This window comes from Nomascus leucogenys, chromosome 22a (genome assembly GCF_006542625.1).
Source record: "Nomascus leucogenys isolate Asia chromosome 22a, Asia_NLE_v1, whole genome shotgun sequence".
NCBI lineage: Eukaryota > Metazoa > Chordata > Mammalia > Primates > Hylobatidae > Nomascus > Nomascus leucogenys.
Genome location: NC_044402.1, coordinates 39,727,818 through 39,795,530, shown reverse-complemented (window position 1 = coordinate 39,795,530; position 67,713 = coordinate 39,727,818). Strand labels below are relative to the sequence as shown.

At 53.1% G+C, this 67,713-nt stretch overlaps 4 protein-coding genes across 18 annotated transcripts; 1 reads left to right on the top strand and 3 right to left on the bottom strand.

The window, feature by feature from the left end:
* Positions 1-7,480: 7,480 nt before the first annotated feature.
* Positions 7,481-38,655, bottom strand: ZFHX2 (zinc finger homeobox 2). Its single transcript, XM_030804099.1, has 10 exons — positions 38,237-38,655; positions 19,841-21,930; positions 19,123-19,640; positions 18,040-18,280; positions 16,684-16,758; positions 16,275-16,333; positions 14,192-14,392; positions 13,471-13,597; positions 9,830-13,303; positions 7,481-9,568 (listed from the first exon to the last, which is right to left on the bottom strand). The coding sequence occupies exons 2-10, from the start codon at positions 21,879-21,881 to the stop codon at positions 8,589-8,591; spliced, it is 7,716 nt and encodes a 2,571-aa protein (XP_030659959.1). The 5' UTR covers positions 21,882-21,930; positions 38,237-38,655; the 3' UTR covers positions 7,481-8,588.
* A 3,916-nt stretch (positions 38,656-42,571) lies between these two features.
* THTPA (thiamine triphosphatase) lies at positions 42,572-46,196 on the top strand. Of its 4 annotated transcripts, XM_030804100.1 has the most exons (3): positions 42,584-43,198; positions 43,608-44,159; positions 45,553-46,196. In XM_030804100.1, exons 2-3 carry the CDS (start codon positions 43,613-43,615, stop codon positions 45,696-45,698), a joined length of 693 nt encoding a protein of 230 aa, XP_030659960.1. In that variant the 5' UTR covers positions 42,584-43,198; positions 43,608-43,612; the 3' UTR covers positions 45,699-46,196. The 4 variants fall into 4 exon arrangements, with proteins under 4 accessions (XP_012353612.1, XP_030659960.1, XP_004091948.1 ...); XM_012498158.2 differs by having other exon boundaries at positions 42,572-43,894; positions 45,553-46,006; XM_004091900.3 differs by having other exon boundaries at positions 43,189-43,889.
* Positions 46,197-46,730: 534 nt separating this feature from the next.
* On the bottom strand, positions 46,731-55,241 carry AP1G2 (adaptor related protein complex 1 subunit gamma 2). Of its 12 annotated transcripts, XM_012498156.2 has the most exons (22): positions 55,165-55,241; positions 54,544-54,752; positions 53,995-54,119; positions 53,711-53,852; positions 53,497-53,593; positions 53,249-53,325; positions 53,039-53,134; positions 52,539-52,619; positions 51,979-52,077; positions 51,749-51,804; positions 51,467-51,580; positions 51,137-51,277; positions 51,005-51,059; positions 50,805-50,927; positions 49,939-50,028; positions 49,723-49,850; positions 49,397-49,501; positions 48,947-49,070; positions 48,550-48,685; positions 47,418-47,581; positions 47,101-47,199; positions 46,731-47,014 (listed from the first exon to the last, which is right to left on the bottom strand). In XM_012498156.2, exons 2-22 carry the CDS (start codon positions 54,745-54,747, stop codon positions 46,913-46,915), a joined length of 2,358 nt encoding a protein of 785 aa, XP_012353610.2. In that variant the 5' UTR covers positions 54,748-54,752; positions 55,165-55,241; the 3' UTR covers positions 46,731-46,912. The 12 variants fall into 12 exon arrangements, with proteins under 12 accessions (XP_012353610.2, XP_030659947.1, XP_030659950.1 ...); XM_030804087.1 differs by having other exon boundaries at positions 53,249-53,593; XM_030804090.1 differs by lacking the exon at positions 53,995-54,119 and having other exon boundaries at positions 55,165-55,217.
* Positions 55,242-55,463: 222 nt separating this feature from the next.
* On the bottom strand, positions 55,464-66,605 carry JPH4 (junctophilin 4). The gene is made up of 6 exons (XM_030804098.1): positions 65,600-66,605; positions 64,514-65,063; positions 63,132-63,903; positions 59,217-59,335; positions 58,343-58,875; positions 55,464-57,143 (listed from the first exon to the last, which is right to left on the bottom strand). The coding sequence occupies exons 2-6, from the start codon at positions 64,890-64,892 to the stop codon at positions 57,060-57,062; spliced, it is 1,887 nt and encodes a 628-aa protein (XP_030659958.1). The 5' UTR covers positions 64,893-65,063; positions 65,600-66,605; the 3' UTR covers positions 55,464-57,059.
* Between the last annotated feature and the right edge of the window lie 1,108 nt (positions 66,606-67,713).

Here is a 67,713-nt window from a genome sequence, read left to right as displayed (position 1 = left end):
CTCATGGGGCCGTGTGTGTATGTGTGTGTGCGCGCATGTACATGTACGCATAAGCGTGTGCTGTATGTGAGCCTCCTGGGCATGTGTGGGGGTTGGCATTGCGGTTGCCAATCTAGTGTCCAACCAGAAGGACAGAGGGATGGAGTAGAAGAAGGAGGGGAGAGGCTTGGGGTCTGGGAGGGGAGAAGGGGGTGCATGAGTTGCTTCATGCTGCCTGCTTACAGGCATTGGCATTGCAGCTGCCACCCTTGTGCCCACGGAGATGGGAGGAGGCAAGTGGAGGGCACAGCGGCAGGAGTCCTGTGCTCTGGGAGGAAGGCTTTGTACATGGGAGCTGTTGGCATCACATATGTAAGGCCAGTGCCCAGAACTGGGGCAATGGAGACTGGGGGATCCAGGAAGCAGGGAGGAGGGGCAGAATGTGTTTCTGATGTTGCTGTCCCTCTAGAAGCTCAGCTCTGAAAAATGGTTGGAGTATGAGGTGATTAGTGCTCTTCCAGCTTGAGGAAGTAAAGTGGTGGAGAGAGTAGCCAGGGAAGTGCCAAGAAACAGTCTACGAGCCAGGGAGGAGGGAGTATGCCACCGTACCCGGGGAGAACTTGTTGGGGCTGGCAATCTGGCCCTTTGTCAGAGTATTGAAGGAGACAGCAAGAGGACCAGATGTGAGGTGGGTGGGTGCTGGCACTGCCCATGGCACCTGGCACAGGCTCTGGCATTGTGTGGAACAGGGGAGGGTGACAGTGCCTCTTGCCAATCTGGTTGAGAGGGCTATTGTGCCAGGAGTGAGAAGGAAGGAGGTGAAACATTTCGGGAGGTGGGGTGTTTGGGAGACCAGATTTTTTTCTGCCAGGTCCTCCTTCCCCTTCCCTCTTAGGCATGGGGAGTGGAGCGACAGACGGAGAGTGGCATGAGGACACAAAGGAGGAAGCACACCATTGCCAAGACCCCAAGGAAGAAGGATGGAAAGCACTGGCAGTCCTGCCTGGCCCCCAGCCAGTTCCCTGCTGAAGATGGCCAGATCCCCTTGTCTGGTCTGTATATGCCACTTTTGCTGGGGTGGAAGGAGGGAAGGGCTGGCTTGCTGAGCTGGGCTCTAGAATGGGAAGGGTACCTTTCTGCAGATCCCATTTGGACTCTCCACTTGAACAAGTGAGGTGTCTGATTTTCTTCCTCGGTACCTTCCTCTCCTCCCCCTCCCTTCGCCTCACCCTGCTTTCATCTCACATCACCACCTGGGTCCTCCTACTGCTTGGCACCCAACCAACTGGATGCTGCCACGTTTGGCAGTGCTGCACTGGCACGTGAACAGTGTCTCAGATCCTGGCACTGCGGGAAACCCAAACATGCTCATGATGTTCATGTTTGGTTCAAACACCAAACATGCTCATGATGCCACTTGGCAGCAGTCAGAGAGAGGGGGCTGTGCACATAGTGGTGCCAGGCATTGGGTGGAGCTCTGTGCAGGGAACTGGCATGAGAGGATGCCCTTAACAACTGGGCTGAGTCAGCACTCCCTAGTCAATCCCAGCTCTGCCTTCCTCCCAACTATATATCCACCTCCTTCCTACCCTTATTGCCCCTATGAAAGGGATTTAGATGGTACCATACTGAGTGAGCACCATGCGAAAGGAAACAAGCACAGAGGGACAGGCTATAGCACAGGCTGTAGACACACCCAAGGCTCTGGGCTAGTGGACCATACATATCCTTGGACAATAAGAACAACAACAACAACAAAAAACCCTAGGAGGGCAAAAGGAGGTGGAGAGAGGGACACCAGCTGTGTTGTTACCAGGATGGCACAAGAAGAGATTGGAAGGGAAGTAGGAAGGAGTGACCCTCAGACCTTGCTCTTGGGTGATGGGGTGGTTTGTACCTATGCATATTTCATTCTGCCTTGTGCTTGTGATTTGCTGAGCTGTGGTTGAGATGAACTGGTTCTTTCTCCCTTGTTAAAAGGTCCATATTCAATAATAGTCCTAGAAAGATGGAAAGGTGCTCTAGGCCTAGAGAGGTAGACAGGTGTTAGGAAGACAAAGGGACTTGTTCTTCCAGAAAAACTATGCAAGGCACCCAGTTAGAGTTGGATAGATTTCCATATCTTTGAAATCCACTCCAAGAAGTGAGATTGAGGATCAGCAATGATCCCTGGTAGAGGGGAAGGCCCCTAGGAGGAGAATCCCCAGCATCTGTGGTGATACAGACTAGCCCTCACAAAACTAGACCTTGGGCCCCCATCTGAAAGAATTTCTAGTAGGTTTGGCTTTCCCAGTGACTGGGCAGATCTTTAGAAGATCTGGAAGATTTGGCTGTGGGTGATGTGGAGGGGAGGCTGGGTGGCTCTAGGAGATAGGACCTGCCCAGAGGTAGGAGTAAAGTCCATGCTGGGCTGAGCTGCTCAGGGCTGGGGAAGTTCTGATTTCAGCATCTCTGGAAGTGTATGGCCATTTCAGAAGAAGCAAGGTGTTTTCCACAGCAGAGGAGAAAGCAGGGAGGCACTCAGCCAAAGTGGTGAGTGGACAATGTTTATATCTTTTCTTCTGTTCAAGAACAGCCAACGTAAGCAGAAGACCATGGTCAATTTCCAGTATGTTGGGGGTGGGGGTCGGGGTGATGTCAGAGTAATGAAGTCGACAAATCTGAGGTTATGATAAGCCCTGGTGTGGTAGCCCCAGGGGTAGCAAGGTTGGTCCCTGGGTGCTGAAGAGATAGGGGCAGGTCACAGTTATGGTGCTAAGCTCTCTAGGTCAGTGGTTCTCAAACTTCAGAGGGCATAGAATCATTTCAGGAGTTTCTGATTCAGTTGGTCTTAGGTGTGGTCCAGGAATATGCATTTTACATAAGCACTCATGTTGCAAGTGGACACTTGAAACGTTGAAAAACACTGTTCTGAGAGATGGCAGTCACCTTTAGGATGGTCGATCCAATCAGGGTTTCCCTTGCCTTTTGCATCTGTCTTCCCCAGACTTACTCATGTCTGTATGCTGACATGTTTAGGATATGTTTGTCGTGGGGTGTGTCTATGCATTTTGGGTGGGAGCAGTAGGAGGAAAAGGAGAGATTGTGAGGTTGAATCCAGCGAATGTAACTTGTTAGAACAATGATCCTCATTGGCAGTAGTTACCACAGAAGAATCCTTTAGGGAACACTTTGAAAATTCACTCTTCCTTCACCCCCAGATTCTGATGGCTGGCCCTCCGTGGGTTTCTGAAACCTCATCATTGAGAATTACTAGGTTAGGAACATTGTCAAGAGATTATTCTCTGTGATCAAGACAAAACTGTGTAGATTTTGTGGCTAGGTACAAGATGGGTCCTGGAGGCAGCCCTGGGTCCCGGGTAATGGAAGTAGGGGTCCGCAGAGTACAACTCAGCCTACTGCTGATACTCAGCAAATAGCAGAGGATGCTGTTGTTTGAGCACTTGGTGGGGACATCTAGAAATGAGCACAGCATGGGTCATTCTTCATGTCCAATTGAGAAGACTTAGTGCAGGGTTTGGTATCAGGGAGGACTTGTAGATATGGGGCAGTGCTGAGCCCCTGCTGATTACTGGTTGTGGTGTCTTAGCCATTGTTTGTGTAAGAATATGTGTGCAGTTGGGTGGGATTATGAGTCAACCCCGGGTGCTGCATCACCTTTTCCCCTCTTCTTGGACAGGTTCAGCTTGTTCTAGTCTACCTATACTCAACCTGCTTCCCCATTAGCTTCTGGCCAGACTTCTTTCCATGGCTGTGGAATTGCAAGAAATACCATACTCAGACTACTGACAGAGAATAATGACATTTACCCCTTGTCTGTGCTTTGTGTGAGGGCTGTCTGGGTCCTGTATATCAAGGAGCGTCACTGGGTGGTCACACAATTGAATCACGTAATTTTATGTTCTTCCCATAACATATAGTTTCTCTCAAGAGGAATTACCTTCATGATTACTTCCCATCTTTCCCCAAACTTGATGGGCTATGGTCTAGATCTTCTGCAAATGTCCTTTCTCAAATTTGCCTTCATCTGATCTTTCTATAATGTATCTGAGCTATAATCCTGTAGACCCTGAGGCTGGGTCTACAGACTTGTTGTAGCAAGAGTTTTCTCAGTATAAAGGCATTTCTTCCCAAGTCAGTCTTCTGGAAATGACGCTTTCATGGCTTATAAGTTTTGACTGGTTGCTTCTGAGAGAAATGGTCCCCCAATACCTGGCCATTCGCAGAAGTTTACCCTGTGTTTCATGGTGATATCATATGAGTCTTCCCAAAAGTTTCCTCCTAATTTGCCTCCTACATATCTCTTCCCTGATGTCCAGAATAATTTACGGTCCTCTCCCCATCGGGTGTGTGTGTGTGTGTTTGTTTGTTTGTTTTTTGTGACTGCGAGGAGGGGAGCGGACCCCTCAACCATGTGCGTGCCCCTGCTGCTGCCATCCCCCTGTCCCCCCTTGACTGCTAGCAACAGCTTGGTATGGGCCCAGTGCCCATCCGTTTTCAGGGCTAGTTGATTTGGCAGGTGAGTTGTTACACACTCCTTAGCAGATCCTCTCCCCATATATTAATATTCAACATTTGGTCACTCTTCCTCTTACTGGTTACTTTTTCCTCTCGCTTTGTTTATAAGCTTTTTCTACCTACTTTTGTGTGAGAAAAATTAGCGTCTGTTGGAGGGTGTTTCTGCTTATCGGAGTATAGGTCATGGGTCTTGGGGTATGTCCCTTGTACTTATACATATGCCTATGGGGCCCCATCCTTGCTGGCACTGGTGTGTTTCCCTGCAGCCCCCTCTGCTGGGGTCTGCTGCTGTTTCTGAGGGTGTGTTTATTTGTTTCACTGGTGTAGTTATATACACGGAGCTCTGTATTTCAGATTGACGTATCTTTCCAGGGATGAATGACTGTCTTAAAACAGATCACGGTGGTGAAGATTTGGAGAATCAGTGATCTGGTCTATAAGCCCTGAAAGTGGTTAAGAAACAAATACAAAGAATTAAGCAGATGGGGGCTATTATGCCTGGAATAAAAGGCTTGCTTGGTTCTTAAGCATACTTCTGTAAGTATACTCCAGGGTTAGAAGGGTGGGATAGAAACAGATTTCTTTATGTGGTTCCTGTTGCAAACTCTGTCCTGTTTGGCCATTAAGGCTTCAGATTTTCTCATATTCTTCTAGCAATCTTTTTGTTCCTAGTTGAGGATTGGACACCTTACACCATCCTCACACAGACTCTGGTTTAGAGCAAAAATAGCCAAAATCACTTTCACCCCTGCCTCTTGGTCTGACCCTGGTCGTTAAGTAGGGTGCTCAATTTGGGTGCCTCTTTAAGGACGAGTGTATGTTAGAAGCCCTAGGGTTAGGGGTGGGGGAGGTACTGTAAAATAGGTGTTATTGTGCCAAATGCTTGAGTTACGGCTGTTACTCCACAGGAGAAGTACCATGATTTAATTCTGGTGACTTGGCATTAGCCTCTAGGATTCTGCAAAGGATTGTGCTGACTCAGCCTTCTGTCCACCAGAATGCCCACTGTGCATTGCTCTCTGGAGCAGGACTGCTGCTGCTAAGGACTTCTAGTCTGAGAAAGGGGCTGGGGAGGAAGGCTTCCAGCCACTGAGAACATGGAATGGTGCCCCCTCAGGAAGCATGTTAATTGACCTAAGTCAGCAGAGCCAGCCAGGCTCTTTTGCCCCCCAAATTCCAGGGTTCCAGGTAAGTACAGTTGCCTAGAGTCCGCTCATATCTACTGTTGGGACATGGTATTGCCAGGCCAGGGTGTTGGGTGTAAAAGAACATGTTGCGTGACAAGAGGAGGGGGGATTTCTGGTTACATCAACTCTTGGTGAAAACACTCATAGTTCAAACTGAAGTTGGCTGTAAATCCTTAAGATACAGCACACCACACTTCTAACCATTCCATGCCTGGTGTTTGTCGATGCTTTCTTTGAAACGTTTCCTTTTTCTTGTTTTTGTTCTAAATTGTTTTTGGTTTCCAACTTTTATACACAAGTCACATTCCCAGAAAGCACAAGTGAAGAATCTTCTTTCCTCAGATACATGCTGCTAAGAAAATAGTTTTATACACAGAATTTCAACAGGAGAGAGAAAAGGACAGGGAGGGAGGGGTACAAGAGAGGCAGGGAAAGAAAGGTGGCAGTGAGCACAATACCCTGGTGGCCAGTTTCTCTCCTATTGCCTAGATTTGTGACTGGCATTTTTGGTATCAGAAATTGGGGTGGAATTACAAAACTAACTCCACCTAATTTGCTGTTAGTTAGAAAACTAACTCCACCCCACCCCTAATTTGTTAGAGTTGGAGTATTTTAGAAGGGAATGGGACAGGAAGTGAGACTCACGGAATATATGGGGGCTACTGACGGAGCTGAATTTTCTGTCCCCTCCCATCCTGTCTGCATGTAAGACACAGCTTCAGTATTAACATGTTCACAGAGTGATGCAACTGATAGAGCAGAAAACCTAAATCCCAGGGCTGGGCGAATTTGTATGAGAATATGAAATGGAAAATGATAGAGCAACAGCCTGAAGGGGAGAGAGGATGGAAGGAGAACACCTTGAAAGAGAAGTGGTCTTAGGGACAAGAGTAGTAGGAAAAACTATCTGGAGGACAAGGGAATTTTGCAGACTTTTCTTTGCTAAAAGAAAACGTGGACTTCTCTACCCCACACTACTTTAGCTGGGCTTTAGGGTTGCCAAAATTATCACCTGATGGCTACGGAAACCATTTGCCTAGGGGTAGGGAACATTCTTCTAGGTTCTGTTGGTTCCCTTGGTGATAACATCCTATCAAAGATTGACCTGTGCTTCAGTCATCTCCTTGCCCACCCCATCCCCTCAATTTGTATCAGCTCTAGACCCCCATGAGTCTCATGGACGGATCCCGACTCCCTTGGGAATGCCTCCAACAGCTGCTGCTTAATGGAGGAGCGGGGCTGGGCTGGAGGGAGCAGGAGCAAGGGCAGAGGACAAGGGGGAAGAAAAGGAGATTGAGGGGAAGGGAACAAGGGACCCAGCAAAGGCGGGCCTCTAGGGAGGGCAACAGGATTAGGAGTTTGTGAAAAAAGTAAATGCAAGGAAAAGGTAGGAGATGAAAGAGAAGCAGATCTCAGATTCAGAAATTAAATACCCCACTCACCCCTTTCTTTCTGGGACTGCCAAGATACTTTTGGTGACACTGACTTTTCTAACTCATAGCTGGAAATGAAGGGCTATTACCTGTCCTAATAAATACCCAATTCAGGGAACTGGGACATGTCTCTCCCCAGAGTTCAGGCTCTTCTCCTTATATTGCCAACTCCCACCTCTGAGACTGGGCATAGCCAGGGGAAGGTTGTACTGACTTCAGTCCTTTGAGGACCACCAGACCCATAGCAAGGAGGTAAAGCTGTTTGGTCTTCTGAAGATGAGGTGGTTTAAAGAAACTCTTAAACTGGGGGGATAGGGGTGGGACAGGGAGTAGGGAGTGACACAAATAGGAAAAAACCACTTGTTTGATGGGAGAGTTTTCTTTCTTTTTTTTTTTTTCTGCATTATCCAAGTTTATGTTTTTCTTTAGTTCATTCCTCTGGTCTCCATTTCTCTCTTTTGTGTGCGTGTGCACGCACTCTCTCTCGCTCTCATTTTTTTGGTTGTGTTTCAGTTTTTTTTTAAAAGAACTTTGGATTTGCCGTTGGTGGGCAGTGCCTGTCCCTGGAGGCTGGACCCTCATGTGGCAGGGCTAGGACAAGGGGCGGGCCCACGGCCGCTGAGAGGATCTCTGTGTTTAAAGCCTTTGAGAATAAGTTACTGCAGTTCCCAGGGTGCAAGGTAGGGATTGGCAGAGGGGTTTCTGGTGGCGGCATCCCCTAGAGTCCAGGCTGCAGGGGCTCCCCTGTCAGGCAAGGAGAGGGTTAGAAGGGAGAGGGTAGGGAGAGTGAACCAGAAGCACTTCTCCCATACCAGCCTCCAGTTTGGTTAGAGTTTTGTGGGCTCCCTGCCCATGCCAGGCTCCAACTTTGGGAGCCAACGGAGCATTTGGAAAGAGTTTGTGAGCGGTATGGTGCTCTAGACAAACAGTTAGGAAGGAGAAGAGGGAGTGGCAAAGTTTGTTTTCCTTCCCTCTTCTTTGCCTTGGGCTTTCTTTTTCGTTTCTTCTTTTTATCTTCTTTTTCAAAATTTTTTGGTGTTTTCTCAGTGGAACATCATGGGATAACGTGTGTGTGTGTGCATGTATGTGTTTGCATTTATGGGGATGGGGAGCTGGGAATTCAGTGAGGAAAAGGAAGATAGAACCAAGGATATATTTTGTGTGTGGTAGGCAGACATGTATGAATAATCAGGGTGCCAAGATGGGTGTATGTGTCTGTGTAGATGGGCAAGGGCTACATCTGCAAGGAGCTGAGGATGAAGATCAATGTGTGTGTCTGTGGGGATTGGGAGGAGGCAGGACTCTGCTGGAAGTGGGGTGTGTGGTGCCCACTGAGGTGGGAACTGAACAGTTCCCGTGAGGTGGGCGGGGCCAGGGGGTGGGGTGAGGGATTTGAGCTCTCACCAAACACCCCTTGGGGTAAAAGAGGGAGCCCTGAGGCCCTCCCCTCTCCCCATCTTGGTTTATCTGTTTATAAAGCTAGAAGTGTAGAGGTAGTAGTAGTTTTTGGGTTGGAGTCCGTGTGAGGTAATCTTGCTTCCTCTTTGGCAAAAGCCACAGCAGCCGAGGCAGCAGTGGCGGAGTTGGTGATGGAGATGGGTGGGCCCCCTTGAGGTGGGGCTGCCTTGCGTCTGTGGGCCGAGGAGCGCAGGTGGGAGGCCAGGGCTTCACGCCCACTCAGCAGCACCTCACATGCCAGACAGTGGTAGGTGCAGATGGGAACCCGCAATGGGGGTGGCATGGAGCCCCCAGAGCCCCGCCCAAAGAAGCAGAAGGATCTCTGGTGGGCAGTAGCCAGGGCCTCCCCGTCAAATGCCATCTTGCACTGGCGGCACAAGTAGCGATGGGTTACATCCACGGTGGAGATGCCAGTGCTGCCTGTCAGCAGCTCATCAACCTCACCAGCTTCCCCCTCCCCTGGAGCAGGCAGTTCAGGAGGCTTTGGAGGTGCTGTGGCTGTGGGCTCAGGAGGCTGGGGTGGCGGCTGGAGGAGGGCATTGGGGAGCAGCCCAATGAGGGTCTGAGGTATCATGGGGTTCATGGGAAATAGCCCCTTCTTCATGCCATAGAGCTGTTGGAAGTAGGCCCCCTGTAGCTGGGGGCCAAAGACAGCTGGCGGTGCTGTTCCCCCAGCAGGGGGCAATGGAAAGGGCAGGAACTGGCCCCCCAACAGGGCTGGGACAGTGGTCTTCAATGCTTTGAGGTTCTTGAGGGCATCATTGGAGGAGCTGGTGGGGGCTGCAACTGGCTGTCGCTCACCGGAGACCTTGTTCCCCAAGGGCTCAGTAGGAGGGCCTGGGACAGGGTCAGTGGTGCCTGCTGTGGAGGTGTTGGTTTGGTCGGGCATGGGTCTCTGAGGTAAGGGGTGGCCTGGGCCAGCAGTCTGGACCACTGTGGTGGTAGGCAGGACCGAAGTGGCGAGGCCGAGGAGGCCTGAGGAGGCTGCCGGGCCTAGTAAGATGAAAGGAAGGATGAAGGATTAGCCATCTCCTGTCCCATCATTCTTCCTGCCATAGGCCACCTCCAGCCACACACACCCGTTCCCAGCACCGGATTTCCATGCCCCTTCCCTCCCTTCTTTCCCCCAAGAGCCTGACGCAAAGGAAGGCCACAGGAGATTGGACATGGGAAGAATCAGGAAGGAAAAGGAAGGGCATGTCATTAGAGGGGGATGTTCTCTGAAGTCCAGCTCCTCCCAGCCTCCCTACTCACCTGAATTGAAAGGAGCTAAGTTGCCCAGCGGGGGCTGAGCCAGAGCTGGGCCAGACAAGAGGACCGGCGCCAGGCGAGGCAAGGTTGGGGCAGCCCCGAGGGACATGGAGGCAGGTGTAGTGGCAGGTGGGGCCTTGAGAGCTGGGGGAGCCTCAGGTGCCGGGGCCAAGTCGTAGCACTTGCTTTCACTCTTCAGCTGGGCTCGGACTGCCTCCTTGAGCTTGGCCAGGTGCTGACGGGAAAAGAGATGGCCTCGGCAGGAGACATAGAAATCATACTTGACATCACAATAGGGGCAGTCAGTGCGCTGGGCTGCTAAGGGGCCCTCACTGCTGCCCCCAGTGCTCCCAGCGGCTGTCCCCTGTAGTTTGGCCTTCTTTTCCTTGGCACGAGCATTCTGGAACCAGACCTGGATGACTCTCTTGGGCAGCCCAATCTCCTCTCCCAGCACCTCACACTCCTGCATGGTGGGGGTGCGGTAAGCTTCATAGCAGGCTTTCATGATCTTCAGCTGCAGGCTGCTCATCTGGGTCCTGTAGCGCCGCTGCCCCATTCCATCTGGAACCCCAGTCCCACCTCCAGGTCCCCCACTGGTCCCTCCAGCCCCAGGGGATTCTGGTTCAGCTAGGCTGGAAGCAGATGAATCACTCAGATCTCCTGCAGACAGACTGCAAGCCTCACTCTCTGGAGAAGCTTTAGGTGGTTCCTCTGGGCCCTCTTCCTCACTGGGTGGAGGGGGAGGTAGGAGAGGTAGAGGTGGCTCTGGTGTTGGGGTGGTGGCCTCTTTCCCAGGTGGTAGGAAAGGCTGGGGCCCAGAAGCAAGGGTGGCAGTGGGGTAGGGAAAAGCAGGTGCTTCCCTCTTTGGGGCCTCCCTCCCAGTGCCATCATCTACCTTGCCTAATAAGAGGTTGAACTTGGGCAAGGATGCAGGGGTGGCTGTGGCAGGCGGTTTCACTGCTGGACTAGGCACCCCCCCAGGGGTGCTTCGAAACTGGCCTTTCCTCTCCCGGGCCCTGGTATTCTGGAACCAGACCTGTACCACTCGCTTTTTGAGCCCCACCTCCTCAGAGATGCAGTCGAGCATCTTGCGTGTTGGGTTGGAATCCTGCATGTACCAACGGTACAGGATCTCTAGCTGCTCAGGCAAGATGGTGGTGCGCAGGCGCTTGTCCCTGGGGGGCTCGCCCTCCCCTCCTCCCCCTGCTTCACTGCCTGTGGGAGACAAGCTGCCGTCCTCATGCTTCCGTTTGAGAGGTGGACCTGGCATTGGTGAGGTGGCTGCCACCAGGGGGTTTCTGTCCCCAAACACCAGCAAGGGCAGATCTAGAAGTTGCGGGGGAGCACTGGGCTGCAGAGATGGCAGGAAATGTAGTCGGCGGTGACTGGTCAGGAGGTCCTGGCTGGAGAAAGAAATGGCACACTGGTCACAGGTATGGGCTGGGGAAGGTGATGGAGTAGCCTTCTCTTCAGGCTCTTTGCCTCCTGCCTTTGTTGCCTCTGCTTGGCTCAGCTCCTCCCCATCTGGAGGCTCTGATAATGGGCCCTCAGGCCCTGCTGGAGGTTCAAGGCCCTGTTCCTCCTCTACTTCTTCTTCCACCTCTTCCTCCTCTTCCCCTCTCTCTGCCTCTTCCTCCTCCTCTTCAGGGGTCTGGTCATCATAGCACTTCTTGAGGTGGCGCACCAACTCAAAAACACAGGAGAAAGTGGCGTGGCAACGCCTGCAGCCAGAGGCTCCCCCAGTGCCTCCTCCGGTTGGCATGGACCCACCCTCACAGGCATTTTTGCGTGCTTTCTGGCGGGCATTCTGGAACCACACCACCACCACACGGCTAGCCAGACCCAACAGACTTGCGAGTCGCTCCACCTCTCCATCTTTGGGGTAGGCACTAGTCTCAAAGAAAGACTGCAGGGCTTGGGTCTGGAACTCTGTGAACTTGGTTCTGGAGAACCGGCGGCCAGCAGGCACTAGGGGAGGAAGATTCCCTCTGGAGCTTTCTTCCTCATCTATGGGCCAGTGTCCCCCTGCTCGACTTTGCTCTTCAGGGGCACGGGTCCCCCCTGCCTCAGGCTCTGGGACCAGGAAGGGTGGGCCCAGATGGGGAGCAGGTGAATCCAGAGACCCATCAGGAGGTTTGGGGGGCTCTGCAAGGGGCGGGTATAGGCTGTCATAGCTCTTTCGAAACTGAGCAGCATAACGGCTCAGGGCTTCAAAGGGTAGAAAGCGGCGGTGGACATGTTCCTCGTGTGTCTTGAGGATAAGCATATTGGAGAAGAGTTTCCCACAGGCGCCACAGGCCAGCTTGTCCCCACCCCCGAGGGCCTCAGGTGGGGGTGGGATAGGGGGAGGGGGCACAGCTTGCTTCCCTTCATTGTACTGGATCACCAGCTCAAAGCCAAAGTTTTCTAGTAGGGCTTTGGCTGCAGTGCGGGCAGCCTCGTTGGGCAATGGGTCGGGGGGTGAGGAAGGCCCTGCCTCATTACCCTCTTTGGCCATGGGGGGCCGCTCCCACTCCCGCTCAGCCAGCTCAGCCTTGGGAGGTTGGGGTGGAGGAGGAGGGGTGGCAGCTGGCAGGGACAGCACAGGTGCAGGCCCAGCTAGTGTCAACTTGGGTCCCATCTTGAGATCGTGGAGGTAGAAGGGCAGGAGCAGCTGCTGCTGCTGGAGCTTAAGCAGTGATTCGGGCACCAGAGGGAAGGGGGGCAGGACTGGTGGGGTGAAGAGAGGGGCTGGGAATCGGTGCAGGTCCAAGGGAGGTAGGGGAGGGGACAGGAAAGGCAATCCAGATACGAAGCCACTGGTGTCAGGGCCCTTCTTCTCAGTGCCCACCTCCCCCTCTGTCTCGCCTTCCTTGGGCTCTTCTTGGCTGCGTTCTGGCCCTTCAATCTTGGAATCACTCTTGGTTCCCCGAGAGCGAGTCTGATGCAGAACTGACCGCATGTGGATCTCCAGGGTGGAGCTCTGGTTGTAGGAGACTCTGCAGACTGTGCACTTAAAGGGCTTGTCTGTGGCAGCAGTGGTGGTAGGTGGGGCACCAGCCTCTCCCCGTGCAGGGGCGGAGGGGTCAATGGCAGCCTTCTTCATCTTATGAAGGTGGGAGACAGAATTATAATGAACCAACAGAATATTCTTCTGGGTGAAGGACTCCTTACACACAGTGCACTTAAAGGGCCGGGCAGGGTCGAGAAACTTGTCCAGGGCAAAGTTGGTGGTTTTCCGATAGGTCAGAGGGTAGCGAGAGTCAGCTGGAGCTGGCTCTGCAGAGCGGAGCTCCCCAGTGGTCCCCTCTTCCTCCTCAGCCATGGTGGGCAGAGGAGCTATGTCTTCAGCTTGGGCATCGGGTTGAGGGACTGGAGATGGGGCTGGAGAAGGGGGTTGGCCAGGGCTTCCGGAGGGTTTGTCTGGGGCCTCAGCTGAGGCCAGGGGAGGCTCAGGAAGAGGATCTGGACTGGCTTCTGGGGTCAGGTTAGGGCCTTCTAGGGGAGAGAGAAGAAGGTACAATGAGGAGGGAACTTCGTTTAAGCCAGACCCCACCCACTCAATACCAGGGCAGTTGACCTTGGCCTCAGTCATCTTCAGACCTTGTTGGCCCATGGAGGCCCCTTTCTTGGTACCTTGGGAGGTTTGCTGTTCCATTCCTTACCTGCTGCCTGGTCTCTGCTCGGTGTAGGCTCTGGCCCACGAGTAGGGGGTTCTTGGCCATCATCCAGAGGGCTTAATGTGGGTCCAGATAGCACTTTGGTTGTAAATGTCATTTCTACAGTTGTAGCCTGCAATGGGAAAAAGCCTAGTGGCTTCACCACCACCCCCCACTGCCCCTACGCCACTCCTGACCCATCTGCCCTACACCTGTACTTGTGCCGAGATCCCTTTCCACAGATCCAACCTCCTGTCTGAACAAACCTCCACCTAATTGCTGCTTTTGCTACAGATGAGAGAGCCTGGGCTGCTGCCTCTCCTATCTGGCTTCCTCTTTCCCCAAGCCAGAAGTCATCGTTCTTTGAGGCTACCTGGTCTGGCAGGCTGGTACCTGCTGTTCAACAACTCTTCTCAGGACTTACTGGAGGTGAAACAGAAGCCTCTGCCTCATCTCTAAGTAGAGGCAGCTAGACAAGCTCAGTTCTGAGTCTCCCTCTCTAAAATCCAACTTCAAATCCATGAAATGCTGCTTTTGTCACCAATACATGCACTTGCCTGAATACTCTTGCCTCTTCCTCCCCTCCTGGATGGCCCTAACAAGGCCTTGTTGGACCATCCTCACCCAGCCAACACACACACTTGCCTGAATGCCCCTGCCTCTTCCTCCCCTCCTGCATAGCCCTAGTAAGGTCTCGTTGTACCATCCTCACCCAGCCTGTACTCACTACAAGCAGCAGCTTCTCAACGCACTCGGGCACCACGTTGTGAAGGTGGCTAAGGTGGAAGTGCAGGGCAGGCCGGCCCACCAGCTGTTCCTGGCACAGTGGGCATCTGTACTTGGGCTGCATTGCGTGCTGGGAGAGCGTATGAGCCCTCACCTGGCTGGACTCTGGGCTCATGAAGCTGCAGTATGGACAGCAGTATACCTGGAGGGTACATATGGGCATGGAGGAAGTGTCAGGGAAGGATGGGACCCACTATTACATAGTCCTTTGGATGCAGCACTGGCCCCCACTCTTTTTTTTTTTTTTTTAGACGGAGTCTGGCTCTGTCACCCAGGCCGGAGTGCAGTGGCGTGATCTTGGCTCACTGCAACCTCCGCCTTCCAGGTTCAAGCGATTCTCCTGCCCTCAGCCTCCCAAGCAGCTGGGATTACAGGCGTGTGCCACCACGCCCAGCTAATTTTTGTATTTTTTAGTAGAGACAGGGTTTTGCCACATTGGCCAGGCTGGTCTTGAACTCCTGACCCCAGGTGATCTACTCATCTTGGCTTCCCAAAGTGCTGGGATTACAGGCGTGAGCCACCACGCTTGGCCTCTCACTCCTAATTTAAGAGGAACTAGCCAGATAGGAAGGCATTACAGCAGACCCAGCCTCCAGCCACAGTCCTGAGAGCTGGCTCCTCCCCACTTTGCCTTGGATTGGGACAAAGGCCTAGCTTAGGCTGCTACCTTGCACTCCTTTGTCTGGCCCTCTTCCACCATCCTGGCCTTTTCTTGGTGTGTCTTTCCCAGTCTTTGCTGCCTGCCTCAACTCTCCAGCTAACAGATGGCTCTGTACCTACTGCCCCCACCTTCAATTTAGTTTTCTTCTCTTACCTATCCTATCTTGCCTGTGTCTTCTCTGTGAAATGGTTCCATTTCCTCTGGGCATTTTCTGGACCCAGAGGCTCCCTTGTCCCTGCCCACTCTGCCTCTGTGAACTGTCACCTGAAGAGGGGCCCTACCTGTCTGCTCAGAAGCCAGCTCATCCTCCCTCAGGCTCAGCAGCTCCCACCTTATTTTCCATCTTTCTTTTTCCTTCTTCTTTTTCCTAATGTGAATAAACACCACAGCTCCCCCAGTGGCCCAGGAAAATCCTGGCCCAGCCCTCTCAGCACATTCTCAGCCACACTTCCAGAGGGGTGAGGCTGCCAGAGGTCCCACCATCACCTGACTGCCAGACCTGCCCAGCCTGAATCCAGGCTGGCACCAGTGGCACAGGCCTGTGTGTCAGGGAGGGGATGACCATAAAGGAATGGGATCCAGATGCTCATCTTAATGCACCTAGTCCCTGAAGCAGACATCCGGAAGAGGTCTGTTGGCAGGAGCAGGAGTTAGGAAGAAAAGATGCTGAGGACATAAGGCATTACTTCAGCTTGCAGTAATGCAGTAACACTGCGTATTGCAATAACAATAAATGTTACATATTGTAGTCCAGTTTGGAGAGCTGTGAGGCACAGGATGGCATCTCAAACCAGAGGCTGGGAATCCCCTCAGAACACAGAGCTGCCATTCCTGGGTGCTGCCTAGGTCTGAGTCCTGGGGATTTAGAGATTTGTGGCACATGCTGTCAGCGTGAATCATTTGGTTGGTGCCTCTACCCTTAGTAAGGGGATGCCAGGACAGTTCCATCCAGACTCAGGGCGTTTTGTAGGGTAGGAACACCGGTGTCTTGTCTTTCTGCTCCTAACTGAGGGATAAAGAGCTGGGCAGTAGCTGGTTGTTTGCTTTTGCCTTTCTCCTCCCCTCCTTCCAGCATGTACCCCCACTCTTTCCTACTCTCAGCACAATTCCTTTATTCATCTTTCCCTCAAGTTCCTGCTGTCTGCCTCCTATCATCTCCCTCTGTGCTTGACCCTGCTGGGCCAGCTGTGCCCCTCAAAGTGCTGAAACATGTGGAACCGGATCTGGGTGGAATTTCTTAACTGTGCTATTCTGAGTGAAATAAGTCAAAGCATGACAAAATTAGGTCTGCCTTTAGAATATGAGCAGATCTCAGTAAAGCCAGGCCCCCACTTCAGCTCTTCCCAGTTACCCCAGTTCTGACCGTGGTCTGGTTGGCACTGTCTCTGGAAGGGCCAGTCTTGTTTTCTGTCTCTTCTGAAGCTGAGGATGAAAGAAGAGGAGATTAAGGAACCCTGACAGCCCTCAAGATGATTTGTAGCAGAGAGCTTCCAGGGTAGGGAGTTGGGCACTAGGGAAAGGGCAGGAAACTCAGTAGATAGGTGAGGCTTGGCAAGGGCTGACTCCGGGTCAGTAGGATGGTCAGGTCTGAGTTCTCAAAGAGGGCAGAAGTGCCTAGCCTCTCGTGGCTCAGCCTCCCTTCCCCCGATGAGCCCTTTCTTTAATCAGTTTTGCTCCTTGAGCACAGACATTGCTGGGCTCCTGGATTACTGCAAGGTCCCATAAGCGTCTCAGAATGTAGGAGGACTGGGGGAAAGGGAAGGAAAACTCACCCAATTGTTCTGTCTTGTTCTGGGCATCTTTCTCAGGGGTAGGTGGCTCAGCTAAGGGGGTGACAGGAGCCTTCCCTGTGTAGGATGGGGGGAGATTCAGCTTAATGAGGTGGCATCAGGGAAGGGAGGACATAGGACAGAGGAAGCAGGACAAGCAGCCAGTCAATGAAGGAGAAAATGGATGGATCAATCAGCAGGCAGGAGAGTATGAAAAGCCAACAAAAAGAAACACCCACACAGAAGATAGAGGGAAAATTATAGTATTAGAACTGGTAGGGCCTAAGAGATCATTTTATGAGAGTCCAGCTCCTGTCCTTTTATAGAAGTCCAGCAGTAGACAGCAGGAACAAGACCAAACTCAGCTCCCTGTCTTAAATGACCCAGGAAGTGGGAAGCCCCAGAAATGTAGTGGGAGGGGCACTGAAGAAGGAAGCCTCGGCTGAATGGAAGCAGCTGCTGCGGTGGGCAGGAAGTGGCAGGTCTAGCTGGGAGAGGAGATTACCACTCAAGTAAGAATTGACAGATGTGTAGGAATTTATTTTCGGTGGCAGCCTAATTAAAGTGTTAAAGTTCCTTAACTCCATTCAGCCCTGCGCCAGGATCGTTAGCTATTGATCTGGGCCCCTCCGGCACTTAACTCCAGCCAGCATATTGGCAATTCAATTAGCACCAGTCAATGCTGCGTGTTCCTGGCTCCTGCTGCCCATGCCCTCGCCCTTGCCCACCACTGGCTCTGCAAAGCCCGACGCCCATGCCCACCTCTGGCAGCCCCTTGCAGGCTCTTCTCCTGCACCCTCTGGATCAATGGTGCCTGGCTGGCTGTTCCCGGCCTCTGCTGGTACAACCTCAGCTGCCTAAGGGTGACTCTAAGCCCAGCCTTAGGGCTGAAGACCTCCTAGGAGACAGGAAGAGGCTGGGAAGCTTGTCAGGGGCCTCTTCCCATCCCTGCTGCCTTTGGATCATGCTCACAGCTCCTATCTCCTTCCAAGAAGCCCTGGCCCAGCACAAAACAAGTTCTCTCTCCTTCCTGCCCAGCTCCAGCCTGCCACCCTCCAGCATTACTAGGACACTAGTCACTACTCAGAATCACTGGATGGTTCCTCTTCACCCTCTTCCTATTCTATGTCATCTACCCAGCAAAGCCCCTGCCCTTCTTTGCCCCTCCACTCAAGGTAGCCTCCACGGTGCCTGACACGCTCATTCTGTCTTATCCCTTCACAGCTTCTTCCCATTTAGTATAGGTGGCCCACAGGCCCGCTTCTCCTTCCTTGTATCTCTGACTCCGCAGCCCCCGTGCTCCCCACATCCTGCTGCCCTCCCTGCCCAGCTCTTATTCTCCAGTCCCTTCTTCCTCACCAGGAGTCCGGAGCTGCCCGTGGCTGAAGCTCAGGATGCTCTGAAGAGCTGCGAGTCCTTCCTCAGCAGTTGGGCCATTCTGTAGCAGCTGCAGACGCCTCTGGGCCTGGGCATCGCGGTGGGCAGGTGTGCGCAGGTGTTGCAGCACAGCCAAGCGGGAGGGTGTCTCCCACGCACACAACAGGCAGTGGTATAGCCCCAGCTCTGCCCCTGCCTCTGCTCCCTCCATGTCCAGCAGAAACTAGAACCATGGGAAGAGGCTGGCTTAGGCCCAGAAGGGACATGCCAGATCTCAGGGGACTTTTTTTTTTTTTTTCTAGAGAGAGTCTTGCCCTGTTGCCCAGGCTGGAGTGCAGTGGCACGATCTCTACTCACTGCAGCCTCTACCTCCTGGGTTCAGTGACTCTCATGCCTCAGCCTCCCAAGTAGCTGGGATTACAGGCATGCGCACCACACCCGGCTAATTTTTGTATTTTTAGTAGAGATGGGGTTTCACCATGTTGGTCAGGCTGGTCTCAAACTCCTGACTTCAAGTGATCCTCCCGCCTCGGCCTCCCAAAGTGCCGGGACTACCGGTGTGAGCCACCGCACCTAGCCTCAGGGGACTTCTTTGCCTCCCCTAAGGGAGACTGACTAGCAGCAGCCCCCTCCCCACCCCTCGCTTCCTCCTCCTGAAACCCCCCCTTTCCCTCCTATGGCCAGCTAAGTATTATTGCTTGCTCTCCCCAACCCTTTCTCTTTCTCCTACCACTCCTAGACTCCCTCCCAGCATGCAAATGGAGTCTGGTTCCATCCTCTTGAACCTCTGGTGACATGACAAACTGAGCTGACACCACCCCTCCCTCCAGGGCCAAACACCAGAAGAGCTGAATAAAGTGTTTCACTTGTCAGAGTTTACTATCCTTTGGTCTCTTTCTCCATGTCTGTCACTTTGTCACCCTGGTACATACATTGTTACCTGGTGCATACTTTCCTTTTTCTCCATTTGTTACCCAGGGTTTTTCTATCACTTTCTTATTCTGCATCTCCTCCCTCCGTCCCCATTCCCTTCTCTTCCAATGGCCCTTCCTGACCCAGCCTCACCTTATAGATTTGGCTGTTTTCTTTGTGGGCTGCACCCCTGGCATGCAGCTGCATCTTCTCCTTGCTGTTGGACTCAAAGTCACAGATGTTGCAGCGCAGGTGTAACGGGGAGACAGACCCATAAGGAGCCCCATCTCCCAGGGACACTGGGGAAGGGGTGCCCATGGCTCCACCCCCCTCCCGCAGGTGGGCTGCCAGCTGGTACTTCTGAGCATGTTTGTCAGTCTTGAGGTGGAGTTGGAAGTTGGCCTTGAGCTGGGTGCCATAACAGCAAAGCTTGCAGCGGTGGGTGTCACCAGCCACCTCCTTCCATTCAGCTTCCGGGAGGCTGCGGCCTATGCTGCAGTGGTAGAGCAGCAGCTCCAGGCTGTCTGTGCTGAAGGCCTGGCACACTAGGCAGCGGAACACCTTCAGGGACGGGCTGTCGTCTGGGGGTGGTGAGGTGGGCAGGCTGTCGGATGAGGAACCCAGGAGCTGACTTGGAGGCAGGTGGGCATCAGGGGATAGGCTTCCAGGGGCTAGAGGACAGAGACAGATTAGTGGCCCAAGAAAGAAATGGGGCACAGTTGGTTCACTATGTGGGGAGGTGAGTTAATGACTAGGATCGTGCTCAGAGGGACTTATGGTTACCTAAGTGGGGAGTTGGTCCTTGGGAGAAAGCAAGGAATAGAGTTTGGCCCTGGGGAGGAGAGAAGAGGGAAGAAGCACAGAAGCTTACCGGATGTGGGGAACTTGCGGGCAGGTGCTCCTAGGTGGTGGAAACCATTGAGAAGCAGCTGGGCTTCCAGGGGCTTGTCTGGCCTCAGCCCCGGGCCAGGCAAGGGAGTCTGAGGCTGCCCTAGGGCCTGGGGCCCAAAGTACTGGAAGAGTTCAGGGGGGCTAGTGGGGGTAGCCCCTGGTGGGGGAGGAGGGCCTGGCCCCATCAATCCAGGTGGCAGGCCCAGTGGCAGCCCCTGGTGCAGCATTAGGACATTCTGCATGTGCTTCTCAGAGGTCATATGGATGCGCAGGTTGCGGGAGATGTTCGTCTCGTAGCTGCACACTTTGCACTGCCAGGATGATTTGGTCTTAGGCTCTTTGTCTCCCGCGGAGGGTGGGAGTGATGCCTCTGGTGGACTTCCCTGCCCACCAGGGCCCGCCTGGAAGCCCTGCAGGTTGGCCAGGTGCTTGTCAGACTGCATGTGGATGCTGAGATTGCCTTTGGTGGTTGTAGAGTAGTTGCAGACGTCGCAGCGGTAGGGTTTGTAGCCACAGTTGTAGCTCTCTCCACGAGCAAGGCGGGGATGGGCACCCCCAGCACTGCAGTAGCTGCAGTGACTGTTGCTCTCAGGGTGCTTCTCTCGCATGTGCACATCCAGGGTCTGCTGGTACTTGTAGTGCCAGTTGCACTTGGGACACTTGAGTGTCTTGCAAGAGTTGCGTGAGTGGAGCAGGGACATGTGGCTGGACAGGCTGAGGCCCTGGAAGGCTGCAGGGGCTGGGGTGTAGTCATCGGCTAGGCGATAGGGCTGGGGTGGGTCACTGGGGTCTTCCGGGGAGCCCACTGGGGCAGGGAGAATGCCCCCCTCCTTGGAGGTGGGTGAGCTTTGGTTGAGTGGGGGGCAGAGCCCTCCATCCTCTTCTTGCCCCTCAGGGAACCAATCTGGCCCTGCCTCGCCTGCTGCTACTGGCGATTCTTTGGCTTGGGTTGGGCTGGGGTCCCAGGTGGCTGTGGGTGGAGAGGGTGGGCTGAGGGCCATGACTTCTTCATCCAGGAGGACAAGGGCCTGGACTTCTGCCTCAGGGGGGCCATCCTCCGTCTGGGCCACATTTGCCTCCATGTTCACCGTGCTGTTATTGTCAAGGGGTATGTCGGAAGAGGGGCGAGCAGGGAGTTTTGGTTCCAGAAAGCTTATGAGGGCCTTGCAGCCTTCATCTCCCTCCTGGAGCACAGCTGGGCTACCTGACAGGCCCTGATATTGGGCAGGGGTTAGCTTCACCCCATGAGACTGTGTGTGACCCATAAAGGCCTGGGGCTTGCTGAAACCCAGGCGGCACAGAAGGCAGAGCCAGAAGACTGCCACGTGGTTGCCCCCGCTGTTCCCCATGGGGCCATCTTTGGGATCTCCGGGTGGATTTGGAGCCAGCTGGTAGCTCCAGAAAGCTCCATGCCTTTCCTCACAGGCAGCCGGAGATGGTGCTGAGGTATCATGGGACAGAATTTGGTCAGAAGAGCTAAAGCCTTGGATTGGGTCAAAGCCATGTTGGATGTGAAGGGCAGTGAGGTGTGAGGGGGATGGGTAGGCAAGGAAGGGCAGATTGGGCTCTTCCTTGATGCCCACCTCACCCCAGGGGAAGCCCTTTGGTAACAAGAGTTCACTGCCATCTGGCAGGGACAGCTTGGCCACTAGGTAGGCCTCACCTCCAGCTGTGAAGAATAAGTGGTCGCTTAGGTCCACGGGAGGGAGCCCTTCCTCCTCCTCCTCCTGCTCCTTGTCCTTTTCCACTCCTGGGTCATTTGGTGGGAAGTAACCACAGTCAGGCCCTCCCTGGGGCTCCCCAATCTCCTTTGGTGGGACGAGGCCGCAGCTCGACTCCAGGGGCTGTCCCCCTGGCTCTGAGGACCTCATGTTCTCAGAGGTGGAGGAGGCAGCAGGGGGATCTTTGGTGACAGGATCAGAGGGGGTGCTGGAGGAGGAGGTGTCCGAAGGCAGGGATGGGGCATTGTGCCCAGGGGAGGGGGTGGTACCAGTGGTAGAGGCTGAGTTAAGGGTGGCCATGGTAGACGGAGGAGTGCTGGGGGCTCATGTCAGCGTGACAGCCAGTACCCTGTAGGGAGACAAGGAGAGCAGTGCTGTGAGGCCGCAGGGACCCCAGCTGGGCAGCTGGATCTCTGGATACTCCTGCCCCATCCTCTTCCCTAAACACCAGACTCAGACACCACTTTGCTAACCTGAAATTTCACTTAGTGTTTAACATGCTTCAAAACTTAATATGTCCAACATCAGAACTCTTCATTTTATTTATTTTATTTTATTAATTAATTAATTTTTTTTTGAGATGGAGTTTTGCTCTTGTTGCCCAGGCTGGAGTGCAATGGCAAGATCTTGGCTCACCGCAACCTCCGCCTCCTGGGTTCAAGTGACTCTCCTGCCTCAGCCTCCTGAGTAGCTGGGATTACAGGCATGTGCCACCACACCCAACTAATTTTGTATTTTTAGTAGAGATGTGGTTTCTCCATGTTGGTCAGGCTGGTCTCTAACTCCCGACCTCAAGTGATCCGCCGGCCTCGGCCTCCCAAAGTGCTGGGATTATAGGCGTGAGCTACCGCACCCAGCCTAGAACTCTTTATTTGTCCCCTGAACCTGCTCCTCCCCATCTTTCCTATCTCAAAAGTTGGTACCAACATTTATCCAGTGGCTTAGGCTAAAAACCCAAAGTTTTATCTTGCCCTCACCCACTGGACATATCCACTTCAACAGCAACCTCTAAAACATGTCAATCCCTCCATTTATCTCCTTCACTAACACCATCCTGGGGCCCGCTGAAATCTGGGCAGCACAGAAGGCAGGCCATTATCATCTCTCCTGGACTAACGCAACAGACGCCACGCTGGCCTCCCACTTCCACTACTGCCCGCTACAGTGTATTTTCTCTCCACCCAGCAGCCAGAATGGGGGCTTTAGTTCTTGCTCTATCTTTAGCACAGAAAACTGCCTGCCAGTCAGTGTCTTTTGAATGGCAGAATTCTAGGAAAGACCCTCAGATTTTCCATACCCTGACGAGGTAAATTCCCTAAGTCTTGCCAGAGATAGGGCATAATTGATTTCCCCTGGCATGCAGGCACCATGCTTCTCTCCAATGCCTTCCAGATCCAGCATCTCTGGAAGTGATCTCTAGTCACAGCATGTGGAACTGATGGGAACTTCTCTGGTCAGTTGAAAGATAACAGCTAGTCTGTTGTCTCCTCTTTCTCCCGAAAGAGGTAACAAATAAGAAGTAATAGTAATAATATTACTAATAGTTATGTAGGTACATATACCATGGTCCTGGCACTATGTTAAATGCTTTATGTTAATCATCTCATTTAATCTCACAGCAACCTTATTGTACAGATAGGGCATCCAAGAAACAGGGAGGTTAAGTGAGCTACTGAGGGTCACACAGCTCCAAGATGGTGAAACTAGAAATGGACTGATGAGGCACTGCGTAAACTCCAAAGTTGTGGTCTAGACTCCTCCACCCAGCTAGACTGTCCCTCGAACACAATACAGGCAAAATGAGACTCCAAAGGACTAGAAATGAGGATTCCAGGCTGGGCATGGTGGGTCACATCTGTAATCCCAGCACTTTGGGAGGCCCAGGCGGGCAGATCACCTGAGGTCAGGAGTTTGAGACCAGCCTGGCCAACATGGTGAAACCCTGTCTCTACTAAAAATACAAAGAAATTAGTTGGGCGTGGTGGCGCATGCCTGTAATCCCAGCTACTCAGGAGGCTGAGGCAGGAGAACAGCTTGAAACTGGGAGGCAGACATTGCAGTGAGCCGGGACCGCGCCATTGTACTTCAGCCTGGGCAACAAGAACGAAACTCCATCTCACCAAAAAAAAAAAAAGAAAGAAAGAAATGAGGATTCCTGGGCTGCCTCCAGCTGAAAGAAGCGCTAAGGCTCCCATCCCCTTTTTTTTTTTTTTTTTTTTTCTAAATCAGGAACCTCCCCCTCAAACTCACCAATTCCCATGCCTCTCCATCCTATACTTCCCCCAAGGTCCCAGTTGGCCCATCTACATCCTCTCTAGCTCTCGTGATTAAACTGGTAGTGCTTCAGGCCAGAGTGCTTCGCGTAAGGGGCGAAGGGCATGGCCTCTCTTTTCCTGGGCTACCTCTAACCCTCACCTCTAGATTTTTTGATTTGGAATGGGTCCTCAGTCTGGCCCCACCCAACCTGAAGGCCGAATTCTTGTTTCCCTCCTCCTCCTGGGGGTCTAGCCAGGCATGAAGTCAGAGCCATTAAGGAATGCTGAGTGGAGTGGGATTAGCATGCTAATGAAAATGCAAATCAGCACCTGGGAAAGGGGTGGAAGGGATGGGGAGGTCGGGGGAGTTGGAGAACCAAAAGGGAAGTGAAGGAATTGGACTGAGGGGAGCCAATTTCTCGATAACCAGAAAGCAGAAGCCCTCAAGTTGAGGGAGAAAGGTATTCCTCCTACAGAATCCATGGTGGGGGAGAGGGGTAAGGGTGCTGGTTTGTGAGGGTCTGTTATTCCATTGTCACCCACAGGGTGGGCCACACCGCCCTTCCACTACCCCACCTGGTGGGAATAACTGACTCTGGGCAAAAGGCCCCGACCTGGGCCCTGCCACCAAGGGCTATACACAGGTGGGTGCTCTCTCCCAGCTGGCCCAAGTGCTAGAGCTCATCCTCCCTACGCCTACCAGCTGTTTCCTGGCTCCTGACTCACCATGCTCGATCACAGCTCAGAGTAGGGCTGGGCAGACCTAAGCCCCAAATCCTGCAGTAACTCCCAGATCCTCTCTCAAAAACATCTGTTTCCTAGAACTGGAAAAAGACATAGCTGATTCCTAGCTAGAAACCAAAGGAGCTTAGCTTTTGGCTAGCTTGTAGGTGAGACTCCAATCGGCTGAGGGTAGGTTGGCAGCTATTTAAAATTGCAAATCTCTTCCCCACCTCCCAACCTAACCGTCCTCCTCTTTAGGAAAGAATTTCAATTGCAAATATATCTCTGCCTCAGTACATCCTCCCCCAACCCCAACTCCCCCTCCCCCTTTCTTCTCGGAGCTTCTCCCATCACCCACTATTACAAACCTTTAGCTGCAGCGATTATTTTTTCGCTTTTTTGCCCCTCATTGCATTTTCACTCCTCCATCTTTCCTTCCTTCCCTCTCTGAATTGCTAGGTCCCTTTCTTTGCCCTTCCTACCTTGAACTGGAGACACTGCAGAAACGGACAGGCCTAAGAGTCATCATCCTCCTGCCACCCCCAAGACCAAGATTCTTGCTCATCCTCAGACCCATCGCCATTCTTCCCTTTAGTTCCCGGCTTTCTTAAGGGCATCCCCTATCCCTGCGGACACATCTCAGATGTGGGTAAAGAGACAAGGCTAACCCTGAAAGGCCCTGACATTGTTGCCTCTGAAGGAGGCAAGAGGAGGAAGGAGGAAGAGGATGGATCTGGTGTAGGGTGGAGGTTGGGGACAGTCCAGGAAAGACCTGGGTAGAGGCAAGGGCTGGGGGCCTCTGTGAAGGAGAGGTTTAGGGGAGACAGAGCAGGCAGTGGCGGTGGTGTGATTAGAGAGGAGATTGATGTGAAGGGGCGCCACAGACGGCAGAGAGAGTCAATAAAACGAGAGGATCACATTAGAGGCGACAGAGAGAGCTTTAAATTACAAGGCTGCTGCCACTGAGGGGGATGGGAGGAGGGAGGCCTGGAGCCAAGGGAGGGTGGAGAGTTCTGAGGGTGTAGTCATCCCCTGAGATGAATCTTGCAGCTCCAAAATGGCCCTTAGTCTCCAGAGTTCCCTGCTGCCTCTTCATTCTACCCTCCTCCCCTAATGCACTGTTTCCTCACAAGGCTGTGGAGGGGAGGAAGGTGAAGATGGAGAGAAAGGTGTGGAGAAATAGAAGACATTTTTTCCTTTTGGTATTGCCCTCTTCCTCTGTCCAGACCCAGGTCTCTGTTTACTTCTCAGGATGAGAAAGGAAGGATGGAAGTGCTACTTTCAAGGCTCAGCCTGGGAGTTAATGCCCTACAAACAAAAAAATATATACAGTCGTAATTACTGAGCTGCAAATATTCTTCCATGGGAGGTGGGAAGATACACATTAGGACCCAGAAAGCTGCCAAGAGAGAAATGTGATGAGACAGATAAGAGGCTCAGATGCAAAGTTGCAGAAACACAGGTGGAAAGCTGAAAAGGCAGGCCCTGACCGAGCAAGATGGGGGAAATAGTGACACTTAAGGACCAGAGAATTACAAGAGACAAAGGGCATGGGCAAAGGAAGGACCAAAAAATTGAAGTCTGAGAAAGGAGAGAATCTGCCGCTCACTGAAGAGGAGCCAGGTCGTGGATTCAGGCTGGCCGGCAGAACTGGAGGCAAAGCTGACCAAGGGTGCTTCCTCCCATCCCCCAGCAAGACCAGGACTCCGCTTGGTACAGCCCCCTCCCACCTCTGGCTGACCAAGAGAGGAAAAGAAACACTACTGCTCCCTAGTGGTTACAGAGGGAATATCACCAAGGAGTTGGCAGGACTAATGGGGCCTGACTGGCTTTTTCCTCCCTAACTCCCCTCCAAAAAACAAAACTCCTCCCTTTTCTCCAAACCCAACTCCATGGCAAAGGCTTTCGAAGTGAAGTCTATCAGGGCACCATCAAGTTTGCATACAATGATTTTCACATCAGGGCCTTCCAAAGAGTTGTTTTTCATTTTTTGAGACAGGGTCTCGCTTGGTCTCCCAGGCTGGAGTGCAGTGTCACCATCTCGTCTCACTGCAGACTCTGCCTCCTGGACTTGGGTGATCCTCCCACCTCAGCCTCCCTCCCAGTAGCTGGGACTACAGGTATGTGCCACGACGCCCAGCTAATTTTTGTGTTTTTTGTGGAGACAAGGTTTTGCCTTGTTGCCCAAGCTGGTCTCAGATTCCTGGGCTAAAGCAATCTGCCCCCCTTGGCCTCCCAAACTGCTGGGATTACAGGCATGAGCCACTGAGCCCGACCTTCCTAACAGTTTTGCCTTTCACTTTTCTAATTGTTTAATCTACCCACTTTCCCTTAGAGTCAATTTTAGGACCTTTTTTTTTTTTTAAATTCCTCTCTTAAATTGTTGCTTAAGGCATTGCACCCTTCCATACTCACTGTCCTCGCCTTCCTCCCCTTTTTGTCTCGACCTGTTGATTACAAGAGGAGGCGACCATGGAGAGAAGGGGAAGAGAAACAGGAAGGATGAAATATGTGTACCCCTAGTATGGGGGATTGTTTGGTATAAACAGCAAATAAACTATAACTAGATGAGCTCTATTTTTTAGGGCAATGGAAGAACATGGGCTTTGGATCCATGCACAGAGAGCCAGGTTCAATCCTTGCTCCATCACTCACTAGCTGTGCAACTTTGGGAAATTACTTATTGAGCCTTAGTCTCCTTATCTGGGAAAATGGGAATAATGATATTTTCCTTACTCAGTTGTGAAGACCAGATAGGTAATGTGTAAAGTGCATTTGCTGGGTGTTCAATGAGGGTAGTTCTTTTCCTTCTCTCTTGGCTGTCTCCCATCATAGAGTGGAGCATGGTGTTTGCACAGAGGCTGACAGCTTTCCTTCTGTTCGCCCCTTTTTCTTTTCTCTCTTTTTTTTTTTGAGACAGAGTCTCGCTGTCACCCAGGGTGGAGTGCAATGGTGTGATCTCAGCTCACTGCAACCTCCGCCTCCCGGGTTCAAGTGATTCTCCCTGCCTTAGCCTCCCGAATAGCTGGGATTTCAGGTGTGTGCCACCAGGCCCGGCTAATTTTTGTATTTCAGTAGAGACGGGGTTTCACCGTGTTGGCCAGGCTGGTCTTGAACTCCTGACCTCAGGTGATCCACCTGCCTTGGCCTCCCCAAGTGCTGGGATTACAGGTGTGAGCCACTGCGCCTGGCCTCTGTTCACCCCTTTCTTGACCAAGACTCATCCTCTAATCTCTGCCCTTTTCAACTGAGGGCAGAATCTTAGGTGGACAGGATTTTTTTTTTTTTTTTTTTTTTTTGAGACGGAGTTTCGCTCTTGTTGCCCAGGCTGGAGTGCAATGGCGCGATCTTGGCTCACTGCAAACTCCACCCCCGGGTTCAAGCGATTCTCCTGCCTCAGCCTCCCAAGTAGCTGAGACTATAGGCAGGCGCCACCATGCCCAGCTAATTTTGTATTTTTAGTAGAGACAGAGTTTCTCCATGTTGGTCAGGCTGGTCTCAAACTCCCAACCTCAGGTGATCCGCCCGCCTCACCCTTCCAAAGTGCTGGGATTACAGGCATGAGCCACCGCACCCAGCCAGGATTTAAATCTAGTCTACTCAGCCATAGAGTTCACTTCTTACTTAGCCCTCTTGATTGCTGGGTCTAGAGATACCCATTATTCCAGAGCAAAGAGTAGAAATTTTGCCCAGGCTCACACTTGGACAGAAGCAGCTAATAAGTGGATCAAAACTATTCTGGCCTTTCCCTGCATGTCTTCTTTTTTTCTTTTTTCCAAAGATCCTTTCCAAGTCATCCCTGCATTTAAAACTACCATTCTATCTCTAAATCTTACCTTCTATATTTAAAAAGAAAACAAACAGTACTTTGATTCTTCCCTTTTAATTCTACCTATCTCTCCTAGACCCTTCCCCTTCTATAAATATTTAAGGAGAGCTTACTTTGTGCAAATAAGTTTTGTCCAAAAGAGAGAGAAAGAATGAGTATGGCAGGGAATGAGAAGCAGGAAAAGGAGTGTTGTAAAGGGCAAAGAAAGATTGCTAAGGCAGAGAAGAGGAGGGAGGAAGAGGGGAAGGAGAGAGGGAGAGGTAAGGAAGTGAAGAGGAAGATGAAGCTAGGTCTTGATTTGCATATATTGAATCTTTTCCAGGCCTCCCGGCTCTGGCACCAGATTGGGATGGTAGCCTGTCCCCAGTGAGAAGGAGGTGGCAAGGAGGCTGTATCTTACGCTTTGCAAGATGCTTAAGGTGGGCATGAGTAAATTGGGTGAGGTGTGAGGAGACAAGGCTAGGCTCAGGAAGAAGATGGGGGTGGTAAGGAGCAGGCAGCAGGAGAAGGGAAGCGGTAGACTGAAACCACACACGTTCACATTTGCATGGATTTGCTGAGGTGTGCTGCAGAGTGTCTGCTACTGATGGGGGTGGGTGTCCAGGAGAGGAGGCATCTCCCTTGATGACTTGGAAGTTGTTGGATGTGTTAGGACAGCAGTGTGGAGCTGCTCTGCTGCACAGATCTATGTGGTTTTATAGTACACTGGAGAGACTCACATCCTGCTAGATGTGGTTCTCACGTTCTACATACCACAGGCTTAGATAACCACAAACCAGCTCGGAACCCTTCTTCTGTATGAGCACTCAGTAGTGAAGGGACAGGGAGTTGTGCCCTTAAATTCAGAATCAGGATCCTATCTGATCCTTGCATGGGGCACCGCTGAAGAATTTGGTCTCCCAGAACTTGGTAGGAAAACATTTTTTTTTTTTTTTTTTTTTTGGAGATGGTGTCTCTGTTTCCAGGCTGAAATGCAGTGGTGTGATCTCGGCTCATGGCAATCTCCGCCTCCCGGGTTCAAGCAATTCCCCTGCCTCAGCCTCCCGAGTAGCTAGGATTACAGGCGCGTACCACCACGCCCAGCTAATTTTTTGTATTTTAGTAGAGACAGGGTTTCACCATGTTGTCCAGGATGGTCTCTATCTCCTGACTACCTGACCCGCCCACCTTGGCCTGGGATTACAGGCGTGAGCCACTGCGCCAGGCTGGAAGGAAAACATTCTGAGTGACCGTGTATGTAAATAAGTTTTTCTGGTTATTTTATTCTGTGAACCTGTGTGATGTAATGACTGCATTTAAATAGTATTACAACAACAAAAACTAATTGTAATAATAGTAAATAGCTAACATCTTTAAATGTTTGCCATGGGCCAGGCACCGTGCTAAGCCCTCAGCAAGTATCACATCACCTAATCCTCCACTACAATCTGATGCAATAGATGCAGCTATTCATTCCTATTTTACAAACATGGAGACTGACTTAGATGGGTTAAGTAATTTTTAAGATCTCCTGCTTAAAAAGAAGTAGAGTTGAGATTGGAACTCAGGTAGCCTGATGTCAGCGCCTCTGCTCTTGGGTTAATTTGTAAGCTTCTGAACTCTGGCTGGTATGCATTTTGAATGAGGTCTTTTGAGTCTGATTGTATTACTCTGTGTGTCACCTTGAGCATATGTGCTATCATGTTCCTCTTGAAGGTGCTAGATGGCTGTCTTCCATTTGGTTTGTTTCTTAGTATCAGATGGGCCAGAAGAGGAGCGCTGCTTTGTGCAACTCCAGGGTGCGTCATTCACACTGCAGTCCATGCAGGGGCACTGGCCATGCCCTGTGTGAAAGAAGGGAAGGAGGGGGAGGGAGGGAGTGGGAACAGGAGGGGAGGGATAGATAATGGCAGGTAGTGTTCTTGGAATGATATGCGTACCCATTTGTGACAACATCTCTTAAAGTTGAAGGTCTACACAGTGTATCCATATTAGCATGTGAACTTCATCAGACAAGCAGTCTCCCTCCAACAGAGGGAGACCCTGTCTCAAAAAACAAACAAACAAAAAAACAACAGCCTTTAGAGTCAGACAGACCTGGAATCAAATTCTAGTTCTGTTTCTTAATATGTAAATGACCTCAGGTAAGTTGCTTAAAGTCTCAATTCAGTCTCTTCATATAGAGAATGGGGCAGGCCAGGCATGCGCCTCTAATTCCAGCACTTTGGGAGGCCGAGGTGGGCGGATCATTTGAGGTCAGGAGTTTGAGACCAGCCTGGCCAACATGGTGAAGCCCTGTCTCTACTAAAAATACAAAAAAAAATGAGCCGGGCATGGTGGCACGCACCTGTAATCCCAGCTACCCAGGAGGCTGAGGCAGAAGAATCGCTTGAACCCGGGAGGCAGAGGTTGCAGTGAGCTGAGATCGCACCACTGCACTCCAGCCTGGGTGACAGAGTGACACCCTGTCTAAAAACAAACACAACAAAAACAGAAAAAAGAAAAAAAAAAAAGGGAATCGGGAATAGTACCTCATGGAGTTGAGTCCATTGAAAGGATCATCATTGAGATTGGCACTTTGGGTGCATCAATAAATGGAAATGGAATAATTATTCATCCATATGCCTTATTTCCTGTGTTGGGGTATGTGTATGTTGTTTTTTGATTGTATGTGGGGCAGCTGGTAACCTGGCTGTAGCCCTGTCTCAATACTTCTTTGGGGTTGGTGAAGGTGCTTGTTCTCCCTGGCTGGATTTTCCCAGGCCCTCCATGTACCCGTGTGTGGGCCCTGCGCTTCCCGTTCAGTAGTAGGGTGTCCTGTTCAGTGTGTTGCTGTGAGCCCGTATGTGGTTGGCCCGGCTGGCGTGGGCGTGTTTAGGGTGGTGGTAATTACTGGGATGGCCCAGCCCTAATGAGTGTGATCTCGTTACACTCTCGCTGCCTCTAATGGAGCTAACCTCATTTCACAGCCATTAGAGATGGAGATGAGGCCCCGCCCACTGGCCCTGCCAGCTGCAGCTTTTGCAGCCCTGGCCACGTTCTTTCCCTCCGGCTCGCCATTTCTCCATTCCACTTCTCCTTCTCCCACTTTTTTTTTCTGCTCCTCCTACCAGGTTTCCCTTTCCTGTCCCCCATTGTTCTTTTCCTTGGCCGTTTTTCTGCACCCCTCTCCTCTTTCATTCTCTTTTCATGTCTCCCTTCCCTGCTCCTCTCTTCGATTCCTGGGCTCCTCTTCTCTTCACTCATCACCCTCCCTTTTTTCTCCCCTAGTCGATTTGTCCTCCACATTGCCATTTCTCCATCCTCTTTTCCTTCCCTCTCCCCCGCCCTTCACGGCTCCAGTCCCTCCCCTCCCCCACATTGCCCTGTCTGGCCAAAGGACAAATCTCAAGGGGAAACCAGCAAAGACAAACAAGGAGCAGTGACTTCATTATCGTCGTTAATTTGCCACTTCAGTTCCTCCCATAAGGGTCAAAGCCAGCACAGCTTGAACTCAGGACTGACACGCAGGCTGAGACCACGGCCTGGCTTTTCAGCCCTACTTCTTACACAACCACTCGTCCGCCCTCCTCAGCTGTCTTCATTTCCCTATGGAGGGGTCAGGCTCCCTGTTTGCTCTCCAGTTTCTTAGTCCTCACAGCCTACCGCACTCCTTCCTTTCTCATTTAAATTGTGGCCATCTCTCTGTGCTCTCTCCCATCTCCAAGTCATGGGTTTTTCACCTTTGACTCCTATCTCTGTCATACTCTCTCCCAGCTTCTCCCTGCCTAATCTTTCCTGAACCTCTTTCTTATCCTTCCCTGGCCTTCTCTCTTTCTAATTTTAAGTACACTTCTTTCCCTAAAGCAGCAGGATTTTTTTTTTTTTTTCTTTTGAGACGGAGTCTTGCTCTGTCGCCCAGGCTGGAGTGCAGTGGCACAATCTCGGCTCACTGCAAGCTCTTCCTCCCGGGTTCACGCCATTCTCCTGCCTCAGCCTCTCCGAGTAGCTGGGACTACAGGCGCCCGCCACCACGCCCGGCTACTTTTTTGTATTTTTAGTAGAGACGGGGTTTCACCATGGTCTCGATCTCCTGACCTCGTGATCTGCCCGCCTTGGCCTCCCAAAGTGCTGGGATTACAAGCGTGAGCCACCGCGCCCGGCACAGCAGGATTTATCTGTAGGTTTGTGGAAACGACATAGCCTGAAGAAGCTGGAGATGAGAAGAAGAAAGGCATCTGTGGCCCAAGCAGACCACTGATACAGAACACAGAGATGGCTCGGGGGAAATGCAGACAACTGTGATGGAGGCAAGAGGCCCGCAAATAAAGAGAAGCAGCAAAATCTAGACCCATGCCCATGGCCCAGGAATAAAGAAGACAGAGGCTTGAGACTAGGGGAAGGAAAGGGCATCACAAAACAAGGAATGAAAAATCTGAGGATGGAAATGGCATTTACTCCATCGGGTCCTCAGGGAAACACAATCTAACACTCCTGGCCCACCCTCTGCCCTCCTTCACTGAGAAGCCAAATGACTGGTAATTGACTCTTGACCTCTAGCCCAAGCCCAGCCCCAAAGGGAGAGGTACAGGGTAGTTAGCTATGACTGGAGGAGGCACTAGGGAAATGTGCATACATGAAGTTAAATTCCTGCCACACCCATTCTGCCCCACTGACGGCACATCAGCGTGCTCCACAGGACCAGACTCTCCATGCATAAACCTCTCTGCAGAGAGGTCTTGCACACCCTGGAACATTCATGTCTTTCTGATTGCACAGGCTCCTGTGCATGCGACATTCCAGTTGATGGTCCTGCTGGGAATTCCAAGGCCTGAACTTTAGCTTTGATGTAATCCTGTGTTCCTGCCAAATACAGAAAGAGGGCTCCTGTTCTTTCATTAGACTTTGGGGGTAAAAAATGCTGAGAGGTGCTGAGCTTCTCAGTAAAAATTAGAAAAACATACCTTCCTCCAGGTGTATGCAGCCCCCATGCCAGTGGTACAGCTTGGTGACAGGACTGTGGGTGGACCTCAGCCCTGTCACCCCTTAACAACTGCACATGGGGACCCTGGTCTCTGGACTAGTTCCTACATGAGGAAGCCACTGAGAGCCCATGGGATTACCCTACAGGGCTAGAAGTTACTTCTAAATCTTTCACCCCTGCCTTGCCAGCCTGGGGAGGAGGGATGGGCAGGCAGTTCCCTAGGACTTTCCCCAGAGAGGCAAGGGGCTCTGGGAAAGTGGGTGGTGGGATGACCGAGCTTAGTGTGAGGAGCTCGAGAAGAAAGATGGAAAAATCAATGAAATGAGTTTCTAACGGTGAGGTAAAGGACCGCTGTGTCGACAGCCTGTCGCTTGCTGCAAAATATGAGCTGCCCAACTCTGTGGCGGCGGCTGACAGTGCAACAGCCACCACCGTCCTTCCTTCAGGCCCCCCGCCCACCAGCCCCTTCTCTAGCTGCCCTGGCCTTTCTTATTACAGCCAGACTGTCCTCCAGCACTCCCAGCTCTCTCCCCTGTCTTCTTTCATAGATTTCTCAACCCATTCAGGGGCTTTTTGGCCCTTCACCTCATGATTCCTGATTGGGTGCATCTTTGTTTTCTATAGCTTCTGTGTATTTAGACCTCTTCTTTCTGCAGATTTCACTGTGAGAGTTGTGGCGAGTTTTACATCTCTTGCCTCCCACTCTTCTAGATACCTCTGGAGTCTTTCAACAATGGAGAGTCAGATGTCAAGGCCATCCCTCACAGGGTTCTTTACATCAAGATCTGGGCAGCAGTAACTTCTCCCTCCTTTGGCCTTTTGGCCCACGCCAATGCTGCCTTCCTTGTATTAATAATTACCTGGGTTGGGATAGGTGTTCAGAATGGGTCTGGTATTGATTTATGAACTCCTTATTTGTGGCCATTGTATATATACAGTTATGACAAATTCAATTGTAGTTTCATGATTGGGAATGGGGTGGGGATGCTACTTTTAATTCACATTTGCCAACTCTCTCTTTGGAAACAGCTCTCAACCTTTTCTGGAAACCGCCTCCTTTCTCTTCCCTCCTCCACATCTTCCTCTTGGGCTCCTAGGGCTGTTCATTCATGTTTTCCTCCAATTATCACTACAAAGACTCTGCACATCAGCCCTGAGAGTTCCCCTGGCTGCCTCCAAGTGTGACCCTAACCCAGTCTCTCCTGTCTGCCTCAGATCTCACTGTCACTGGTTAACTACCCTCTAGCCATTCCCTCCGGTTTCTGATTTCCCAGTTTGCCCATTAATGTAGACTTAGGTGGGGGGAGTGGGTGAAAATTAGGTGGGCAACTCTTTCCCCCAGCCTCTCCCTACTAATTCAACATTTGATCAATAGATATTTATTAAGCCTCTTCTGTGTGACAGACACTGTGCTAGGTGCTGGAAAACAATTGGAAACTAGACAGATGTAGCCACTCCTCAGATGGCCATGTGACTAACCCTGAGTCTCTCACCAGACAGCTAAGTCTCTCAGACTAGGGGACCCTGTCCCATTTTCCCCCTTTCTGTACAGCCAAATTCCACTGTGCCCTCTGGCATTTCACAACCCTTCCCTTTTCTCAATCCCTGAATGAGTTTACACTCTCACACAGCCCTGATCCCTTCTCTCTGCATTCTAGCTTTAGTCTCCATTCCTAAACCCAAAGCCATTACACTTTCAACAACTCTCCTCCCTGCTCACAAAGCCCTTCTCCTTTCACATTCTGTAACTGCCATTTCTAGTCCTCCTCTTCCGTCTCTGCCTGCCTTTTGATCCAACCATCCCAACCTCAATGCCCTGTCTTAGGTTCCTTCCTCTTGCTACTGTCAGGCTCTGGCAAACCTCAGGTGCTCACAAACAAGAGTTATTTGTGACAACTGTTGTTCTGAGCTGAGAAGAGCTCCAGGGAGGCAAGGTCAAGCTACCAGAATCAGAAATCCTACCAATTCGACCCAGGCCCTGGCCCATAGGTGATACAGCACCCTGGCAAAGCAGCAAGTGATTCCTGTATGGGTCTCAAGGTAACACCAGCTGCCTCTGACATCATGGAGGGAGGAACCCTGTCAGGTTGCCAAGGCAATACCAGCAATTTATGACATCAGAGGCTTGAGGTCTTTGGTTCTCAGGGGCTGGGAAGATTCAAGTTCCTCTCAGCTGAAGTTTATGGGAATTCTACTTTTTCATCTCTTTGCTTGTGTTCTGGCTTGGGAATGAAATACAAAGGTCTTTGGTGGGGGTAGTGAGTGATTAGGCCAATGAAATGAATGCTCGTGAGGTTCTCACTCTCTCTCTCTCTTCCCCGGATATTTCTGCTTTCTCTCCCTCTCTTGGGCATTTCTGTCTTCTGGGGCTTCGCCCAGTGGTATTCCTGCTATTTCTGCTATGCTTTTTTTCCAACCCCCCAGCCCCCCCGCAGTGCTCTCGCTCTCTTTGCATCAGTCACGCTGTGTCCTCCTCACACCAGAGGCATTTGTTTCCTTTGATACCTCATCCTCTCCTCTTTTCCTCCTACCAAGCTCTGTGCAGCTCTGATCGGCCTCAGCACTCCTTCGTTTGCCATCCATTTACCTTCTTTGTACCATACTCTCTTCCCATCTCATCTTGTTCGGCAATTCCTCCCTTCCCCCTCTTTACTACTGTATTAATTTCATAGTGCTTTTTCTGTTGACCTCCACTTTAGGAATATTCTATCATTTCTCTTTCTTTTACCTTCTGTATTGCTATCAACACGTTTTGTTTCATTCTTCCAATTTCTTATTAAATACCCCTTGGTTCCTCCCCTGCCCCCCAGTCCGCAGAGATTTTCCTCCCTTCCTTTGCACATCCCTCACGTCATACATTTCTCTACCCCGTGTGTTTATTGCACCGACCACCCCTTTCTTTAATTCTCTTCACCTCTGAAATCGTCCATCTTCTGCCCATGTCTACCTGCTCCTTTTAGCTTTCCAAGCTCCTCAGGTTTGGAAAAACAATGATGGGCTAAAAACCAAGGTAAACTCTCCAGATCCTTTATCCACCCTTACTGTTCTTGAATGAACCTGGCTGCTTAGATATGATAGCTTTTATCACACTAATAAACACTGCCTCGTAAAAACAAAAAATGGTGCTGGATCTAAATATGATAGTAGCAGGGGCCTAGGAAGAAGATGAACTAAAAAGTGAAGAAAAAGCAACTGATATCTAGAATGAACTGAAGGATGGGGGGCAGCCAGGCAGGGTGGAGCTTAGAGTCCTAGGGAATGTCCCCTTACAGAATCAAAGTTGACAGTTAACTGACATAATGGCACTGATTGATGGAGGGGTTATATGCCCCTGGAAGCTCATTAAATTTATTTCTTGGCCTGTTTATGTGCCTTCACAAACCATACCCCACACCTTTCCCAGCCCTTGCTTGCTGGTACCTTCTGCTGCTGGGGTTAAAATGCTGGATAAGAGGAAAAGGGATAAAAGAAACTTAGGGTGATCAGGAAGAAAAGGTAGGAAGAGGGCAGATTATGGGAACAAAGGTGGAAACTCGTAAGAGAGCTGATGGTAAACAGATGGAAAAAAGGGGTGAAGCAAAATGGGGAAATAAAAAATATACAATGATAAAGTGGGGGAAGGGAGGAAAATTAAGTCAGCAGGGAAGAGGTTTTGTGGTGGGAAGCTCCTGGAAAGGCAGATGACACGCATGAGACCAGAAGGTGAGGTTCTGATGAGGGAGGCAGGCACATGGCAAAGGGCACAGTCAACAATGCTAGGAAGTTCCAAAGCTTCTCTGGTGAAGGTGGAAGAGGCTGTCCTGGCCATGCTGAAGGCACTAGAGGCTTTGGTGAAGACACATTCGCTCCATCATCCCACTCCTCCAGGCCCTGACTGTGACCACCACAATCATGACTGATAAGGAAATTCCAAAGTAGCCTGAAAAGGCCAGAGATATCCAGACAGACTCTGAAGGAGAGGGCATGGAGTCCTAGACCGACAGAACAGGCAGCCGAGGCGTGACACATAGTGACAGAGACACACAAGGAGAGGATCACTCGGATGGGAAGGGTCACAAGTGGGGACAGTGACATACAGATCCAGAGATGGATGGGTGGAAGAGACAAGATGAAGAACAGAAAAACCAAAAGTCAGGGACACATGGACAGAGATCAGCGGGACTACAGGCACAGCGAGAAGCGTGGTCCTGTGCTTGAAAATGATAGGGCTGCTCAGAGGGGCAGACAAGAGCGGATGGGGGTGGTAGGGTGGGCGTGCAGGACAGACACGCTTCACCTTGAATGGGCTTATGGCCTCCCCTCACCTACTCAATACTTTCAAAAAAAGGAATGGAAAGCTCAACTTCAGCCAAAAACGAACGAAGATTGAGAGTATCCACGTCCCCTCCCACTCCACGCCCCAGCGCGCTAGCCCATCCATCAGCCCGCCGGCCGCCGTTCTCCCATCCCACAGCCCGCGGGGGACCGCCGAGACCCAGGCCCCTCCAGGCTGACAGCTCTGAGCCCTCACACTCACCAGGCCTCCCCTTCCCTCCGGGACCCCCGCTCCCTGCCCAACTCGGCGCGGTCCGTCTAGGCTTTCCATACCCTCCGTCTGTCCCGCGGGCCTCTGCCTTTCCCGTTCCCGTTTCTCCCTCCACCCCCGCATCTCTCTCTTCCCCCATCCTCGCGCACGCCCTCTGCCTCCCACACCCCTGTCTGCTATCTCCCAGGGCTCTCGGTCTGTCTGTCCGTCCGTCCTTGTCCCCTCCCCCAGCCCCTTCCCGGCCCTCTCCGTCCCCTCCAGCGGCAGTCTCCAAGCGCCTCCTCTCCCGTCTCGAGCTTCCAAAGAGCAAGGAAGGGAAGAAGAGAGAGAGGGAGAGGAGAAAAAAACCAACCCAGCAGCATCGGAAATCGATGCACTTACACCTCAGCTGGAAGCAGGGACGGGAGTCGAACCGCGGCCACCGAGCAGCGCGAGGCGGGGAGGGGAGGGGGCGGCTCTTGGAAGGGACTTCTCCGATGTGTTGATTCCTCTTTTTTCCCCTCCTCCTCCCTCCCTCCAGCGCTCGCTCCGGGGCGTCAGGGACGGAGATGGAAAAAATAAATAAATAAATAAATTCACGGCGGTGAGGGAAGTGAAGGAAAATAATCAATGCTATTTGGCTGCGGCTGAAGTGTTTCCCCGGCTTCGTGAGGGGGTTTCCATTGATTCACCCTGGGCACTCGCTCGCTCCCTGCCTCCTCCTCCTCCTCCTCCTCGCCCTCCTCCTCCTCCTCCTCCTCCTCGCCCTCACTCCTCCGCCTCATTCACTGGCTGGAGTCGAGGCGTCCCACACAATGGAATAATCAATACCCAGGCGCCCGGGGCTGCCCCACTGAGCAGGTGCAGCGGCCCGCCCGCCGCGGTGCATGCCGGGAGTTGTAGTCTGTTCGCGCCCGCCCGCCTGCCTCGCGGGACCCAGGGCCGGGGGCAGGCCGGCCAGCCCACCAGGTCGCCTCCCGGTTTAAGCCGGTGCCTGCAAAGAGGGCAGGCCCCTTTAAACTGTTTTCCGTCTCCTTTCCTCTTCATCCTGTGGCCTGCAGAAACCATACATGTGTTTTGTTGTTTTGTTTTAAATCAGCTTCAGAACAAGCCCTGAGCCGCCCAAGGCCTCCTTTTTTCATTCCCTTCTTCCTGCCTTATTATTCCACCGCCCCCCCCCCACCCCGCCCCCATTGGGTACTAGAACCTTCTCTACCGCGGCAATTACTCTTTAGTCTCTGAGAGCTTCTGCCTCCTCCACACGGTTGCATAGTCCCTTGAGCTGGGTAAGGGGAGGTTCGGGCTCCTCCTCATCTTCAGTTTATCAGCTTATTCAGTGCTCCTGAATTTTTTTTTTTTTTTGGAGACGGAGTCTCGCTCAGTCGCCCAGGTTGGAGTGCAGTGGCACAATCTCTGCTCACTGCAGCCTCCACCACCGGGTTCAAGCGATTCTCCTACCTCAGCCTGCTAAGTAGCTGGGATTACAGGCACGCATCAACACACCCAGCTAATTTTTGTATTTTTAGTAGAAACGGGGTTTCACCATGTTGGTCAGGCTGGTCTCGAACTCCTGACCTTGTGATCTGCCTGCCTCGGCCTCCCAAAGTGCTGGGATTACAGGTGTGAGCCACTGCTGCGCCCAGCCCATTTTTTTGTTTGTTTGTTTTTTCTTGAGACGGAGTCACTCTGTCGCCCAGGCTGCAGTGCAGTGGCATGATCCCGGCTCACTGCAACCTTCACCTCCCAGGTTCAAGTGATTCTCCTGCCTCAGCCTCCCAAGTAGCTGGGATTATAGGTGCCCACCACCATGCCCTGCTAATTTTGTATTTTTAGTAGAGATGGGGGTTTCACCATCTTAGCCAGGCTGGTCTTGAACTCCTGACCTCAGGTGATCCACCGGCCTCAGCATCCCAAAGTCCTGGGATTATAGGCGTGATCCACCTCACCCGGCCGCTCCTGTATTCTAATAACAATAATTTCTAAGATTTCTTGAATGCATAGGGACAGTTCCAAGCACTTTTACATATATTGTTTACTCCTCTCAATACCTCAAGCATGAGGTAGATGCTATTATAGTCCCATTTTACAATTGAGGAAAGTAAGGCACAAACAAGTGAATTAACAGGCCCAAGGTCCAATGGCCAATAAGTAAGTGACAGCACCAGGACTCAAAAACCTCCATGGTCTGGCTCCAGGACCCATACTAACTGCTATAACCTACTTCTCTTAAACAACACAACAAAACCCTGAAGTTCACACGACAAAAAGGAGAGATAAATGAACATTTTGAATTTATACTATGTGACAGTTTATGACTGAATCCTCACAGGTAACTGTGAGGCATGCCACATTTTCTCAATGAAAAAGCAGTGACTGGCTGGGCGTGGTGGCTCACTCCTGTAACCCCAGCACTTTGGGAGGCTGAGGTGGGTGGATCACCTGAGGTCAGGAGTTCGAGACCAGCCTGACCAACATGGAGAAACCCTGTCTCTACTAAAAATACAAAATTAGCTGGGCGTGGTGGCATGCACCTGTAATCCCAGCTACTCGGGAGGCTGAGGCAGAAGAATCACTTGAACCCGGGAGGCAGAGGTTGTGGTGAGCCAAGATCACACCATTGCACTCCAGCCTGGGCAACAAGAGTGAAACTCTGTCTCAAAAACAAAAACAGGCCGGGCGCGGTGGCTCACACCTGTAATCCCAGCACTTCGGGAGGCGGAGGCGGGTGGATCACGAGATCAGGAGATTGAGACCATCCTGGCTAACACGGTGAAACCCCGTCTCTACCAAAAACATACAAAAAAATTAGCTGGGCATGGTGGCGGGCGCCTGTAGTCCTGTCTACTTGGAAGGCTGAGGCAGGAGAATGGTGTGAACTCTGGAGGCGGAGCTTGCAGTGAGCCGAGATGGTGCCACCGCACTCCAGCCTGGGCGACAAAGCGAGACTCCGTCTCAAACAAACAAAAATTAGGCAGGTGGGGTGGCACGTGCCTGTAGTCCCAACTACTCAGGAGGCTGAGGCAGGAGAATCACTTGAACCCGGGAGGCAGAGGTTGCAGTGAGCTGAGACACCAGAGTGAGACTCTGTCTCCAAAAAAAAAAAAAAAAAAAAGCAGATGCTTAGGAAAGTGGAGTAGCTTGCCGAAGGCCAAACATCTAGAAAGTGAAGCTGAGAGTCAACCTCAGGTCTGGCTCCGGAAACTGGTCTTTGTGTTCAAATAAGCTGCTGCTTTTGCCCCACTGGATTGGACCTTATAACACAAGGAAAAATTAGGTCTTCATCCCAGGTTAACAAAACTGGAAAGCAAAAGATGAATGAAAAGCAGGCCCTAGGAGATGGGGTTGCTTCCCTCCCTAACCAACCGTGCTTAACATGGAGTGGGGCCAGGGGTTGACCCAAGCTACCCCAAGTTCAAGATGCCATTTGTTTATTTATTTATACACAGGGTCTTGCTCTGTTGCCGAGGCTGGAGTGCAGGCAGTAGCAGGATCGTAGCTCACTGCCCTTGACCTCCTGGGCTCAAGCTATCCCCCTGCCTCAACCTCCTGAGCAGCTGGGACCACAGGCATGCACTACCACACCCGGCTAATTAACAATTTTTTTTTTTGTAGAAACAGGGTCTTCCTATGTTGCCCAGGCTGGTCTCAAACTCCTGGCCTCAAGTGATCCCCCTGCCTCGACCTCTCAAAGTGCTAGGATTACAAGTGTGAGTCAACGCACCTGGCCAAAATGCCATGTCTTTAAGCCAGTGTCCTTCTTCCTATAATACCTCTCACTGGTCATGTTTCCAGAAACATACTGGTGAGAGGGCAGGTATTGAGAACATGACACTTCTCACCCATCATAGGAAGGAGTCCAGGAGTTAAGAGCCACGGTTCCTCAGGGAGCTTCCTCACATGGAAGGTCAGACATATAGAGTCTCCAGATAACCATAGTCCTCAGAGGGAGTAAGAAGGAATCGTCTCTATTAATATTTTGTCTCCCAAAGCATTCAAAGGGCCAACCCCATGTTTTCCTGAATTTTATTTTTTGGGGGACAGATGGAGTCTCTTTCTGTCACCCAGGCTGGAGTGCAATGGTGCCATCTCAGCTCACTGCAACCTCTGCCTCCCAGGTTCAAGCAATTCTCATGCCTCAGCCTGTGGAGTAGCTGGGAACACAGGCACGCGCCACCACGCCCAGCTCATTTTTGCATTTTTAGTAGAGACGGGGGTTTCTCCATGTTGGCCAGGCTGGTCTTGAACTCCTGACCTCAGGTGATTCACCCTACTCGGCTTCCCAAAGTGCTGGGATTGCAGGTGTGAGCAACCGCACTGGCCTTTCTGTATTCTAAATGTACATAAGTAGTTCTACACCTGACAAAAACTGCTTAGGGACCGCTGGAAACTCTGACAAACTCCTCAGTCTAGCACTCAAGGCTTTTCCCTCAACTGCATTTCTAGCCTCGTCTTCTGCTTACATACCACCCAGGTGCTCTCCAGTTTCTGGGCCTTTGCTTAGGCTATTCCTGTCTCCATCTAGGTCTCCAACAGTTGAAATACCGTCATATCTTTAGTTACTGGCCAAAATATCACTTTATTCTCTGACAGAAAGTTTCTCACTCACTTTTACCCTGAACGTTCATGCCAGGAGGTATTAGATCCCCTCTAAATCTCCAGAGTAGCTAAACTGGACTTTATTACGCGCTGACCCCGCCCCCTTCCCTCCCCCCACCAACCCCCCTCGCCACCATTGCCACTGGCCTGCGCTTAGCTGGCTGCTATAGCAGATATCTGTTGGACAGTGTGAATGGCTTGTATTCCAGGCCCATCTGCCTGCGTTGGGGTGCGGCGGGGGGTGTTGGAGACGGGACTGGGGCTTGAGCTCCTTGCACCCGACTCTCCCAGCCGCCTTGTAGCCCCAGTTCAGCTTTAGGTAGAGTACCGCAGGCACCAAGTGCAGCTTTCCTGTCACCATAGCGACGGGCGGGGCGAGAGGGCAAAGTCTCCCTTTGCAACTACATCTCCCATCATGCATCCGCGCCTCGGGGTGCCTGGCTCAGCCTCAGGCCTGAGACCTGTACCAACCCCCGGGAGCCGTGCGGGGCCGACGATGAGGAGCAGAGTGCAAGGGGGCGGCCTCGCTCCGCTGGCCACCCCGGGGTCCCGGCCTCCCATTACATAGCGGGTGTCTCGAGCCCTGGCCTGCTCTCGGCACCGCCACAACGGGCCTAATATGGCCGCTGGTGCCAGGACCTGCCGGGCGCGCGGAGGGTCGGGCCGAGGTCCGGGATCGGGAACTGCTCCCGGCATTCCTCGCGAGCGTATGGCGTGGGCTCCCTTTTCCCCTCTCTGGGTCCCGCGGGGAGACTCTCGGGCTTTGAGGTGAGACCTGAGGTTCCGCTGGCCGGTAGTGTAGCAGGAAAGGGCAGGTCCTCCCGGGTCGTGAGCCACTAGCCTCCTGGGGTGGCAAGGTGTAGAGAGGGGGGCGTTGAAAGGACACCCGCTACCCGGCGTGCTTTCTAGGGGTCTCTTTGGATTGAGGACATCAGCGGCAGTGGAAGGGATTTTACTGGAGACCTGTCACTGTCAGAGCCTTAAAATATCACCGACGGGGCCTTAATATCACCGAGGTAGAGAGAAAAGGGCAGTAGCCCTAGAGACTGTTGCGACACAGTGTGCCCCTCATAAGTTCTTCCAGGGAGGGGGTCTGTACTGAGTTGACGTCCCAGGAGCTGAGCAGCAGGCTTTGCATCCTTGGGAACTCAGCAAATGTTTGTTCAACCAATTGCAGGTAGCATGGCCCAGGGCTTGATTGAGGTGGAGCGAAAGTTCCTTCCAGGGCCTGGCACAGAGGAGCGGCTGCAGGAGTTGGGGGGCACCCTAGAGCACCGGCTCACCTTCCGAGACACCTACTATGACACCCCTGAGCTGAGCCTCATGCAGGCTGACCACTGGCTGCGACGACGAGAGGATAGTGGATGGGAGCTCAAATGTCCTGGAGCAGCAGGTGTCTTAGGACCCCATACGGAGTATAAGGAACTCACAGCGGAACCTGCAATTGTGGCCCAGCTCTGTAAGGTGCTGGGGGCTGACGGCCTGGGGGCTGGAGATGTGGCTGCTGTGCTGGGCCCACTGGGGCTGCAGGAAGTAGCTAGTTTTGTGACTAAGCGGAGTGCCTGGAAGCTGGTGCTCTTGGGAGCTGATGAAGAGGAGCCACAGCTCAGGGTGGACTTGGATACAGCCGACTTTGGCTACGCTGTGGGTGAGGTAGAGGCCCTGGTGCATGAGGAGGCTGAAGTACCAACTGCCCTAGAGAAGATCCACAGGCTCAGCAGCATGCTTGGTGAGGGAGACAGGCCCTTTTGTGCTCTTCCTGCTCCCCACTCTTCTCTTTTGGAGGCACCCGCTGGACCATTTAGTGGGGGAGGGCCTCTGGATTAAAAAAAATTTTTTTTAATAGAGACGAGGTTTTGCCGTGTTGCCCAGGCTGGTCTGGAACTCCTGGACTCAAGCAGTTTGCCTGCCTCAGCCTTCCAAAGTGCTGGGATTACAGGTTTGAGCCTCTGTGCCTGGCCTGGATTATTTTTATAGTGGGAATTGTTTTAGCAATTTTCTAAGTTTGCTTACAGTTCTGTGAAATCTCATTTTCTCTTTAACAGTAGCTAATTTGGATTTAGTCCTTCCATGTGTCTAATTCCAGCCAACCTGCCTCATTTAGTTCTCATACCTATAGCCAGATCTCCTTCAGTTTCATTTCTCAGTTCCCTGCTTTGACTCTTCCTCCCCCCAATCTTTTTTTTTTTTTTTCTTCTTCAGTCACCACTCCTCCACAAGGAGTAAAAAGTAAGCCTTTTTACAAAAGCTGCCCTCTGGGAGGCTCAGACCCAGGATCTTCAGATCATGAGACTGATGCACTGCCCACTACACCTAGAGTCCAGCCAATCTTGTCCTTTTGTTTTACAATTACCTAGATCCTTTTAATTTGTCCTTTTGGTTTTTTGTAAAGGACAATAACATTATAGTTATGTGAGACAGTGGGGCATGATTTGGCAGATTTGTTCCCGAGCATAATTCCCTTGTAGACAGTTCATCCACACTAGTGTGGAATGGTGCATCCCATGGGGCCTTACAGCCCTGCAGTGCTGTTTGAGCCCCCTCAGGAAACATACACTGAGTTCCTTGCTATGTGCCCAGCAGGCTGCTAGGCACTAACAACAGACACTGGCAACAGGCAGTTCCATTCTCACCTCACCACGTAGAGGTGAGAATTCTATATGAATCCCACCCCATGGATATAGCTTCCCTCCTCTTCTTTCTATAGCTCTTGGTTTCTATGTGTACATCTCTGCATGTGTTTCATTACTAAGCTAATGAGCTTTGGCCTGGTCTAGGGCTTTAATCTTGATTGTGGGAGAGGGTAATAACTGAAATGAGCTGACGTTGAGGCATCCTTCATCTTCTTGGCGCCTGGGTGCCTCTTCGTCATTTCTCCTTGCTGGAGGAGAGGCTCAGGTGTGGCTTCTAGTCCCACTCTTTCCTGAAGTTGCTCTTTTAGGTCCCACTTCCACAGGCAGGCAGGGAGTGGACTAGTGTGTTACAGAAGCTGGGTGGGTGACATTCAGAACCCCAGTGTGGCTTTGGAAACATCCATGGAGTCCTGGCTAGGTGGGCAGGGAGCAGAGTCCAAGTGCTTGTGGCTCTGTCCATTTCTCTCCTCATTGTCCTTTTACCTGTAGGTGTGCCTGCACAGGAGACGGCACCGGCCAAGCTGATCGTGTATCTACAGCGTTTCCGGCCTCAAGACTATCAGCGCCTGCTAGAAGTGAACAGCTCCAGAGAGAGGCCACAGGAGACTGAAGATCCTGACAACTGCCTGGGCTAGGGGTGTCCCTTCCTAGAAGGGGAAGGGAACTCTGGGTCTAACGGAGTCCACTCCTGGGCCCACTGTGCCTCTCCCCTCAGTGTCCCTTCTGACAGCTGACTCCTTTCTTTCCAGCTCTGCCTGTTTCTTCCCCCTTCTCTAAGCTAGTCTTCCTTGAGCCCTCCCTGGCTGCTTCCTCTCCCTCATCCGTCAGATGCAATCTGTGGGCCGCCCCTCTCCCCTGGCCGCTAAGCAGCCTCCATTGATTTCCGCTCGTGTTTATAGGATTTCCACTTAGCCGTGATCAGTAGTTAAGCACAGGAAAATCCCTTGCCACCCCCCACCCCTTGGTCGATGCCATTGATTCTGCCAGCAGCTCCTAAACCACCTTACAGCTGAGTTAGAAGATGAGGGGAGGCAGCACGGATTTCCCTGCCTTGGGGTGTGGGAAACAGAAGCAAGTTGAGGAAATGGTTGGGAATCCCTGTTAGAACTCTAGAAATTCTTTTTTTTTTTTTTTTTTTTGAGACAGAGTCTTGCTCTGTCGCCCAGGCTGGAGTGCAGTGGCGCAATCTCGGCTCGCTGCAAGCTCCGCCTCCTGGGTTCACGCCATTCTCCTGCCTCAGCCTCTCCGAGTAGCTGGGACTACAGGCGCCCGCCACCACGCCCGGCTAATTTTTTTGTATTTTTAGTAGAGATGGGGTTTCACCGTGGTCTCGATCTCCTGACCTCGTGATCCGCTCGCCTCGGCCTCCCAAAGTGCTGGGATTACAAGCGTGAGCCACAGCGGCCGGCAGAACTCTAGAAATTCTAATCTGATTTTGCCACTGTGCCCAGCTCTGGCCCAGAGGGTAGAGTGCCTCCTGTGGAAGTTTAGGGGCAAATTTGTTCCCTGACCTGGAGAGGGTTAGAAAGAACCAACAGCTGCCCCCTCCAAGCCTCCGTGTTGAGACAGGTTCTCAAGGCTCAGGGGAAGATGCATACCTCCTATGTAAGAATGTTTTTCCCTTGCTGTTATTCATACACACGTTCCACTTCAAATATACCCAAATATGGCTTTCCTCCCCTCTCAGGCTTTATTGGGCTTTATTTGTGGGAGAAGGGGGCTGGTCCCCAGTTTTTGCAGTGCAAAGCCAGAGCGCCACCTGCTGGTAGCCCTCAGGTGTAGGTTCGAAGCTGCTGGGGCCCCCTGGGGTTTGGGACACAGGAGAATTTCAGGCTGTGAGTGGAGACAGTTACTGCCACGATTCCACAGGCAAGTTGTTCACCTCAAAGATCTCCTGCACCGACTGGTGAAAGTGGTTGTAGGTGAGGCGCAGCTTTAGCCGCAGGGGGGCCTAGGAATAGGAGAGCGGGGACCAGGGTTAGCACCCACGGCTTCTTCTATCCCTGGGTCTTGTCTTGGGGGACTCCTGAAGCTCACCTTGTTAGGATTGAGGATTCTGAAGAGCTGGGTGATAGGAAGGCCACCCCGAGCTGGAACTGTGTTCCCACTGGGGGCCTGCAGCTGCAGCTGGAGACTCTGAACACAGGAGTTTAACAGAGCACAGTATGGCAGTAGGTAGGGCTCAGGCAGCCCCTCTACGCTCAGTGGCTCTACACCCTTTTCCCGTAACTCCCCAAGTGCTGGTCTCCAGATGACTCAATCCCATCTCACACTGTCTCCCACCCACCTCCTCCACTTAGTGGCCTTTTCTCCTGGAGTCCCCAGGCCACCTCTGAACTCTGATCTTTACAAACCTTGGGCACAGCAGCCTGGCAGATGAAATGGGTGACATCACCCTCTGAGAAGTTGGTGGCAGTGACGGTGATTAACAGCAAAGCAGGGTTTTCATGGGGTCGAATGAAAGACAGATTCAGCTGTACTCCCTCACGCTCAAACACTTTGAGATCTGGGATGGGAGCTGGAGTAGGGAGACAGAGGCAGCTCAGTGTGCAGGTTTGAGAGAACATGTTTGTTCATTCATTCAACAAAAATTGAGTGAACACCTACTGGCCCTGCACTACTCGAAAAGCTAATAACAAAGTAGACGTGTAGATGAGGCTGGAGCTTACTGTCTAATGGGGGAGAGAAACAATAAAAAAGGGCCGGGCATGGTGGCTCATGCCTGTAATCCCAGCACTTTGGGAGGCTGAGGCGGGTGGATCACCTGAGGCCCGGAATTCGAGACCAGCCTGGCCAACACGGTGAGTCCCTGTCTCTACTAAAAATACAAAAAATTAGCCGGGTGTGGTGGCTCGTGCCTGTAGTTCCAGCTGCTTGGGAGGCTGAGACACCAGAACAGCTTGAACCTGGGAGGCGGAGGTTGCAGTGAGCTGAGATCGCGCCACTGCACTCCAACCTGGGTGACAGAGCAAGACTCTGTCTCAAAAAAAAAAAAAAAAGCAAGATAATTACAGACCATAATAGATGCTATGAAGGAAGTAAGTCATGCCAGAATAACTGGGGAGAACTGACTCAAATAGGAGTGGTAGGGGAAGGCATCTGACATTTTAGCTGAAGCCTGAAGAGTGAGAATGAGCTGGTCATTTGATGTGCTGGGGAAAGAACATTCCATGTAAAAAAGAACATGAAATGCCAAGGGTGGGAGGGTGTGAGGAGCTGAGAGGGGGGCAGTGAGTGGGTAGTGGGAAAGTGGTATAAGAAGGGTTGGGGAGGAAGCAGGGCCCTGTAGGCCAGGGAAAGAAGTCTGGAACAAAGGGAAGACAGGTGACCATGATTGACTTCATTCTTTTACCTCCTGAGATGGGGATGGGATGGGGGACACACAGGAAGAAGCAGGGTCCATGAGCCTCAGCCCTTGGCTTAGGAGGGGAAGCAGTACATTTCCACCTACCTTCTCTAAGACATCTCCCCTTTGCTTAGGCTTACCTGGGGGTGGAGGTACACAGGGAAGGTCAAGCAGGTGTACCAGAGCACCTCCTGGGGCGGGGTCCAGAGGGGGAGGATGCTGGACATCCCCAGAAGCCCCATCCAGGAGATCTAGCAGATCCAGGAGCTGCGAGGCCTAGCGGAAGGGACAGAAGGGGCAGGGCTGGGCCGGGCGCGGTGGCTCACGCTTGTAATCCCAGCACTTTGGGAGGCCGAGGCGGGCGGATCACGAGGTCAGGAGATCGAGACCACGGTGAAACCCCGTCTCTACTAAAAATACAAAAAAATTAGCCGGGCGTGGTGGCGGGCGCCTGTAGTCCCAGCTACTCGGAGAAGGGGCAGGGCTGGGTATGAAGCTCAGCCCGTCTTCCTACCCCAGAGTTTCTAGCCTCCTCACCTGGGGCTCTGTGGGCACTGGGGCTGCTTCTGAAAGCTGGGCTGCTTCTTTGCTTTCCTTTGCTTCCTCATCAGCCTGAGGGCCATCTCGCTCCACAAGAGGCATTTTTTCCAGGATAGCAGCCCTGAGAGGATGGAATGCAAGTGTGCCTCTGTGTGGTCTCTGGGCCTTTCACAAGAGGCATCTAGGATGAGGACTAGGAACATGGAGCCCTGGGCACATGGTGGCTCAGAAGTACCCTTCTGATTTCCTAAAATGACATGTTGTTGCTGATTTTCAGATGAACAAGGAGGGTTGGAAGCCAGCTTAACTTCAATTAACAGTGGGTGGGAAGCTCTCACCGTGGATGTGGAAGAACACAGGTGAGGATGAGGCCCTTGTACCTAGAAAAGGGCATTTGGGAGAGGGCAGGGGTTTGGGTCCCATGCTGCAGCAGAGTGCTGGACACACCTCATGTGGTCGTATTTCCGGAAGAGTGTGTCATACTCCACAGCCCGCTGCTGCAGCTCCACGTCCAAGCAGCTCCCGTAGATGGACACCACCTGGCGGATGCGGCTGGGCCAGTGTAGTATGTAAGTGGCAATGGCAGTGTGCCACTGCAGGATGTGGCAGGAAGGAAAGGCCCACGGAGCAGGGAAATACCCAGATTTGGCTCAAAAACAAGAACCTAGGGGCTGGGGGGTAGGGAGGGCTGGGTATGTATGCCTGGAAAGAAACTCAGAAATGGGTGGGCCCAGTGATAGGCCATCTCTCAAGGGGCTGGGACCCCTTCTTACTTGTTGTCCCCACAGAGGCGAGTGCTGAGCTTCATGAGGGCTGTGAGGGCATATCCTCGAGTGGCTGGCAGGGACATATGGGACTGCAGCACCTTTTCCAGCAATGCCAGCACTTCCTCTTCATCCACCTTCAGACATGGATACAGTTAGTGACCCTGGTGCAAGTCCTGCCCCCCTGACGAGTCCCTCCTCAGTGTACCCCCAATGAGGTCTCACCTGAAGGGGCTCAATCTCCTCGCAGTTCCCTGCCAGCAGGAGGTCCCCATACTCCCCAATGCACCAGGCTGCCACCTGCACCAGTGGTTGCTACATGGGATAAGAAACTGCTGGGCTGGCTGGGCATGGTGGCTCACGCCTGTAATCCCAGCACATTGGGAGGCTGAGGCGGGAGGATCGCTTGAGACCAGGAGTTCAAGACTAGCCTGGGCAACATAGTGAGACCCCCCCATCTCTATTAAAAAAAAAACAGAGAGAGAAAGAAAGAACTGCTGGGCCAGTGTCTGAGGTCCCCTCCTCACTTCCAGACCTGGCAATATCCCTTTAGGCAGTGCAGAGATGTTGGGGGGTTGGAGGGGTGGGGAAAGGTAAGTTTGTTACCTGGCTCCCACTGCCCTCTGGTGGCCAAGCATCAGAACTACCTGGCCTAACCACACAGGATGGAAATGTGAGAGGGTCCCTCCCTTGTGGAAGGGGTGGATGCTTTCTGCCCACCCTATTTAATTAAGATGGAAAAGGGGGCTATAGATACTGGCTGGCATCTGTTAATTCATTCAGCATTCAGGGTAATAATAAAACCTCATAAACACAAGAGCTTTAATCTCAAGGCAGCTCTAAGAGGCAGTCAGGGTACATGGAGCATAAGGGAAGTTAGTCATCTGTAGTTACATAACCAGGAGGTACCAGAGTCAGGACAAAAGCCCAGATGTTCTTAAAAACAGGGCTCTGTGCTCGGAGGTCTTCTGCACTATGTAGGTAGCTGTGACCTTGAGAGAAAAATTGGAATCTAGTGTAGGGAGGAGGTGGCCCAGGATGGGCAAGGGAGTGGCTGGGCAGCCCTAGGCCTGGGTAGGTGGGAATGGTACCTGGGAAATGTCTTCTGCCAGGACATTGTAGAGGCGGCGCACAGAGTAGGCATGTAGCTCCTGGGCCCCCCCAATCAGCTGGGTCAGGTTGGCCACTGCATCATCCCGCACATGGGTGCCCGCCTGGAAGGTGTGGGCATGGCCAAGTCAGTGTGGTGAATCCTGACCACTTCTGCCCAGCTCTCTGGCCCCTGCCTCACCGTTGTCAGCACATGCAGGATGGTGTCGATGTGCCAGCGTTTGGTTGGAGCAAACCTAGGGGATATATGGCTCATCAGTCCTGGTACTGACCCTCCCCAGATTCTGCCCTCTTCGACTCCTGGGCACCTCACCTCTCTGCAGCCAGCAGGATGCCTGAGGCACAGTCAGCCCGTAGGTCAGGAGGGCAGGACTCCAGAAAGGCCTGCAGCTCTTGTATCATGGCTCGCACATTGGAGCTATTTACCAGAGCCAGGCTTAGTTCCAGGGCTCTCCTGGCAGGAGAAAGAGGTTTCTATGCAGGTAGCCCAGGTCATCCTGGTCCATGCCTCAGGCCCTCCGCTTCCCCAGGGACCTGTCCCTCTTAGTCCCCTTACTCCAGCTGCTCTAAGCTGGCTCGAGTTTTGGCCACAAGGCACTGGGAACTTCTGCCCTGCCCTCCTGTCCCCTCTGTCACTGCTCACCGGCTGAGGGAGGCATCAGTTTCCTGTAGACATTCCACCACAGTGGGCCGATGCCGCTGCACAGCACTGTGATCAGACTGCACCAGTCGAAGCAGTGATGTCAGGGCTACATACCTGGTCAGGATGGGGGAGGTTCTATCATACCATGGCCATCAGCCCTCACTCCCCGTCCTGTCCTGGATATAGGGGTAAGAGAGAAATGGATCAGGAGGCTCTGGAGGAAGGAGGGCAGAGGGCTAGGGGATCAGTGGCACAGCCTAGGTAGACAGTTGGGACTATTACCTAATGTTCCTGTCACTGTTGAGTAGGAAGCGGCCAAGAATGTTGACAGCTAGAACCTATGAGAGGCAGAAGTTGGGGTCAGCCGGGAAAGGAGCAACCTGCTCAGCCATTGAGGAGTGGGAACACATTGGTGCAAGATGATGGAGCTAGGAGGAAGAAACCAGCAAGCAGGACCTGTATGGGTGAGGTGGTGGGCAGGGCCATAGTGGGAGAGGCATAAGGGATGATACCCGTAGGCCAGCTGCAGAGCGGATGTCCATGATGGTGAGTACTGTCTCAAACAGGACCGCATTTCCGGCATTTCGGCTGGTGTCTGTGTTAGTGGCCACCTGAGTGGATGAGAGAGGAGATGTATCTGCTCAAGGCCCTCCTCAGGTCTCCTTTTTTTGATACAGGGTCTCACTCTGTCGCCCACAGCTCACTGCAGCCTTGACCTCCCAGGCTCAGGTGATCATCCTGCCTCAGCCTCCTGAGTGGCTGGGACTACAGGCACATGCCAACAAGCCCAGGTAATCCTCAGGATTCTTGAAGGACTCCAACATGTCGTCTGTCCATCCTTCAACCATCCAACAAAGTTCCCTGAGCCTCTACTATGTGCCAGGGCCAGCCTGGGCACTGGGGCAATAGCACTAAGACAGACTGTGTCCCTTCTTCATGGAGTTCACTGTCTAGAGGAGATGGAGAGGCAATTATATGGCCACTGCACAGTGAGGAGTCATGTGAGGGGCACCCAGGGCTGGTGGGGTCTCCAAGCAACACAGCTAACCAGTGCCCTCCTCCCAGCCCCCACCTGGGCCAGCAAGTCATTCATGGTCTCACTGCTCTCCTCGTGGTTCCGGCCCAGGATCCGAAGCAGACGAAGTATCTGGACCTGAGGTTGGGTTGAAAATGGAAAGTTGTAGGGGTTCATAGGATAAGGAGTCACAGGGCTGAGGAGAAAACTCCAACATGGAGGAGAGCACTGTGAGGGTCTGGCTGGCTCCTTAGAGCCTTCCCCCACCTCCTCACCTCCACAGGTCCCTTGGTCCTGGGAGGGGAACAGAGGTGTGTGAGGCCAGGAGAGTTTAGGACAGGCTTAAAAAAAAAATTGTTACCAAACTGTATTTTCCTGACTTTTAGGCATTCCCTTTCCCCTCACAGGTCCTGGGATGGCCTGGGCAATCCTGTGCCTGCTACTCTGCTGCCCAGGACACTGAGAGAACCAGTGTTCTCTGGGAGGAAACCACTGGTCATGGTCTTACTGCTATGCCCTCTCTGATCCAGGGATACAGCAGTGAAAGGTCACCCCACCTGCAGGAAGGGGTCGCTGACTCCAGATATGCTGTGTTCTGTGGAGTATCCCGTTGTCACCAGAGTCCGGAGGATCTGTACCAGCTGGGGTACCACCTGGAGGGAAGGCACAACTTTGGGCATTCATTCTAATCCTCTCCAGCTAAAGCCCCATTCCCTCCCCACTGACCCTCTCTTCCAGGCCCAGGGCCTGCCCCTTCACCAGCCCACCTTTTGAAAGTGCCTGAGGGCTGCAGGGCTTCGTTCGCAGAGCTCCGTGATCAGCGTGATGGTGCCCAGCAGGATGCCTGGGGTCAGGGTCGGGGAAGTGAATGGTGGGGGCCAGGGGCAAGAGAGTCTATTGCGTGTGTGCCTGTGTGTGTGCACTACCCTTCTCCTATGAGCTGGGGTTCCCACCCGATTTTCAATTCTTCTGTCCCTAGACCTGAAGCAAAGGATGGGGAGCCCCACAGCCTTACCATGGTGACGCTCATGAAGCAGTTTGGCACAGGGTGGGAGGAAGACACTGGAGAGTTCAGGCACCTTCCGGATCATGTGCACTGCAGTCAGAATAGCCTGCAGAGGTCAGGGGCCTCAGACAGGGGTCAGAGGGGGTGGACCCCTGCATCTACTGCTATATGGCACGCAGCAGGCAGTGTGCAGGAGCAAGTGCCAGGAGTCCCACCATCTCACCTTCTTGCGCACGTAGGAACTGGGTTGCAGGAGCAGTTTCTCCACTTCTGGGGCCAGGTCTCGGCACATCTCAGCAGAGCCTATGGTGCTCAAAGTGCACAAGGCCAGGCCTTGTACTGGCTGAATCCCCTGGCTCAGGTCACTGCAGGGTTTGGGAGGACGGTCAGTCAAACCTCTGAGAAAATCAGTCCTTTTCAATACCCACAACAGGCAGTCCCCTGGGATTTCCAAGGTCCCTACTCTCCCATCTCCCTGATTCCAAGTGATTGCCAGAACCCTCTCACTTCTTGATGCTGTTGGTAATGAGCAGGTGGGCATCGTGCCTCTCATCCAATAGAAGCATGGCCCCCAGGTAGCCCACCCTCTTGTCTGTGAATCTGGAGGAGGCGATCAGTTTCAGGCACTCCATCTATAGTGAAGGGGGCAGACCAGGAAGAGGCAGGCGTGAAACCATGGACACTCACATCCCTGTTCCACCTTCTTCTTTAAAACCAGATTAACCTGTGGGGCATCATATCTCATCACTCTCCCTTCAACAAGAGGAGAAGCTTAGGAAATTCAGGCGTTAGTGGGTAGGAGGAACTAGGAGTTGACGAGGGCGGGAGCGGAGAGGAGGAGGTGCTTGCCCTAAAGGAGGCTGGCCAGAGAATGAAGGGTTCAGGCCAGCTGATGACCAGTAGGGGTAGCAATGGGGAAAGAGGTTTGCAGTGCAGGCTGTGAAGACTCTAAAATTGTAGAATTTAAAAAACCAGGGCATAAACAGGTGAGAGAGTCTGGGACTCTGCCCCACTAGCCTTCATCAAGCTCAGGAGGGAGGTATTCCTGGCCAGTACCTGTCCAAAGTGGGCGGGGTAGCCCAACATGTGGACGTAGAGAAGTTTGGCCAGCTGCCGGTGCCTGTGCACTGGGTCCCCGTCGCGGAAGGAGGCCCGGATGTGGGCACACTCCTTTTGTATCACCTCCCGCTCCTGGGCCTGAGTCTTGGCCCCGCGAATCTCTTCGATGAGGTCCTGAAGCTTCAGCGAAGTCACCACCATCCTGACTGGCAGAGTCCGGGAGTGGAGAAACACTCTCTGGCCGGGCGTGCCTGGGCTTTCGGCCCAGGCCCGTCCTGTGTCAAGACCCTAAGAGCCTGGGTCCCACAGGTACCTTAAAATTGCGCCCGCATTTTACCTTTCCCGAAGTGGGTCTCCAAATTCCGCGCCCACCCCACCGCCCGAGAAGCCCACTACGCATGCGTCCGCACCCCACCGGCGCCCCTTCCTATTGAGCATGCGCCGGAGCCCCACCTATTTCTCTCTCCCGTTTCCTCCCCCTACCTGGTACCCTATCCCTAGCTCAGCCATTACTTTCTTTCCACGACCCTCTGCTGTTTCTTCCGCGAGCTTCCTCCCCCGATTTCCATCTCAGGCAGCGGCAGCGACAGCCTGCCTACCCCAGGACTCCAGCCTCACCTGGCTTCTGCCTCAACTCCGCTCCTCTGCCCCCCAGCGCTTCCTGGTACGGGGCCGAGCAGGGGTTGGTGCTCCGTGCGGTCCTTCCCTCTCCCCGCCTCCACCACGGGACCCCGCCCTCCTGGGCCGACTGCAGAGCCTTCCTGAATCCTCTGACCTCGGGCCTCAGGCTTTAGCGGAGAGGCAGCATGGTAGGCCTGGAGTTCTTCAAGAGGCCTCCTCACACATCCTTACCACCCGGAGAGCCTCAGTTTGGATTTGAAGCCATCGCACCCCAAAGGAGATGACAATCCCCCCCCTTTTTTGAACTTTTTTATTAATATATTTTTTTTGTTAAATTTCTTTGTATTTTTTTCCTGCAAGACTTGGTGTTGGCGGCACTGTTGTAGTTTAACTTCAATCCCAAATTCCATGAAATAGAAATCAGAAGTAAAGGTTGAGAGGGGAGGAAGGAGGGAGGCAAGCCAAGGAATAAACAAGAGTCTGACTAGAAAAAAAGAAGAGGGTATGTGTGGTGGGCATTCCCGGGCAAGGCCATTCCTTGAGGGAGGGGGTTGGCAGGCAGCTTGCCTCTGCCTCATGCAGGGGAGGGAGGAAAGATCCCCTGGGGACCCTACAGTCCCCTCTTCCTAGGGCTTCCTGCTCCCAGGGGAAAAGCTAATACCAGAGAGGGATCAGCCACAACCTCAAACAGGGCTCTCCACCCACCTGTCACCCGGGTTTGACTCCCACCTCTGCCCTGCCTGGGAAGCATGTGAGATCAGCTATCTTTGATCCCCTCCTTCTGTTGTTTTCCCATTTCACAAGATTCTGATGTGAAGGGGGAAGGGATATAACCCATTTTGAGACTACTAAACTTGTCACAGCTTCTGCTTCCTTGTGAGCTCCTGTTATCTTGTCTGGTCCTATCGCCCAGAAGTGCCTCCTCCCACCACAACTCCCAGAGTTGGGGCGTGGGGGCCTTGCTCAAGTGCCTCTAACCCTCTGCAGTAGAAATGTCTTCTTCAGGCCCCTTAGGAATTTAATCAAAGGCCACAAGTGAGTCCAGACCAACCAAATAAACTATTATGGGGGAGACAGAAAGGTGGGAGAAGTCAGTGGCACAGTCTGGGCGGGGTGGACTTGACTGCATTGGATATTCTCTGTTCCTTTACACGTTGCTCTTGGCATGGCATGCCACCAGAGGGGGCTGGAGGAGGGGTTGGCCGATGAGGAGAAAAAGAGGGAAATGCTAGGGAGTTATTCTACTTTTCACTTCCCTTCTCTCCCTCAGGGAAGGATGGAATTGGGCAGTAACCCAGCTCAGTGCTTGGAGGTGAGATAATAGCCTCCAAGATTAGAGGTGGAGGATGCACCTCCTGCAGCTTTTTCACTAGGCCTCAGAGGGACAGCAGGCCCCTCAGGCTAGGGAGCCACAGCAGCTCAGCCAGTGCCTTGCCCGACATTCAATCACTCCTTCTTCATTTTCTTCCTCCTCTCCATTCAGCTTCCAGGAGTCTCCTTAGGACACCAAACCCCCACCCGCAGCGAAGTTGAGGTCTAAAGAAAAGGTGGGAGGGCGTGGGGCAATGGTCTGACTTAGATTTGTGTGTCTCAGAGAAGACAGCAACTCTGAGAGAGAAAAGCCCTTCATATGTAAACAATCTAGAGAAAGAAGGGGTTGGGATGGTGAAGGGAGTGAGGAATACAGAGACAGATCCAGAAGAAATGAGATAATCTGAAAGAAGACAGGGAAAGAAAAAGCGAGAGAAAAAAACAAAGGAGCACAGAAAAGAAAGGAAGAAGAGAAAGAAAGATAGGAGAAAACACAGCCAAGAAGAGGAGAAGAGAAAAAAGGCAGGTCAAAGGGGTGAAGAGGCACGCAACCAAAGCCAGAACCAGGCCAGGAAGTAGCCTCAGGTGAGGAGCTGGGAGAACAGGAATGCCAGGCTGAGGTCCAGGAGGGCCACGGCTCCCACCACCAGGGGGTTGGCAGCTCCCTAGAGAGACAGAGGGGGAAGCAGACTCAGTCCCCGAGGACAGGGCTCACCTTCCTGCCCTGGCTGAGGTGGCAGAGCTGAAGGGTCTCAGGCACATCCCTGCACAGCCTGGAGCAGGGGGATTGCCATTTGTTTTGGATTGCAAAACCCCCTCTTCTCCCAGGCAGGGCCCCACCTTTCCTCTGACACCTTCAATACAGGGACAGCCCTTCCACCACCTCCCTCTAGTCCCCTCCCATCAGCATATCATGTGTCCCAGGCAGGAGGTGCCTGGCCTTAGTAGCAGACATTGGCAGCAGCAGCCAGTACTGCAGTAAGGCAGAGGGATGAAGGGGTGAGGATGTGGTTGCTAGGAAACAGAAGGCCTAGAGTCCAATCAGAGTAGAGGGTTCTGGGGAAACTCCGCCTCTCCCGGTTTTCTGCCTTCTTCTCTATTTCAACTTCTTCCCAGGAGAGGGAGGGAGAGTCAGGGTAGGGAGGGAACAATCTTTTCCTTTTTTATTTCTGGGCACCAAAGAGAGAAAGTGTGGAGGTGGGGGTGGGGGTGGAGTAGGAAACTGAGAGCTGGAAATGATATGGAAGGAGAACAGGGGAAAAATGTTCTGGCTGTCCCATTAATTATTAGTTTATAACTCTGGGCAAGTTACTTTTTTTTTTTTTTTTTTTTGAGATAGAGTCTCGCTCTGTCACCCAGGCTAGAGTGCAGTGGCACGATCTCGGCTCACTGCAGGCTCCACCTCCCCGGTTCACGCCATTCTCCTGCCTCAGCCTCCCAAGTAGCTGGGACTACAGGTGCCAGCCACCAAGCCCGGCTAATTTTTTGTATTTTTAGTAGAGATGCGGTTTCACTGTTAGCCAGGATGTTCTCGATCTCCTGACCTTGTGATCTGCCCACCTCGGCCTCCCAAAGTGCTGGGATTACAGGCGTGAGCCACCGTGCCCGGCCTGGGCAAGTTACTTTAAGTGCTCTGGGCCTCAGTTCCCCCATCTGTCAAATGAGGGAGTTGGGCTTGCAGGTGTGTAAGTTTCCTTCCAGCTCGAACGCCCTCTATTTTTTTGAGGTGGGATGTGGTCCAAGACTGGCCAGGCAGAGGAAGCCGAGTGAGATAAAAAGCTCCCCGGTGATCAGACAATTCTAGAAAGGGTGGGAGGCAAGGCTTTGGGAGAAGAGGGCACACAGCAGGGACAGAGGATCTCACCGGCTGGGCAGGCCTCTCGGTTGCAGCGGGCTCCCCGAGCTCTTCTGTCAGGCACCCAGCATCAGGACCCCTCGAGGACGAGCCCCTCAGGACGAGCATGGCGATGGGCTCAGGCTCCGTGCCTGCTGGGGCCCTCAGCGGGGGCAGGGGCTCTTCATCCTCCCCCTCCTCCTCTCGAAGACTTCCTGAACTGTCGCTGCAGCCTCCGAGGAGTGGGGAACCGTCTCTGGGCCCTGGCCCTTGCATCCCAGCCTCATCCTCAGCCTCATAGCCAGCTAGTTCCTCTGCCTGCACACCTGGCCCCCCCCACTCCTCAGGCCAAGCTTTGGGGCAGGAGAAGGGACCCTGGTCCCCTCCAGGAGGCAGTGGGCTCCGGCAGGCAGGGGGTCGCCAGGGTTGGCGGGAGGAGGCAGGACTGCTGGGCAGTTCAGGGGATCCCTCTGAGGGGGTCAGTCCATTCTCATACACCCCAGGGCTGTCCTCATCCAGGGGCTCCGTGTCGGAACCTTCTGAGTCCTGCCTGGGTCTGCGGCCTGGGTAGGGATAGCTGAGAATCAGAGGGGCCTAACTGGCCTTGGGCTGGAGTGGCTGCAGCTTTATTCCTGACTGGGCACTTCCCAGGACTTTGGAATTCCCAGGCTCATAGCCTCTTACCGCCAGACCCCAAACCCCCCATTATCCTACTGCATACATTCCCAAGTCCCACTCCCCAGACTACCAGGTCTGGCCCCCACCTTGTGTTCCTTGCACCCTCATTCCTTGTTTTATCCCATCCCCAGTTCCCTTGCAGGGCTTCTCATCTGTTTCCCCACACCTGAGCCTCTCTAGCTCCCTAGGGGCCTCACTGCCCTCCCCCCAGCTGTCCATGCCTCACCTGGGGCCTCTAGCATGGGCTGCAGGTCCTGGGCTATCAGTTTGGCCATTCGAGCTGCCTCCACGGCTTTCTCAGCGACACTGCTGGCTGCCACTGCCTTTAGGAGGGCGTCTGCTGCCCTGTCGGGTCCAGAGACAAGGATTTAGCAGAACTTCCCCCACTTTAAATTAGCCCCTGCTCAGATGCTCCAGCCCCCTAGCCCCTGACCCCGCTACATCACATCCTCCTCTCCTCTGGAGTCTTCACCCTTCGCCACACTCTGCCAGCTGCTTCCCTTCCTGGCAGGCCAGGGCAGCTCCCGTTTGGTTTCCTCCCCCTGACCTGGGCTGCGTTTGCCATCATCACACCCTCCTGCTCCTCTCACACCCTTCTACTGCTACATCCTGTAGTAACACTTCTTCCAGTTGCAAGGGCCAGGCCCTCCTGGAACTGTGTAATTCCATTCCTATCCTGCCCCCTTCCCAGTGACAGTTGAGACCTCACTCTTTTAGCACATCCCCTGCAGTCCTATTTGGTGCTTATGAGCTATACCTCCACCTTCTTTGCAGTTAGCACCTCCTGTTGTTACTAACCCCTCTCACCCCCCTGGAGTCACAGGCCTCTCTGTGGGGTCCAGCGCAGGGTCCTGTACTTCGATCCTCCCCTCCAAGCAGCTTTGCCCCTGCCCTGCCCCCTTGTTCAGAGCCACCGTCTCCCTTATGTTAACAGTCTCTGCCTCCCTTTCTCTTTCTACCGTCACTTCTCCTTATTATTAATCCTACCTCTACCAGTGCAAATTTCCTGGCATGAGAATTTCCTATCTTGCATTCCTTCAGCCTCTTCTGTTATCATATTGTTCTTCCCCTCATCACTGCTACCACTCCACTGCCCCCCATCATGCTTTTCTGAGCTCTGGAACTGGAATAAGAGTGGGTCTCCCCTTTCAGTAATGATCCCATCCCCTCTCCCTACTAATGTGCAATATGCTTTCTCACCATTGCAACTACACTTCTGGCTAAACCCTTAGTCTCCCTTCCACAACCCCCTCCCACCTTCCCTGCTCCTTAGGTGCAGGCAGCCTGGGAGTCTGATCAGTCCTTCCCCACTGTTGTTTCTCAGTTCTCCCTCTGATGTCAGATGCTTCCCCAGTTTTCTCTTCCCTTTCACCCTCTGCTGTTAATCATAGATGCCTTGTCATCCTTAAATGAGTTCTGTAATTCTGAGGGTGGGACACAAAAGAGCTGAGAAAAAGGCAGGCAGACGAGCTTGCCACGGGCTTGAATTGATCACACCCCATGACTTCCTCTGGTCACAGGCCTGTTCTCTCTGGCTTAGGAAGGCAATCTGGTATGGGGGTGGGGAAGAGGATGGTGATATCTACTGTGCATATTCTTAGTCCATAGCCTCTTCTTTATATTCTTTGGGAGCTATGATTAGCCCCTTCTCCTCAAACCTGGTGGGTCAAAGATCTTTGGAGCCTGTTTGGAGGGATCTCAGATAACGTGGCTCTTCTGTCTTAGGACTTTCAGACTGTATATAACCAGCCCTGTCCTGTCCTGTATATAACTAGCCCTGTCCTGAGCTGGACTCAGGGTGCACAGTGGGCACATGTGCAGTCTCCTGCCTCTGGCCCTTCAGTGGGGCAAAGTCAAGGAGAAGGTGGACAGGGCTGTCAAGGGCACCTGTTGAGCCGTGAGCGTGAGGATCATGGTCTTGGGTTGTATTGAGTTATTTTGGTGGCCTGAAAGTGGTGCACTGATGAGGCCTGTTTTTGTGTATGAAGAGTATGGATGATCAAGTCCCATACAGTAGACTTAGTCTGTGCTCAGGCATCAGACTCAGGCCAGGCTCAGGCTACCTGGCAGAGGCACCTGCTGCTGAGGCTCTGCTGTTTCCATGGCAGCTGGCAGCCAATCGGGATTGCCAGGCTTGTTGCTGGGGAGACCAACCAACCTCCTCCCACTGCCTGATCCTCTAGTTACTGAGATCAGTTTTTCCTGCACATGTCTCCACCCTATCTAGCCTAAAATGTTCCCTGGTGCTCTGCCCTCCCCCTTCCCTGGCTTAAGTCCCTGGGCTCTAACATCCAGACTCCCAGACACATCTATAGATGCACATTCTCTGACTCAAACGTCTACTCTGCATTTGGCATGTTTATATTCTTTCTCTCTCTCTCTAACACACACACACACACACACACACACACACACACACACACACTCTCTCTCTCTCTCTCTCTCTCTCACTGTGTCACCCATTATACAAACTCATTTAAGCATATTTGGACATATCCTGATCTCTGATCTCTGAAAAAGTCTCAAATTTAAATGAAATCCCCCACCCCTTTAAAAGAAAATTCAATATGTAAAAATTCAAATATGTGAGTTGTATAAATAAAGGGCCTATGAATCTCATTACAAGTGGATTTTTGTCTTCTTTTAGATTTTTTTTTTTTTTTAGACTGGCTTTCGATTTTGTCGCCCAGGCTAGAGTGCAGTGGCATGATCTCGGCTCACTGCAACCTCTGCCGCCCGGGTTCAAGTGATTCTCCTGCCTCAGCCTCCCGAGTAGCTGGGATTACAGGAACCTACCACCACACCGAGCTAATTTTTGTATTTTTAGTAGACAGGGTTTCGCCATGTTGGCCAGGCTGGTCTGGAACTCCTGACCTCAGGTAATCCGCCCACCTTGGCCTCCCAAAGTGCTGGGATTACAGGCGTGAGCCACCATGCCCAGCCTTCTTTCAGATCTGTGCTATTTAATTCAGTAGTTACAAACCATATGTGGCTATTAAGCATTTGAAACGTGTCTAGTCTAAATGGAAATGATATGATTTAAGTGTAAAATTTAAGGGGCAGTCCCGTGCTGCCCACCTTGCTGCTCACCTTGCTGCCCAGGGAGCTGCAGGTTTCAAAGACTTAGTTCAAAAGGAATTTGTAAAATATCTTAATAGTTTTATACTGGTTACCAGTTGAAATGATAATATTTGGATATATTGGTTTAAATAAAAATATTATTAAAATTCATCTCACCTGCTTTTTTTTATTTTCTATTCCTTTGTTTGTTTGGTTTTTTATTTTTCAGAGACAGGATCTTGCTATGTTGCCCAGGCTGGTCTTGATGGGCTCAAGTGATCTTCCTACCTCTCAAGTAGCTGGGTCTGCGGGTGTGTGCCACAATGTCTGGCTTCTTTTTGTTTTTTAATGTGGTTACTAGGAGATTTAAAACTACCTATTTGGCTTATATAATATTCCTGTTAGACAGCACTGCTTTAGATAGCAAGGTTCCTGATGCAAGGAAATGTAATTTGATTTACAGAAAAGTTTCATTTACAGGGAAGCCTCCTCCCCTCAAACCTCCTATCAGTTGGGTAAAAGAAGGCAGAGGGGGCAAAACTGGGAGAGACAATCTTTTCAGGTGGATAGGTCAGTTGTATAAATTAGACTTCCCAAAGGCCCAAGGCTGAAATGGTGTCAGGCTGGGACGTGGTTAGGAAGGGACAGTCCCTATTTCACCCAGGGCTGATGCTCCCAGCCTGAGGCCTGGAGGCTGGATCAGCTGCAAGAGGAGGAAGACTAGGGACATGTTTTGAGTTCCAAGAGATTTCTGGGCCTGCACAAAACAGGTTCCTTGCTACTCCCACACACAACAATGGATTCCATACACATACATCTCCACACAGAAGACACGGAGACATATTTACAGTCTTACACCATCTCCCTCAAATACCCAGCTACCCAGAGTTACACCCACATCCACCTGTAGCCTCGGATATAAACACCAAGAATGCCCAGGGCTACAACTGCCTGGCCTTAGGCTTGCAATAGCAAGCCCTAGGCCTTGGGCCTTGGCCCTCCCTTAGGCACACCCCCCTTCCTGGTCCCCAGGGTACCCCCTCTTCTTAGCCCAGCTTTGGCCTCTGAACTGGACGCCCACCTGGCAGCGGCAATCTCCTGGCGCTGACGGGCAGCACTCACGGCTCGACGGGCGCCCTCGACAGCCCTGTCCACCTTCTCCTTAACTTTGCCCCGACGAAGGGCCAGAGGCAGGAGGCTGCGGACGCGCCCGCCGTGCACCAGACGGTTGCGCTTGTACTTGCCCTCCTCGCGGGAGCCGTCGGGGCGGGTGGTGCGCCCGTAGCCGTGCCGCCGGTTGCCCAGCCACTCGCCCTCGTAGCGCAGCCCGTTGGAGCGCTGGCTGACGCCGAAGCCGCTGCGCCGATCTGCGCGCCACTCGCCCGCGTACACCTCTGTGGCCGAGCCCTCGATGAGGGCGGGCGGCGCTGCGGCCGGGGGCCCGCTGGCCTCCGAGCCGGGCGGTCCGGTGCTGCCCACCTCGCTGCTCACCTCGCTGCGCAGGGAGCCGCGCTTGCTGCCCAGGGAGCTGCGACGTCCGCCAGCTCGGAGCCCGCTGAGCAGCAGCGAGCGGCGAAAGAATCCGCCGGCCGCCGGAGTGCGCTTTCGGGAGGACGCGCCGTCGGCGTCCCCGGGCCCGGCCAGCACGAAGCCGCCCCGGGAGCCCGAGGCGGGGCTGCCTCCCTCGTCGCCCGGCAAGGGCAGGGGCGGGGGTGGCGTTGGGGGGTCGCTGTGGCCGGAATCCAGGGAGGTGCGGCGGGGTGAGCGCAGCAGCGCTGCCTGATGGTAGGGCACACTCTGTCGCACCCCGTAGCCGTGGCGCTTCCCGGCCTGCCACTGGCCCTGGTAGGTGCCTGCGGGCGGCGGAGGGGTGGGAGAAAGAGTCAGGACGTGCCGCTGGGCTCCTTGCGCCCCAGGTCCCAAGCGCCCGTGGAAGCCCAAGCGTCAGTCGGGAGAGGTGGAGGCAGTTAGTGTGGAGGTCGGGGAAGGGCACTGGGAGCCGGGGACAGGCCAGGCTGGGCCAGAAAGTGTGGCAGAGCAGAGTGAAGACGGGCAGGTAGCAGGAGCCCTACGTCGAGTTTGGCAGTGCGGGTAGACAGGGGAAACGGGGAGGTCCCGGCAGGCGTGCGAAGGACAGGCTGGTGGGGGTGTTTAGATAGGCAAACAGGACTCTGAGGGGCACTCGACGGAGAGCAGAGGTGTTGGGGACAGGCAGGTAGAGAGGGAGGTGTGAGGACAGGCAGACAGGGAAGGGGTGAGGGAGAAGCAAGCAGGAGACAGACAACTGAAGAAAGCATAATCATGGTGGGAGAGAGCAGAAATTGGGGGCTGGGGGTCACATCGATGGGGAATGGTGGGGGGACAGATGGATGGGCGCAGGGGCGCAAATGACGGGCGAAGGCGCAAGGCTGGGGAAGGCGCACGCGGACGAGCAGACAGACACTAGTGGGCTGGGCCCCGCACCTCCGTCGGAGTAGGTCTCGGTGCCGTAGCCGTCCTGGAAACCGTCCTTCCAGAGCCCGGCGTAGCGCAGGCCGGACACGCTTTCCCACACGCCGCTGCGCCCCTTCAGCCCGCCCAGCCACTCGCCGCGGTACGTCCAGCGGCTCTTGCGCTCCACGCCCAGCCCTTCGCGCTTGCCCTGCTGCCAGTGGCCCTGGTAGCTGTGTCCGCCGGGTCCCGTGAAGACGCCCAGTGACTCGAAGCCGTGTGCCCAGCAGCCGCTGTACTCGCCCTGGGCGCCGGGGCCGGTGCACACGCCGTAGCCATGTGCCCGCCCCGCCTCCCAGCCCCCCACGTAGCAGCCCCCGTCGTCAAAGTCGAACTTGCCCCCGGGGGACATGCATGTAGTTGGCGCGGCCTCAGCCCCCCGGCGGCTCAGCGCATCCTGGGGCTGGAGAGCCGGCTGGGGGCCTTGGAGCCGGGCGAGGCCTGGGGGCGGGGGCAGTTAGACCGGGGCCGGGCGGGGGGGCCCCAGCGAGGGCAGGCAGGGCCGGACCCTCATCCTGAGTGGCTGCGGAGAAAGAGGGAGGGGGGCAAGTGGCGAGAGACGCCCCTCCTCTTTGCCCGCCGCTCCCTGGCCCGGTGGCTCTGGGGCATCAGCGCCGCCCCCCAATCCACCCCCCTCCTTCGGCAGCATCTTCCAGCAGCTCCCAAGCTTTGGGGGAATGGGGGCTTCCCCCATTTCTGTCTTTGTGGAGCGGGCCCCTCCCAGGACTTGGGGCCCCAACCCCAAGCGGAAGTCCCAATTCTCCAACCTAGAACCCCGAAGTGTCCAGTGTGGATGGCAGTCTGGGGGTCCTGAGAGGGGGCTGGGCAGAATCGTAGGGCACCCGTTTCCCTGGCTGCTGTCAGGACCCCTCTGCCCCTGTTCTTCGGTGTCTCTCGCAAAGGGATGGGGGTGGGGGTAGAATATGTAGCGGGGAGATCTGACCAAGGTGGGCAGACGGTTTTTCGGGGGCAATGGATGGGGCCCAGGGGAGGCTCTGCAGGGGAAAGGCCAGGGTGGGGACGGGCAGACAGGCAGAAGGGAGGGGGCAGGCTACTCACCATGTGAGCTGGGGCTCAGGCTGCCTCCCCGGCACAGCATCCATGGCAGGATACCTCCACTCCCACCTCGCCCGGACAAGCCAAGCCCCCTCCCCTTCCGGAGAGACTGCTCCAACCCAGAGAGGAAAGGTGGGGGAGTCCAGAGAGTCCCCTCTCTCCCCAGCTGGAGGAGCAGGCTGGGTGGGGGGGGCGAGGTAGTGGCAAGGGTGGGGGAAGATGAGAATAGTGTAGGGGAAAAAATCTGCCTTGGATGGAGATAGGGAAGAAGAGCTGGGAGCTGGATGCAAAGGGGGAGGGGGCTTTCAAGAGGGGGTGTTTTTATTATTTTTTTCTTCTTATGGTTGGGAGAGGAAAAATAAATCAAAATTCCGATTCCATCCCAGCACAAATCAATGTTTGCTCCATCCCAGCATCACGGGGGAGGCTGGGCCAGGCAGATTTAAAGGGGCAGGGAGAAGAGAAGAGAGAAGAGGGTGGGTAGAGGAGGATACGGTGAAGAAGAGACAGGGGCAGTGATGCGGGTGGTGGTGGGGTCCCCAAGCAGAAAATGATGGGTGTCCGCTAACCCTTCGGTGAGGGAGGAGGCAGGCAGAGAGGAGAAGGAGATGCACTGAGACCCCCAGGGAGGAGAGAAATCCTGGCATGCGGGCTAGGAGTGGGGCGAGGCGGAGGGGAGGGAAGAAGAGCGAGGGGGAGGAGACTGAGCTGAAGATGGGGAGGCAGGGGGAGGCCGAAGCCGGGCGGGGGAGGAGAGATGCTGGCGAGGCTGGGAGAGGGTGAGAAGAATACAAAGAAAGAGGTGCAGGGGTGAGCACTAAGGAGGGGGGAAATGCAGCCTGAGAGGGAGGAAGGCGGGGAGACCCATACTGGGGTTCGGGAGGGATGGCAAGGAGGAGAGAGGCAGGGGAGGAGGGAAGAAGGGGGAAAGAAATAGATATGGAGACTGAGAGAGCGAAATAAGGCTCGTGAAGGGAGGGAGAAAGCTCTGCAGAGGGAAGGGCAGGCGTGGGTATAGAGATCCAGGCAGGAAGAGCCCAAATAGAGGCAGGAGGGCCGGAAGTGGTGTTTGTGGGGCCCTAGGGAGAAGGATGAACCTGCCAGCTGCTTGGAATGAAGCCAAAAAGCTTTGGGGCATGGATGCGGGTGTCCACTGAGTCCACTATCCTCTGGAAGAAAGCACTGGAGGGGGACCAGGTGGCTCACGCTCTTGCACTTTCTGAAGATGCCTGAAATGGGACCCTGCTAGGAACCCTGGCCCCATCAATGCTTCTCCAGGCCTCCTCTCCTTCTCCCATCCTCCATCCCCACCACCGATTTCTCCCTGGGTTGTCCCTCTGAAGGAGAAAGGGGTGTATTGCTTTTGAATGGGGAGGAGGGCATCATGCTTGGTGATGGCATGAAGATCCCAGGGCTTTAATCTTTTCTTTTGCAAACCTAGAGGCAAAGACACATAGACATGTTTGAGAGGGCCCTTATTGTGGCAAAGCCCCCTCTAGCCCACCACCCCTCTGTCCTGTCCTCTCACCAGAGGGCCAGCACATCCTGGCCTTGCTGTTTACAGACAGAAGTAGGCACACACTGTCTTCTCTCTCCCCTTAGTTTACTTAGACTCTGCATCTAGTTCTATCCCTGCCTCTAAGCCTTTTTAGGAAGGAGGACACTGTGTCCAATTACACACAACAGAGTACATAGTCAAATGCACTAAATTGCCCCTATTTTCATACACAGCTTGGTCCACCATTCCTCCCCCACTGCATCCCCATTTTACAGAGAAGAGAACTAAGGCCCAGAGGGGAAGTCATTCACCAGAGGTCATACAACAGAACTGGCAGAGCTAGCAGTAGAACACTAGACGTCAGACCATTTGAGCCCTGTAATTCCTGCCAGGATTCCATGAACTTGGGGTCCCTCCCTTAGGCTCAGGGCCTCCATTTTTAGTACTTTGGTAAAATAAAGAGCATGAGGTTTGGAATAAATAGGGATTTCCTTTGCATCGTGTCTTCCCACAATTTACATGAGGTTGGAGAAATGTAACATTTAAGCCTCCAGGAAAGGGACCACATCTTCTAAGTGCTTACAATAGAACAGGTCAGCTATGGGTCCACTTGGGGCAT

Coding starts and splice junctions, on each gene's coding strand:
- ZFHX2 (XM_030804099.1), bottom strand. CDS start 21,881: ATGGCCACCCTTAACTCAGCCTCTACCACTGGTACCACCCCCTCCCCT. Junction 16,759..18,039: donor CGGGCAGCTCCGGACTCCTG/GTGAGGAAGAAG, acceptor CATCCTACACAG/GGAAGGCTCCTGTCACCCCC. Junction 16,334..16,683: donor GAACAAGACAGAACAATTGG/GTGAGTTTTCCT, acceptor TTTCATCCTCAG/CTTCAGAAGAGACAGAAAAC.
- THTPA (XM_003260657.4), top strand. CDS start 43,586: ATGTTTGTTCAACCAATTGCAGGTAGCATGGCCCAGGGCTTGATTGAG. Junction 44,160..45,552: donor CAGGCTCAGCAGCATGCTTG/GTGAGGGAGACA, acceptor TTTTACCTGTAG/GTGTGCCTGCACAGGAGACG.
- AP1G2 (XM_030804087.1), bottom strand. CDS start 54,747: ATGGTGGTGACTTCGCTGAAGCTTCAGGACCTCATCGAAGAGATTCGC. Junction 53,594..53,710: donor GTTCCTACGTGCGCAAGAAG/GTGAGATGGTGG, acceptor TGACCTCTGCAG/GCTATTCTGACTGCAGTGCA. Junction 52,078..52,538: donor TGAATGACTTGCTGGCCCAG/GTGGGGGCTGGG, acceptor TCATCCACTCAG/GTGGCCACTAACACAGACAC.
- JPH4 (XM_030804098.1), bottom strand. CDS start 64,892: ATGTCCCCCGGGGGCAAGTTCGACTTTGACGACGGGGGCTGCTACGTG. Junction 63,904..64,513: donor CGAGACCTACTCCGACGGAG/GTGCGGGGCCCA, acceptor CGCCGCCCGCAG/GCACCTACCAGGGCCAGTGG. Junction 59,336..63,131: donor CAGGAGATTGCCGCTGCCAG/GTGGGCGTCCAG, acceptor TGGACCCGACAG/GGCAGCAGACGCCCTCCTAA.